Raw genomic sequence first — 72,089 nt, forward strand, 5'->3', positions numbered from 1 at the left:
ACTGAGAAAGATCAAGCATATAGAATTAGTGAAAGTGTTGAACTAAGAAATTCAGTAGAAGCATATTAGGACAAGAAAATGATGGGAAATTAGAAGAACCCAAAGCAAGAACACAATCAGATGTACTAATATTCAGAAACCAAACGAAGAACACCAAATATTAGGGTTTCTAGTAGAAACGGCTAAGGTTGTAGCAGACTCATAGAAACTAGTCAGAATATATGAGAAGCAAAAGTTTAAACACAAAAATTATCAAACAAATTTTAAAAGAAATTCCGGAAACCCTAGTTTTAGGAAAAGATGAAAATCGCTTGAAAATCACTTGATTCTTGTAAAGAGTCCCAAGGCTGTTGTAAAACTCACATGAAACAAACCCAAATCATCTAAGATCTGTATAGATCTAAAAAGTTTAGAAAAGAAGTTAGGGTTTCGAAGAGAACCAAAGAGAGGTGAAGGAACCTGTTTAGAAAACCATAGATAGAAGTCAATATAGGACGATCTTACTCAGAATCATACCGTAATGGCTTGAAACAGGCGAGGGAGGTGCTATAGATGCAAGTCACTAACCCTGGTCCCTTGAGGGCCCTGGAGATGGCAAGAATGATGTGAGGGAGGCCATTGGAGGCCTGAGAGGTGGTGAGAGGTCACTGGAGACGGCCATAGATGAGTGATGGCGTTTGGAGATTAGGGTTTAGGTTGAGAGCGTTTGAGAGCATAGAGGATTAGGTGACAACGATATAAGGTGGGAAATGAATTAGGGTTTTGGGGTATAGGTTGGTTTAATTAAGGAAAGGGGAAACCTGGACCATTGATCAAAATGATCAACGACCAGGATTTGGTCGGGTATTTGGGTGGGCAGATGGGTATTGGGCATGGGTAGATTTAGGTTTAAAAATTGGGCTGATATTGGGGTTGGATTTGGGCTAAAATTGAAATAAAATTAGGCTATATTTTAAATAGCCATTTTAATACTATATAATTTATAAAAATAATAAATGAATTTTCAAAAATAATTTCATGTAGTAAAATGGTCTAAAATAGTTATTTGACATTAATAAATATAAAACATCATTTTATGCATCAACAATGTAATTATGCATTAATAGGGCTAGTATTGCAAATATATGCAAATTAACTTAAAAAATGTAAATGCAATTATAAAAATGCACTAAAAATATTTAAATAATATTTTGGCAAAAATATAAAATTTAGATGACTAAATCACCACAAAAAAATAATTTGAAGGATAATTATTGGAAATCTTATAAGTAAAAAGGGAAGAAATAAATCAATTTGAAGCCTTTAAAATTATAGAAAAAATTATAAAAATGCTTATGCATGCTTATATATGCATATATGCTATTTTGAAAGTATATATATATGTATTAAAAATATAAGAAAAAATTGGGTATCAACAGTTGCCCCTCTTTACCCGAGAAGGATGAAAGAATTTTCGGGTAAAGAAATGATGGCCAATTTTGACCGGACAGGATGTTTTGAAAGACAGAGGTCGGACTTCAGTCTTCGAATTGCCTACATATCCCTAGTTTTACAGGAATCAGGCCATGTGTAGTTTTGAATTCATCGGTGGAATATACCGATGAAGTCATTTCAAGAATGGGCACGGGATGCAAAAGTGGCTATGGTGAGCGGTTGAGGTTTGAGACAGTTGAAGGAACTGGAGTGAGGTCGCTCCTGTTAGGATAGCAGTTTTTTACTGGTCACCTGCAGATAAAAAGATGCTACGAACATGTATTTGTACGAAGATTTAAACATGATGCAGATTCTCTTTTGGACCATGAAAGTTGTCTTTGGACGATTAGAGATGACGTCTTTGGACCATGACATCCTGGGCCATGAATTGTTTAGTGAGGTATTGACAGGCCATGAAATGATGTTCTCGGGCTATGAAAAATGGTGCCTCCGAACAATGACGCATTTGAATTATGATATGCAAATTTGAGGGATCCTCAGGCCATGGCATGGTGTCTTCTGGCTATGAGGATGATGCCTTTTAGACTATGTTTAGCCCATGATATGCAGCAAACATGATGTTAATAAGACAAGGCTTAGTCTTGTGAAATGAAGGGCAGAGCTTAGCCCGATTGAAAAGCAAATAGATAGTACTAGAAATTGCGCAATGTTTGTGCGAAGTGGGACAGTGCTTAGTCCCATGCAGATGGGGAGGCAAGGATTAGCCTTAGCAAATAGGGAGGCAAGGATTAACCTCATGCATGTGTGGAGGCAAGGATTAGCCTTATGCAAATAGGGGGCAAGGATTAGCCTTATGCAAGTATGGAGGCAAGGATTAGCCTTATGCAAATAGGGGGAAAGGGTTAACCTCATGCAAGTATGGAGGCAAGGATTAGCCTCATGCAAATGTGGAGGCAGAGATTAGCCTCATGCAAATATAGAGGCAAGGATTAGCCTCATGCAGATATGGAGGAAGGATTAGCCTTATGCAAGTATAGAGGCAAGGATTAGCCTCATGCAAGTACGGAGGCAGGGATTAGCCTCATGCAAGTACGGAGGTAGGGATTAGCCTCATGCAAGTATAGAGGCAGGGATTAGCCTCATGCAAATATAGAGGCATGGATTAGCCTCATGCAAATATGGAGGCAGGGACTAGCCTCATGCAGTTATAGAGGCAAGGATTAGCCTCATGCAGATATGGAGGCAAGGATTATCTTCATACAAGTAGGGAGGTAGGGATTAGTCTCATGCGAGTAGGGAGGTAGGGATTAGCCTCATGGAAGTAGGGTGGCAGGGATTAGCCTTATGCAAGTATGGAGGCAGGGATTAGCCTAATGAAATTATGGAGGCAGGGATTAGCCTCATGCAAATATGGAGGCAGGGATTAGCCTCATGCATGTAGGGAGGCAAGGATTAGCCTCATGCAAGTATGAGACAGGGATTTGCCTCATGCAAGATAGGGAGGCAGGGATTAGCCTCATGCAGAGAACAAGTAGCCAATAAGAGTAGTATATGTCTTAGATGGAGATGTATATTCGGTGTTTGATGGCCTGATTGATAGTAATCTTGCTACGTGCATATATTTGCAGATGTTATCGTTACGTCAGATGTGCCTGCGTTCAAAGAAAAATTGTAAGTTCTGTGAGGGGGAGGTTGGTTCGTGACCTCGTGTACTGTCCTTATTTTGCTCCATTATGGAGGCCTTTTTGAGGGCCCCTTGGTAACACCTGACTGTTACGAAAATAATTTTTTTGAAAAATATGCAATCATTGATAAAAATTGAGTCATTTTACAAAAGTATTGATATATCAAGTAATTTTAGATGAACTAGTGACTGTAACACATCTCAAAGGCATTGCAGCTCTCTTATATTGAAATTTTGAGGGTCCTCCTCAAAATTCTGCCCCAGTTTGGTAGATGATTTTTTGACCGTTTGCAGATAATAGGCTTTGCTGAACCTTCTTCGAAATTTTGAGAATCCTTCTCAAAATTCTGCCCAGTTTCTTAACCAATTTCTGACTTTTTGGCATGCGATGGCGTCGACTGGACTTGCTCCAGAATTTTCAGGGTCCTCCTCAAACTTTTGCCCCGGTTTTTGATCTTGGGAAAAATGGAAATTTTATTATGATATGACCGAACCCATATGGCTACCTACGTATCCCCTATCAAACGGGAATCAGGTCAAGCGTAGTTCAATTACATCAGATGAGGAAATGTAAATAAGTATAGTATCTCTTGACTGCGTTTGAATTGATTGGTTTTGGCCAGATTTCTCCATCCATTTCTGCAAGTATGAGTGCTTTTCCTGTCAGCACCCTGTGAACCATGTACGGACCTTGCCAGTTGGGAGGGAATTTCTCCTTGGCTTCAACTTGATGTGGGAAGATCTTCTTCAGCACCAACTGACCTGGTGCAAATTGCCTTGGTTTGACCATTTTGTTGAAAGCTCTGAACATTCTGTTCTGATAAAGTTGGCCGTGACACTACATTCATCCTCTTTCTATCGATAAGGGCCAATTGTTCATAGCGACTCCTTATCCACTTTACATCGCTGAGTTCAGCTTCTTGTATGATTCTTAAAGAAGGAATCTCTATCTTAGTTGGGATGACATCCTCGGTACCGTAAACTAACATATAGGGAGTTGCCCTAATGGATGTGCGAGCTGTGGTGCGGTACCCCAATAAAGCAAAAGGTAGCTTCTCATGCCATTGTTTGTGGTTCTCTACCATCTTCCTTAGTATCTTCTTGATGTTTCTGTTGGCGACTTCTACGGCTCCATTCATCTGAGGTCTATAGGCTGTGGAATTCTTGTGCTTGATTTTTAAAGTTTCACACATAGCTTTCATCGGATTACTATTGCGATTGGCGGCATTATCAGTAACAATGGACTCGGGAACTCCGAATCGAAAAATAATATGATCTTTGACAAAGTCTGCGATGACTTTCTTGGTTAGAGCTTTGTAGGATGCGGTCTCTACCCATTTTGGGAAGTAATCAATGGCCACCAGAATAAACCTATGTCCGTTTGAAGCAGTGGGCTCAATCGGACCAATAACATCCATCCCCCAAAAGGTGAATGGCCAAGGAGAGCTTGTTACATTGAGATCGTTTGGTGGCACTTTTATCATATCGGCATGCACCTGGAATTGAAAGCATTTGCGGACATACTGGATGCAATCGGTCTCCATGGTCATCGAGAAGTAACCGGCCCTAAGTATCTTCTTAGCCAAGACAAAGCCATTCATGTGCACTCCATAGGTCCCGGCAAGTACATCCTCAAGTAGCTTAGAAGCTTCCTTTGCGTCGACACATCTTAGTAAACCCAAATTAGGAGTTCTTCTATACAAGTTTCCTCCACTGTGGAAGAAGTGATTGGACAATATCCGGAGTGTGCATTTCTAAGTGTGATTTGCATGCTCCGGATATTCTCCCTTTGATAAATACCCCTTGATGTCATGGAGCCAAGGCTTTCCATTTGTTTCTTCTTTAACAAGGGCACAATATGCCAGCTGATTATAGATCCTCACCGGAATGGGATCAGTATAATTCTTATCTGGATGTTGTATCATAGATGACAAGGTAGCCAATGCATCGGCGAACGCATTCTGAATTTTGGGCACATGTCTAAATTGTATCTTCGTGAAGCTCTTTCTCAGTTCCTGCACATGGTGCAGATATGAAAACATCTTGGAATTCTTGGTGGCCCACTCTCCTTTTACCTGGTGCACAAGCAAATCTGAATCACCGATCACCAGCAACTCCTGAATGTTCAAGTCGATTGCCATATTGAGCCCTAGTATGCAGGCTTCATACTCCGCCATGTTGTTGGTGTAGGGAAATCTGAGTTTAGAAGATACCAGATAATGTTGACCCATTTCTGAAACCAAAACTGCTCTAATGCCCACTCCTTTGAAATTTGCAGCCCCGTCAAAGAACATCCTCCAACAATCGTATGCTTTGGTAATGTCTTCTCTTACGAACGACACTTCTTCATCAGGAAAAGAAGTTTTCAAAGCTTCGTATGCTCGCCCCACCGGATTTTCAGCAAGGTGATCTGCCAATGCTTTTCCTTTAACCACCTTTTGAGTTACGTAGACGATATTGAGCTCACTTAACAGTATCTGCCATTTGGCCAACTTTCCAGTCGGCATGGGTTTCTGGAATATGTACTTTAGAGGGTCCATCTTGGATATGAGGTATGTAGTGTATGCACAGAAGTAGTGCCTCAATTTCTGAGCTGTCTAGGTCAAAGCACAACAAGTGCATTCCAGTAAAGAGTACCGTGCTTCGTAAGGTGTGAACTCCTTACTCAGGAAGTATATGGCCTGCTCCTTTCTTCCTGTCTCGTCATGTTGTCCCAAAACACATTCGAAGGCTCCATCCAATACAGATAGATAGAGTAGCAAAAGTCGTCCTAGTTCTCGCGGGACCAGAACTGGTAGTGTAGACAGGTACTCCTTGATCTTGTCAAAAGCTTTCTGACCATCCTCTATCCAGCTTGTTTCGGCATCTTTCCTTAGCATCTTGAAGATGGGTTCACATATGACTGTGGACTATGCTATGAATCGACTGATATAGTTGAGACGTCCTAGGAAGCTCATCACGTCCTTTTTGCTCATAGGTGGCGGTAGTTCCTGAATAGCATTGACTTTGGACGGATCCAGCTCGGTCCCCCGACGATTGACAATGAATACCAGTAATTTTCCTACGGGAACCCTGAATGCACATTTTGTGGGGTTCAGTTTCAAGTTATACCTCCTTAGCCTGTCAAAGAACTTTCTCAAGTCCTCTATGTGGTCTGCGACCTTCTTGGATTTGATAATGATGTCGTCCACATACACCTCTATTTCCTTGTGTATCATATGATGGAAGATGGTTGTCATGGCTCTCATGTAAGTAGACCCAGCATTTTTCAGACCGAATGGCTTCATTTTCTAGCAATATACACCCCAAGGTATAATAAAATCTATATTCTCTACATCTTTTTCGTCCATCCAGAATTGGTGATAACCCACGAAGAAATCTACAAAGGATTAGAGTTCATGTTTGGTGCAATTATCGATCAAGATGTATATATTTGGCAGTGGGAAGTCTTCCTTAGGATTTGCTTTGTTTAAATCCCGATAGTCAACACATACTCTGACTTTCCCATCCTTATTCAGAACTGACATAATGCTAGCTAACTAAGTTGGGTACTCAACCACCCTGAGAACTTTGGCTTTAATCTGCTTACTAACTTCCTCCTTAATTTTCAAGCTCATGTCCGGTTTGAACTTTCTGAGTTTCTGCTTTACTGGCGGACACATGGGATTAGTAGGCAACTTGTGAGCCACTATAGACGTGCTCAAGCCGATCATGTCGTCATATGACCATGCAAAAATGTCCTCATATTTATTTAGAAAACGGATGTATTCTTCCTTCTCTGTTGGTGACAAGTGAATGCTGATGTGAGTCTCCTTAACGGTCTCGACGTCTCCCAAATTTACTGCTTCGGTTTCGTCCAAATTGGACTTAGGCTTATTCTCAAAATTTTCAACCTCCCTGACAATTTCCTCGAGTATCTCATCTTCTTCATCTGAATCAGTATTCTCATGTTGCGTTGCCTCATTACATGTCACAGTCACTAGTTCATCAGGAAAAGTAATAATAACGCTGTAAAATGAGAAAGTGTAAAAATAGCAATGAATAATAAAGAGCAAATACATTTGATTAAAACCGAAAAATCATTTAGACAAGTACGACTCGATGAATCGAGAATTTATTTTGAAAAAAGTAAATCAAAATTACTGTAAATCTTAAATGCCTAGAATGGCTATAGAAGTAACATCTGCCAAGCTACCCAGGGACTCGACGGGCTCGGGATGGTGTGGCGGTCCAGTTCTTGAGAACAACTCCCTCCTTTATGGTCTGAATAGTGAGACCTTCTTCCTCCTCCTCCTTAATTATGGCACTGTAGTCCATGTCTTCGTCGTCCAAGAACAAATTTTTCAACCCAACTAGTGCTTCCTCAACTGCAGTCCCCCATATCGTATCAGCTTGGTGAAAAGCTTGTTCTAGGCATGGCACTGGTTGCTCGAGAGGGTAATATGGTCCGTGCCATGGAGGTGACCAATCATTGTATTTTTGTCATGTGTACTGATATCCAAGCCCAAAGGTGGTACCATGATTCTTCAGCTGTATCTGTTTAGTGATACCTTGGAGGTTCTTTCCCAACCCTTTGCCGGGTTCGTATCCAGACCAGGCTAATATACTTTCTATTTTACTGCTCCACCATTTATCCTTCTCGACGGCGTTGTCCCATTCAATGTGGTGATAGGTTTCCCCTCCTAGCCTTCTTCTATGTCCAATAGTCAGGATGGTTTGACTAGTGTAAATGGGTTTACTCCCATCTCTATGAATGATCACCTCCTGACGATTCCATTCAAACTTCATGGCTTGATGTAGTGTGGAGGGAACGGCTCCAACGACATGGATCCAGGGTCGGCCCAATAGAAGATTATATGAGGCTGGTATGTCAAGCACCTGAAACTCGACGTCGAACCAAGTTTGCCCCATCTGCAAGCAAAGATTGATTTCCCCGATTGTGACCCTTTGGGACCCATCGAAAGCTTTCATATTCATGCTTCCTACCCATATTTCATGAAAGCCTTTGTCCAACTTTTCCAGAGTGTCCAACAGACAAATATTGAGGCTTGAACCTCCATCAACAAAGACACTGGCAATGAATTTGTCTACAAAATTGCACTGTAATATGCAATGCTCGATTGTGATTCAACCCCTCAGGTGGCAGCTCATCTTCATGGAAGATGATCTTATGACTTTCTAGTACTTGTCCTACCATATTGGCCATTTCTCTGCTAGTGATGTTATTGGGTACATAAGCCTCACTCAGCACTTTCATTAAAGCATTCTTATGTGCCTCTGAATTTTGCAACAGTGACAAGATAGATATCTGAGCAGGGGTTTTGTTCAAATGGTCAATGATGAAATACTCCTTTGCTTGTAATTTCCTCTACAGGTCATCTGGCCCAGTCTCAATGACATGCTGCCTGGTAGTGGCATCCTTACTTAATCCTCCCATGTGTTCAGGTGTATAGACTCTTCCAGTCCTAGTCATTCCTTGTGCATCGTTAGATTCTTCTACCCTGGCCTTCCCCTTTCGCTGAGCCTCGACTACGTAATCTTAGGGTATTGCTTTTGAGTCGAATGGAGGTGTGGTTGATACTGTCACAGTGAAAGGTGTGACCAATTCTACTTCAAATGGAGCGGGGGTGGCCGCAGGTGGAGCTACCTCTACCTCAAATAGAACTGGTGCAGCTACCTCGACCTCGATTGGTGACTGAGTCTGTACCACAATAGCAGTAAGTGTGACTGCAACCTTAAAGTCATCGCCTTCTCGAATAAGCCCAATTGACCCCTCAGGGTCCCATTCTTCATTTGTCTCTATCACATGTAACCCACCACCTCTATGATCAGGGAAGGGGTTGTTGCGAACATTGGGTGCGACCTCTTTCGACTGTATGACCTTGTTGTTGATTAGCGTCTGGATCTTATCCTTCAATGTTCGACACTCATCAGTGGTGTGCCCCTTCATACCAGAATGGTATGCACAAGTGTTGTTTGGATTGACCCATTGGGATGGATTTTCTAATGCCACAGCAGGAATGGGGGTGACATAACTAGCGACTTTCAACCTTTCATACAGTTGGTCGATGGGTTTAGCAATGGCAGTGTATTGTTTGGGTGGCTTGCGGTCAAAATTGGGTCTTGGTCTTGGAAAGTTTTGGCGAGTTGGAGTGACTGAAAATGGGATAGTTGGGAGTTATAGGTGTGATGGATAGTGGCTGGTTGGGAATATCTGGGAGATGAAGGCTGATATGTAGGTGGTGATGCTTGATATGTGGGCGGAGGTGTTTGATATGTGGGTGGAGGTGTTTGATATGTAGGTGGAGGTGTTTGATAGGTAAGTGGAGATTTTGGGCCCTGGGCCACTATTACTGCCCCAACGTCTCTCTTCTTTAGTATGCCGCCAGATTGTAACACCTTGTTTATGGCCTGCAACGCCTCAAAATTTGTTACCATCCCACTTTTGATGCCTTCCTCAATTCTTTCCCCAAACTTGATGATATCAAAGAACTTATGGTTTTCAATGACCATCAATCTTTCATAATACTGTGGATCCTATGCTTTGACAAAGAACTTGTTTATATGTTCCTCTTCCAAAAATATCCTGACCTTGGCTGCTTCCGACCTCTAACGAGTAGCATACTCGCGTAAAGTTTCGGTAGGTTTCTTTTTAAGATTCTAGATGTAGAAAATATCCGGTGCATTCTCTGTATTGAACCTGAACCGGTACATGAAATCCGATGCCATACTCACCCAATTAGAGCATTTCTTGGGATCCTGACTGATGTACCAGGACAAAGCATCTCCAGTAAGACTCCTCATAAAGAGTTTTATTTGGATCTTTTCGTCTTTCTCGACCCCGACAAGCTTGTCGCAATAGGTCCTCAGGTGAACCCTGGGATCACCTGTGTCGTCAAACATCTTAAACTTGGGAGGTTTGTATCCCTCTAGCAGTTCTACATCTAGTTGTATGCATAGGTCTTCATAGTTCATACCTTCTATTCCTTTGTCGCCTTCGACGCCCTAAACTCAACTTGTCAACTTCTTGAGTTCTTAAGCCATGTTTTTAATGAGCAGGTCTTTTTCGGAGGATTCCGGTGTATAGGAGATTGGTTGGATAGAGTGAGGTACGGTTTCTACGTATATAGGGTTGCTTTGATGGGTGCCAGGGACTTGGGTGTAATGATGGTCATTGGTGGAGTTTTGGGGATCGGAAATGGGTTATGGTGTGTTTTGGGGAGTATGGTAAGTGGTGGTTGTTGGGTACTGCATTATTTGATGGTGATGTTGTGGCAGAGTTGGTATTGGAAATGGATTGAGATTTGGGGTGGAGTTGTGTATTGATTTGGTGCGGGAGGATTTTGAGGATGTTGGTTTTGTGTGTTTTGGGGAGGTGCTGGGTTCTTTGTGTTTTGTTGGTGGATGTTGGGGACATTTAGGGTGAGTGACAAGTTTGCTAAGTTGCAAACCTGCTAAAGTTCTCCTTGCAATTCCAATATCTTTTGTTCCAGTCTTAGGACTAGATCATTTGCGGCCGGAGTACTACGGCCATCTGGGGTTTCTGCGTTCTCAATATTCTCCTTTCGGATACCACTTATGTCATCCATTTTTGCTTTTCCTCTTCCTTTTGTATTGCTTGGAGGAGGAGGAGGAGGTGGATGACCTCTAGATATAGTGTGATATGCTGATGAGGCCAGTATGAGCGAACCAACCTAAGGGCATGGGAATAATCAAAAAATAAGGAAAAACAAAAAGGTAACAAGTCAGTGAGGGTTCTGAAATGTTTGCAGTATTTAAACACATATTGCGGGAATGTAAATTCGTGTCTTAATTTGGGAGCCTCGTTGTGCTCGAGGTAGGCCTAGAGACAAATAGAATAGATGAGAAATTTAGATGCCAATAAATGCTTCATTTCATAATGTAAAAATAGACAAATCCCAAACGACACTAAGATAATAAAAAAAAAGTCACTACTGGCACTTGGCCTTGTTACATTTGAAAAGCGAGTAAACCTAATCTATTTGATCTTGGAAGGACTTTCCTCAAGCTGAATTCTCTTATTGATCAAATCTCCCAGTTCGCGTAGGTTCATCAGTAAGAATGCCTTTGCCAAATATTCTCCTTCGTTTTCCTCAGCGTTCTGGCAGTCGGTGACTCTCTTCCTCACTTTTCCTTCCAATTCTACCAGACTGTATTCCAGATATTCCAGCTTCTTGCTAGATTTGGCGGCCTTCTCTTTTCATTCATTTATTTGGTTGCTTGATGGAAGATCCCTACACCAGTCTAGCAAGAGTGAGGGTATGCTAACAATACCAAATCTGGGGACCTCGTGCCTCATTTTCTGCAAAACAAAAGGTTTAGGACCTTCTCCCCCACCAGATTTGACTATTTATACATTCATGATTAGCATTTTGGCATTTAGTTCTCCAAATTAATGCATAGAACGTGGTTGTATTCGTTGGGATTATGGAAACCCGGTGGACTTTTGGATAAGGCTCATCTTAAAGGATTATTATATGGACAACATAACTCATCTGACTAGGTTTGACCATGATGCATGCACAATTTTGATTAGAGTAAGGGATAGGGGGCTTTAGACTGGTACCTCAAGCGGACAACTTGAGGGGGAAAGGCACAGAATCGTTGATTGCACCCCTGATCGATTAGTTTTACTGCAAATAAGCCTTTCCGAATTTAAGGGGAATAAATAGGAAGAGCGCAACCACTCATCAAACGTTGTTGTAGGATTTAATACGCAGGAGTGGAATATGATGTGGAGCATGATATATGTAGCAATAAATAGCATGTGGTCAAGTATTTTCACGTAAGAAAAAAATAAATACAACATTTAAATAATTAAAAGACAGTTACGGAAAAAAAACGAAGAGACAAGTCAGTTTCAAGAATAAAAGAATCATAAATGCTTAAAAGAAAATAGATAGTTAAATCCAAATAAGGGGAAAGGGTACGGTATGAAACATGCTTGGACTAATTCACAAAAGATAAGTTTGTTATGGTAAGAGCCTAAAGGTATCCCCATCAGAGTCGCCATGCTGTCGTGCCCCCTTTTTTCCTTTCACTCTTCGCGGGGGGGGGGGGGGGAGGGAAGAAGTCTAGGTTTCGACATTCATGGGGTTAATAACTCATTTCCTTTTGGGAATTTGGGTATTTTGAAGAGTCGCCACCTAATGGATTATGGTGCGTTAGGGCACCTAAAATGATTAACTCTTAGACTAGTTTGCATTACCAGAGATTTAGGGTAAAGGCTTGAAATAACCTTGAGGGGAAGGTGTTAGGCACCCTTCTTGGTCCACAACGGTGGGTTCCGACCGAACTTATACTTATGAATCAGTCCTTTTATCAAATAAATGATTTAAACACATATTTGCAAATAAAGGCATGTTTTGGACTCAAGTAATGAGATAGAAAAAAGAAAAGACTTGAACAATTTGCATACATATAAAAGGGTAAAGTTTAAACATTGGGAAAAATGGGTCCTAGGTTGGTTAGACTACGGGATCATCTCATACAATGCCCAGTAAACACTCCTCAATGAGGGGCTACACGTGACATTAGCGCGTAGTCATCATATACTTTTCTACCCAAGTCCCTCCCCTTGGTCATAGCCTAAAGTGTTCTAGCAACCTGGAAAATATCATATACGTGCACTACCCGTCCCTTCTTTGTGGACCTGGAGGTATTTTAGGACCTCTACTTTCGGACATTTCTAGACCTTTCTAAGGTTTTAAGGATAAAAGTCTAAGCGTCAATCAAGAACAAGTAGGATTGCATTTAAAGAGAACAAATTACATGCTCATAGTCACCTCCACAAATATAACAAGTAAATGCACGTCTTCAAACAACAGTCAAGTATTTAAGAGAAAATCCTAGAACATAATATCTAGGTGAGCAGGGATTATACAATATTGAATTAGGACAAAGTGTCAAAATCCTATTTGGCTTGCCTACTAATTTAGACCTGTTAATCTGAACAATTTTAAATGAAAAAGCACAGTTTCAGCGTTGAAGAATTTAAATCGCCCTATAGGCTTGCCTAAACGCAGAACAATGATGTCCTAAGAGCATGATATCTACATTGATGCAGCAAAACAGTGAACAGTTTTTAAACGGACATTTGGGATCCTATAGACATGATTTCTAGCGGTGTTGATTTAAGGTAGTGTTTGAAAAATTATTTAAAGAAGCGGTCAGTTGATTAAACCAATTCAGAATAAACTAACATGGATTAAACTGATTTGTTCAACTAAACTGATTTTTAGTTCTATAGGCAGGATTTCTGATTTCAATTCCTATAGGCATGGTATCTAATTGTTAAAAGCTGATTTTTGAACTATACGCATGATTTCTAGTGAGACGAATCCTGTAACAGAAACTGAACTCAAACACTTTACACTCTATAGGCATGATATCTAATTATAAAGCTGATTTTAACCATATAGGCATGGTATCTATTATTGAAAGCCATTTAGTTCTTATAGGCATGATTTCTACTATTTAAACCGTTTAGATCCTACAGACATGATTTCTAATATTGTGAAAGTAAAGCAAACATAGCAAGTGCATTAACACAATCCTATAGACATGGCATTTACCCGATTTACCCAACATATATAACTACCCACCCCTTTTCACTAATCACCCCAATGTTGTATACAAATAATTATTATAGACCATCTGAATAAATTACATAAACAAATAAAGAAAAGAGAAGAAGTTAACTATAGAGAGCCTGACACAGGCCCAAATGACTTCCCAAGCCTCCAATAGCCTCAAATGTCAAAGTTCCATAGACAGTATCATGTCTAGGTGTGTCAGAGTTCCCTAAGGACCTCAAGGATCCTGGGAAGTGCTCACACCTTGACTTTTCTCAAATAGTAACTGATTTAGGTGTAGTGTGGAAAGGCCAGCTCTGACATGCCAAAGTTCAGAGAGATATCAAGGATCTCAAGGCAATACACATGCCAGAGGGGCAGAACCTAATATTCTAGGAGTAATGTGAGAGTGTCTGTCATGGTTTTGAAATGGTTTTGGTATAAAAATAGTGTTGGAAAGGGAACAATTAAGTAAAGAAGTTTTATGAAAAATAGGAATTGATTAATAATAAAATAGTTTTGAAAACAGTGAACTTGTGAGAAATCAGCAAACAGTTTAAACAACACCATTCAGACACAGATTTCACTCAGAGAATATGGGAATTGGGGACACATAGAACATATTAATGTAACAATAAGAGCACAAAAGTTTCTTTTTTTAGAGTTCTTTATAGGATTTAGGAGTCAATCACACAGGTGTAGAACAAACAGTTGAGAACATAGTTATACTAGGCAGAGTTGAACATAGGATCAGAAGTACTTAGGGAGTAGTAAGTAACCTAGCAAAGTGGATTACTATCAGGAATTGGGTAAACAAACAGACAGACAATCAAACATACATACATACATGGAGTAGAGTCAAATTGAGACATGCTAGAGAAAGCAATAGACAAGTCATCAGACATGTTAATTATAAGTTGAATAGGTAGTACTCATATATGCTAAGTGAAACCAGGATTTAAGCATGCTAGTTACATATAGAAAAGCCAAGTGATAGACAGGAATCAGTAAACTAATGTAGTAAGAGAACACATAGAGTTTTGAACTTGTAATTAAATCAGAACATACCAGTTAAGGAGAGCAGATACAAAGTATAGAGCAGTGTAGTGCAATAATTAGCCTTGGCTTACAACTGGCTATTTCAATGGAAGTAGCAAATAACAAAAAAGAGCAGATAACTTTAAGTATAAGAGAGAGTTTTTGAACTAGTCTTGTTTGTCTAGAACTTAGAATGGGGGAGGGGGGTTATATAGTAATCAAAAACTTAACAAATAAGGTAAGAGATCAATTAAGTAGCAAAATAAAGGAAGTCACATGTAAATTAGCAATATCTTCCCTTAATCAAGGGACAATTAAATCAACAGTAAAACTTGCTAAGTATTTAAGGAAAAGAATCAAGTAAAGTTTAGGTATAGAATAGGTAATTAGGGGTAAATGAACAGCAGTTTAATTAAGGAAATAAATTAGTAATAATTAGTGGAATACAAACAAGGTAGAAAAAACAATTAAGGCAAGCAAATTCAATCAAATTGAGTAAAGAGGTAAGAATCAAACGTTTAAAGGAAAGCGTTCAAATTAAACCAGGAAATAAGGGATTCAGAGTAATCAAGGGTTCAGAGAGTCATGGAAGTCGGCATGTTTAGCATTTAAAATGAGGTAGAACATGAATAGTCAGGATTTCACATAGCTTTAACAAAACATATGTTAAATGACACTGATTCACTGAGAAAGATCAAGCATACATAATCAGTGAAAGTGTTGAACTAAGAAATTCAGTAGAAGCATATTAGGACAAGAAAATCACGGGAAATCAGAATAACCCAAAGCAAGAACACAATCAGATGTACTAATATTCAGAAACCAAACGAAGAACCCCAAAAATTAGGGTTTCCAGTACAAACGGCTAAGGTTGTAGCAGACTCATAGAAATTAGTCAGAATATATGAGAAACAGAAGTTTAAACACAAAAATCATCAATCAAATTTTAAAAGAAATTCCGGAAACCCTAGTTTTAGGAAAAGATAAAAATCGCTTGAAAATCACTTGATTCAAGTAAAGAATCCCAAGGCGCTTGTAAAACTTACATGAAACAAACCCAAATCATCTTAGATCTGTACAGATCTAAGAAGTTTAGAAAAAAAGTTAGGGTTTCGAAGAGAACCATAGAGAGGTGAATGAACCTGTTTAGAAAACCATAGATCGTAGTAAATATAGGACGATCTCACTCAGAATCACACCGGAATGGCCTGAAACAGGTAAGGGAGGAGCCATAGATGCCAGTCACTAACCCTGGTCCCTTGAGGGCCCTGGAGATGGCAAGAATGATGTGAGGGAGGCCATTGGAGGCCTGAGAGATGGCGAGAGGTTACTGGTAACAGCCATAAATGAGTGACGACATTTGGAGATTAGGATTTAGGTTGAGATCGTTTGAGAGCAGGGAAGATTAGGTGACGGAGGTTTAAGGTGGGAAATGTATTAGGGTTTTGGGGTATAGGTTGGTTTAATTAAGGAAAGGGGAAACCTGGATCGTTGATCAAAATGATCAACGACCAGGATTTGGCCAGGTATTTGGGTTGGACATATGGGTATTGGGTCTGGGTAGATTTAGGTTTAAAAATTGGGCTGGTATTGGGCAAAAATTGAAATAAAATTAGGCTATATTTTAAATAGCCATTTTAATACTCTATAATTTATAAGAAATAATAAATGATTTCTGAAAAATAATTTCATGTACTAAAATGGTCTAAAATAGTTATTTGACATTTTAAAAATATAAAAGATCATTTTATGCATGAACAATGTAATTGTGCATTTACAGGGCTAGTATTGCAAATATATGCAAATTAACTTAAAAAATGTAAATGCAATTATACAAATGCACTAAAAATATTTAAACAATATTTTTCCATAAATATAGAATTTAGATGACTAAATCACCACAAAAAATAATTTGAACGATAATTATTGGAAATTTTATAATTAAAAAGGGTAGAAATAAATCAATTTGAAGCCTTTAAAGTTAAAGAAAAATTTTAAAAATGCTTATGCATTCTTATATATTCATATATGCTATTCTGAAAGTGTATATATATATATATATATATATATATATATATATATATATATATATATATATATATATATGTATTAAAAATATAAGGAAATATGGGGCATCAACAGCTGCCCCTCTTTACCCAGGAAGGGTGAAAGAGTTTTTGAGTAAAGAAATGATGACCAATTTTGACCGGACTGGATCTTTTGAAAGACAGTGGACAGACTCCGGTCTTCGAGTTGCCTACATATCCCTAGTTTTACAGGAATCATTCCATGTGTAGTTCTTGATTCATCGGCGGAATATACCGATGAAGTCATTTCAAGAACGGGCACGGGATGCAAAAGCGGCTATGGTGAGCGATTGAGGTTTGAGACAGTTGAAGGAACTGGAGTGAGGTCACTCCTGCTAGGATAGCGGTTTCTTACTGGTCACCTGCAGATAAAAAGATGCTATGAACATGTATTTGTACGAAAATTTAAATATGATGCATATTCCCTTTTGGACTATGAAGGTTGTCTTTGGACGATTAGAGATGACGTCCTTGGACCATGACATCCTGGGCCATGAATTTTTAAGTGAGGGATTCACAGGCCATGAAATGATGTTCTCGAGCCATGAAAAATGGTGCCTCCAAACCATGACGCCTTTGAATAATGATATGCAAATTTGAGGAATCCTCAGGCCATGGCATGGTGTCTTTTAGCTATGAGGATGATGCCTTTTAGATTATGACGCCTTTGGATGGATTGGCGGTGTTTCAGCCCATGATATGCAACAACATGATGTTAACAAGACTAGGCTTAGTCTTGTGAAATGAAGCACAGAGCTTAGCCCGATTGAAAAGCAAATAGATAGTACTAGAAATAGCGCAATGTTTGTGCGAAGCGGGACAGTGCTTAGTGCCATGCAGATGGGGAGGCAAGAATTAGCCTTATGCAAATAGTGAGGCAAGGATTAGCCTCACGCAGTTGTGGAGGCAAGGACTAGCCTTATGCAAATAGGGGGGCATGGATTAGCCTCATGCAAGTATGGAGTCAAGGATTAGCCTTATGCAAATAGGGGGCAAGGATTAATCTCATGCAAGTATGGAGGCAAGGATTAGCGTCATGCAGATGTGAAGGCATAAATTAGCCTCATGCAAATATAGAGGTAAGTATTAGCCTCATGCAAGTATAGAGGCAAGGTTTGGCCTCATGCAGATATGAAGGCAAGGATTAGCCTCATACAAGTATGGAGGAAGGGATTAGCCTCATGCAAGTATGGAGGCAGGGATTAGCCTTATGCAAGTATGGAGGAAGGGATTAGCCTCATGCAAATATGAAGGTAGGGATTAGCCTCATGCAAATATGGAGGTAGGGATTAGCCTTATGCAGGTATAGAGGCAAGGATTAGCCTCATGCAGATATGGAGGCAAGGATTAGCCTCATGCAAGTATAGATGCAAGGATTAGCCTCATGCAAGTAGAGAGACTAGTCTTATGCAAGTATGGAGGCATGGATTAGCCTCATGCAAGTATGGAGGCAGGGATTAGCCTTATGCAAGTATTGAGGTAGGGATTAGCCTCATGCAAATATTGAGGTAGGGATTAGCCTCATGCAAGTAGGGAGGAAAGGATTAGCCTCATGCAAGTAGGGAGGCAAAAATTAGCCTCATGCAGATGTGGATGCAAGGATTACCCTCATGTATATTGGAGGAAAGGATTAGCCTCATGCAGATAGAGAGGCAAGGATTAGCCTCATGCAGGTATGAAGGCAAGGATTAGCCTCATGCAAGTATGGAGGTAGGGATTAGCCTCATGCAAATAGTGGAGGCAAGGATTAGCCTCATGCAAGTATGAAGGCAGGGATTAGCCTCATGCAAGATAGGTAGACATGGATTATCCTCATACAGAGAGCAAGTAGCAAATAAGAGTAGTATGTCTTAGCTGGAGATGTATATTCGGTGTCTGATGGCCTGATTGATAGTAATCTTGCTACATGCATATATTTGCGGATGTTATCGTTACGTCAGATGTGCCTGCGTTCAAAGAAAAATTGTAAGTTCTGTGAGGGGGAGGTTGGTTCGTGCCTTCGTCTGCTGGCCTTGTTTTGCTCCATTATAAAGGCCTTTTTGATTTCCCTTGGGTAACACCTGACTGTTACGGAAATAATTTTTTTGAAAAATATGCAATCATTGATAAAAATAGAGTCATTTTAGAAACGTATTGATATATCAAGTAATTTTAGATGAACTAATGATTGTTACACATATGAATGGCATTGCAGCTCTCTTATATTGGAATTTTGAGGGTCCTCATCAAAATTCTGCCTCAGTTTGGTAGATGATCTTTTGACCGTTTGCAGATAATAGGCCTTGCTGAACCTTCTTCGGAATTTTGAGAATCCTTCTTAAAATTCTTCCCTAGTTTCTTAACTAATTTCTGGCTTTCTGGCATGCGATGGCATCAACTGGACTTGCTCCGGAATTTTCAGGGTCCTCCTCAAAATTCTGCCCAGTTTCTGATCTTGGGAAAAATGGAAATTTTATTATGATATGACCGAACCCATAAGACTGCCTACATATCCCCTCTTAAACAGGAATCAGGTCAAGCATAGTTCAATTACATCAGATGAGGAAATGTAAATAAGCATAGTATCTCTTGACTGTATCTGAATTGATTGGTTTTGGCCAGATTTCTCCATCCATTTCTGCAAGTATAGTGCTCCTCCTGTCAGCACCCTGTGAACCATGTACGGACCTTGCCAGTTGGGAGAGAATTTTCCTTTGGCTTCATCTTGATGTGGGAAGATCTTCTTCAGCACCAACTAACATGGTGCAAATTGCCTTGGTTTGACCCTTTTGATGAAAGCTCTGGACATTCTATTCTGATAAAGTTAGCTGTGACACACTGCGTTCATCCTCTTTCCATCGATAAGGGCCAATTGTTCATAGCGACTCCTTATCTACCCTGCATCGCTGAGTTTAGCTTCTTGTATAATTCTTAAAGAAGGAATCTCTACCTCAACTGGGATGACAACCTCAGTACCATAAACTAACATATAGGGAGTTGCCCCGGTTGATGTGCGAAACGTGGTGAGGTACCCCAATAAAGCAAAAGGTAGCTTCTCATGCCATTGTTTGTGGTTCTCTACCATCTTCCTTAGTATCTTCTTGATGTTTTTATTGGCGGCTTATACCGCTCCATTCATATGAGGTATGTAGGCTGTGGAATTCTTGTGCTTGATTTTAAAAGTTTCACACATAGCTTTCATCAGATCATTGTTGAGATTGGCGGCATTACCAGTAACAATAGACCCGGGAACTCCGAATCGACAAACAATATGACCTTTGACAAAGTCTGCGATGACTTTCTTGGTTACAGCTTTGTAGGATGCGGCCTCTACCCATTTTGTGAAATAATCAATGGCTACCAGAATAAACCTGTGTCCGTTTGAAGTAGTGGGCTCAATCGGACCAATAAAATCCATCCCCAAGTGTCAAATGGCCAAGGAGAGCTTGTTGCATTAAGCTCGTTTGGCAACACTTTTATCATATCGGCATGCACCTGGCATTGAAAGTATTTGCGAACATACTGGATGCAATCCGTCTCCATGGTCATCCAGAAGTAACCAGTCCTAAGTATCTTCATATCCAAGACAAAACTATTCATGTGCGGGCCACAGGTCCCAGCATGTACATCCTCAAGTAGCTTAGAAGCTTCCTTTGCGTCGACATATCTTAGTAAACCCAAATCAGGAGTTCTTCTGTACAAGTTTCCTCCGCTGTGGAAGAAGTGATTGGACAATCTCTAGAGTGTGCGTTTCTGGGTGTGATTTGCATGCTCCGGATATTCTCCCTTTGACAAATACTCCTTGATGTCATGGAACCAAGGCTTTCCATCTATTTCTTCTTCAACATAGGCACACTATGCCAGCTGATTACGGATCCTCGCCGGATTGGGATCAGTATAATTCTTTCTAGATGTTGTATCATAGATGAAAAGGTGGCCAATCTATCGGCGAACTCATTCTGAATTCTGGGCACATGTCTAAATTCTATCTTCGTGAATCTCTTTCTCAGTTCCTGCACATGGTACAGATATGGAAATATCTTGGAATTCTTGGTGGCCCACTCTCTTTGAACCTGGTGCACAAGCAAATCTGAATCACCGATCACCAACAACTCCTGAATGTTCAGGTCGATTGCCATGCTGAGCCCTAGTATGTAGGCTTCATACTCCGCCATGTTGTTGGTGCAGGGAAATCTAAGTTTAGCAGATATCGGATAATGTTGACCCATTTCTAATACCAATGCCCACTCCTTTGAAATTTGCAGCCCCGTCAAAAAACATCCTCCAACCATCGTATGCTTCGGTAATGTCTTCCCTTATGAATGACACTTTTTCATCAGGAAAATATGTTTTCAAACGTTCATGTGCTCCTTCCACCAGATTTTCAGCAAGGTGATGTGTCAATGCTTTTCCTTTGACTGCCTTCTGAGTTACGTAGACGATATCGAACTCACTTAACAGTATCTGCCATTGGGCCAACTTTCCAGTCGGTTTGGGTTTCTGGTATATGTACTTCAGATGGTCCATCCTGGATATGAGGTATGTAGTGTAGGCACAGAAGTAGTGCCTCAATTTCTGAGCTATCCAGGTCAAAGCACAGCAAGTGCGTTCCAGCAGAGAGTACCGTGCTTCGTAAGGTGTGAACTCCTTACTCAGGTAGTATATGGCCCGCTCCTTTCTTCCTGTCTCGTCATGTTGTCCCAAAACACATATGAATGCTCCATCCAATACAGATATATAGCGTATCAAAGGCCGTCTTAGTTCTAGCGGGACCAGAACTGGTGGTGTAGACAGGTACTCCTTGATCTTGTCAAAAGCTTTCTGACAATCCTATGTCCAGCTTGTTGCAAAATCTTTCCTTAGCATCTTGAAGATGGGTTCACATATGACTGTGGACTGTGCTATGAATCGACTGATATAGTTGAGACGTCCTAGGAAGCTCATCATGTCCTTTTTGCTCCTAGGTGGCAGTAGTTCCTGAATAGCCTTGACTTTGGGCGGATCCAGCTCGATCCCCTAGTGACTGACAATGAATCCCAGTAATTTTCATGCGGAAACCCCGAATGCATATTTTGCGGGGTTCAGTTTAAAGTTTTACCTCCTTAGCCTGTCAAAGAACTTTCTCAAGTCCGCTATATGATCTATGGCCTTCTTGGATTTGATAATGACGTCGTCCACATACACCTCTATTTCCTTGTGTATCATATCATGTAAGATTGTTGTCATGGCTCTCATGTAAGTAGCCCCAGCATTTTTCAGACCGAATGACATCATCTTGTAGCAATATACACCCCTAGGTGTAATAAAAGCTGTCTTCTCTACATCATTTTTGTCCATCTAGATTTGTTGATAACCCACGAATTAATCTACAAAGGATTGGAGTTTATGCTTGGTGCAATTATCGATCAGGATGTGTATATTTGGCAGTGGGAAGTCGTCCTTGGGACTTGCTTTGTTTAAATCCCGATAGTCAACACATACTATAACTTTCCCATCCTTCTTCGGAACTGGCACAATGTTAGCTAACCAAGTTGGGTACTCAACCACCCTGAGAACTTTGGCTTTAATCTGCTTAGTAACTTCCTCCTTGATTTTCAAGCTCATGTACGGTTTGAACTTTCTTGAGTTTCTGCTTTACTGGCGGACACATGGGATTAGCAGGCAACTTGTGAGCCACTATAGACGTGCTCAATCCGATCATGTCGTCATATAACCATGCGAAAATGTCCTCATATTCTTTTAGAAAACAGATGTATTCTTCCTTCTCTATTGGTGACAAGTGAATGCTGATGCGAGTCTCCTTGACGGTCTCAGCGTCTTCCAAATTTACTGCTTCGGTTTCGTCCAGATTGGACTTAGGCTTATTCTCAAAATTTTCAACCTCCCTGGTAAATTCCTCGGGTATCTTATCTTCTTTATCTGAATCACTATTCTCATGTTGCGTTGCCTCATTACATGTCACAGTCACTGGTTCATTAGGAAAAGTAATAATAACGTTGTAGAAAGAAAAGTGTAAAAATAGCAATGAATAATAAATAGCAAATGCATTTGATTAAAACCGAAAAATCATTTAGACAAGTATGGCTCGATGAATCGAGCATTTATTTTGAATCAAGTAAATCAAAATTACTGGAAATCTTAAATGCCTAGAATGGCTATAGTAAAATCTTCCAAGCTACCCAAGGACTCGACAGGCTCGGGAAGGTGTGGCGGTCCAGTTCTTGAGAACAACTCCCTCCTTTACGGTCTGAATAGTGAGGCCTTCTTGCTCCTCCTCCTCAACTATGGCACTGCAATCCATGTCTTCGTCCTCCAAGAACAATTTTTCAACCCAGTTAGTGCTTCCTCCTCTGCAGTCCCCCATATCGTATCAGCTTGGTGAAAAGCTTGTTCTAGGCGTAGCACTGGTTGCTCGAGAGGGTAATATGGTCCGCGCCATAGAGGTAACCAATCATTGTATTCTTTCCATGTGTATTGATATCCAAGACCAAAAGTGGTACCATGGTTCTTCAGCCGTATCGGTTTAGTGATACCTTGGAGGTTCTTTCCCAACCCTTTGCCGTGTTCGTATCCAGACCAGGCTAATATGCTTTCTATTTTACTGCTCCACCATTTATCCTTCTCGACGGCATTGACCCGTTCAATGTGGTGATAGGTTTCCCCTCCTAGCCTTCTTCTATGTCCAATAGCCGGGATGGTTTGACTAGGGTAAATGGGGTTACTCCCATCTTCGTGTGGAGTAACCCCATTGATGTAGTGTGGAGGGCACGACTTCAGCGGCATGGATCCAGGGTCGTCCCAACAGAAGATTATATGAGGCTGGTATGTCAAGCACCTGAAACTCGACGTCGAACCAAGTTAGCCCCATCTACAAGCAAAGGTTGATTTCCCCAATTGTGGCCCTTTGGGACCCATCAAAAGCTTTCACGTTCATGTTTCCTACCCGTATTTCATGAAAGCCTTTGTCCAACCTTTTCAGAGTGTCCAACAGACAAATATTGAGGCTTGAACCTACGTTAACCAAGACCCTGGCAATGAATTTGTCTTCAAATTATACTGTAATATGCAATGCTCGATTGTGATTCAACCCCTCAAATGGCAGCTCATCTTCATGGAAGTTAATCTTATGACTTTCCAGTGCTCTTCCTACCATATTGGCCATTTCTCCACCAGTGATGTTATTGGGTACATAAGCCTCACTCAGCACTTTCATTAAAACGTTCTTATATGCCTCTGAAATTTGCAACAGTGACATGATAGATATCTGAGCCGGGGTTTTGTTCAAATGGTCAATGACGGAATACTCCTTTGCTTGTACTTTCCTCCAGAGGTCATCTGGCCCTGTCTCAATGAAAGGCTTAATCTCTCGGTATCCCGAGGATCTCTTAGTATCCTCAATATATGTGCTGGGGATCTCTTGGTATCCTGCACTACAGTCCAAAACAATATATGTGCAGGGGGATCTACCGGAAAACAAATCTGTAGTCCCAAAGTAAACATACAGGGGGATCTCCCGGGATACTGTCCCGTAGTCCCAAGGTAAACACACAACAGCAACACTAAGAATATTCAATTAAATCCAAATTTCATACCAAGGTAAACAGGTATTTCTAACCTAGCATGCTGCACAGAGTTCAAATAAAGCAGTTTGAGCAAGTAAAGCAATTAAGTCAATTAGACATGCTTCCCTAAGCTAACAATAGGCTTAAATTGCGAGTAGTATAAACAGGAAAGGAAACACAGTTATAGTTACTTAATGAAACCGAATTTTCAACAATTAGCACAAGTACGCACTCGTCACCTCACGTACAAGGCATTTCAAATATCAACAATCCCAAATCCTAAGGGGAGTTGCCCCATACAAGGTTAGACAATCCACTTACCTCGAACCGACTCAAAATCAACCCTAAACCACGCTCTTGCCATGAGTACTCGACTCCAAATGGCCCAAATCTATTCAAATCAATTGCATAATGTAAATATAACTCATGTAACTAATTCCACTAATAAATTCGAAGCTAACACACGAAATTAGGAAAAATAACCAAAACGCCCCCGGGCCCACGTCTCAGAATTGGGTGAAAGTTACGGATTATGAATCCCCATTCACTCACGAGTCTAACCATACCAAATTTATTCCAATCCAACATCAAAATCTTGATCAAAACCCCAAAATTAGGCATAAGAACTTTTCTCCACATTTCCTCAATTTTTTATCCCAAATTCGAAATTAAATGACAAAACTAAGATTAGATTATAGGAATACGACTACAAAGGGATTAGGAATCGTTACCCACTGATTTCCTCTTCAAAATCCTCCCAAAATAGCTCTCACCCGAGCTCCAAATCGATTTCTAACTTTTAATTTCAAACCCTCGAAATATCTTATTTCTGCCTAGCAAATCCGCTTCTGCGGCCATGAGACCGCACCTGCAGTCCCGCTTCTGCGGAACTAACGTCGCATCTGCGGCAATTCATTAAACAGCAATTTCCGCACCTGCGATCTCCTTTGCGCAGATGCGGTACCACTTCTGCGGTGCCTGGTCCACATCTACGGCCAAATCCTAAAATGCCTCAAACCGCACCTGCTGTCCTTCAAGCGCATCTGCGGTGCTGCACCTGCGGTCATATTCATGCCGGTGCGGTTATGACAGGTTCAACCAAACTCTAAATTTTCCTACGTCCAATTCAACTTCCGTTAAGCAACCCGAGGCCCCGGGGACCTCAACCAAACATGCCAACCAATCCTAAAACATCATACAAACTTATTCCAACCCTCGAATCACGTCAAACAACACTAAAACCACAAATCACTCTCCAATCCAAGCCTAAAGATTTCCAAAACTTCTAAATTTTATTTTCGATCAAAAAGTCTATCAAACCTCGTCCGAATGACTTAAAATTTTGCAAGCACGTCACATTCAACACTACAGAGCTACTCCAACTTCTGAAATTTCATTCTGACCCCGATATCAAAATCTCACTATCGAACCGGAAACTTAAAAAATTCAACTTTCGGCATTTCAAGCCTAAATAAGCTACGGACCTCCAAAACACAATCCAAATATGCCCCTAACCTCGAAATCACCCAACATAGCTAACGAAACCGACAGAATTCCATTCCGAGGCCGTCTTCACCCTGCTCCGACTACGGTCCAAATTCTAAAGCTTATGCTCTCTTTTAGGGATAAAGTGTCCCTAAACACTCCGAAACTCAAAACAAATCATCCCGGCAAATCACAATAGCAGAAACAAATACGAGAAAAATAGTTAATAGGGGATCGGGGTGTTAATTCTTAAAATGACCGACCGGGTCGTTACACCGCAGGTCCCGATAGATAGGTTGAGAATCCTCCAAGTAAGCTATCAGCTCAGCGGAAGGTGTTAATGTGCTCTATTTGCTCCGGAGTTGTCTATTTGATTAGTATGATTTGGACATGTATTAATTAGTATGGCGGGGCTCTATCCCGACTTTTATGATATTTATCTACTCTTAGAGACTTGTATACAGATGTCATGTATAGGGATACTTGGCCTTGTTGGCTGGCCTATGTTTTGATTATATAAGGGATCATGCCGGCCTTATAGGCCCGTACGTCATATGTATAAGTCGGTATATCATGTTGGATCATCCTATATCGAGTATTCCCTCATGCTTTATTCTAGTTATCTCTTGACAACCTTTTTGGTTCATTTACCTATGATAGTATGATACTAAAAATACGTTACGTTGGTACTCGATTGAGTAAGGCACCAGGTGCCTGTCGCAGCCTATTGGCTTGGGTCATGACACTACAGTCTTTTTAGGCTAGTTTACCACATAGAAGGGCTATAAGATGTATGAAGTACACACCAAGCAATTTCATATCAGTAGAGATGTGGTTTTCAAAGAGGATGTCTTTCGTTTTCAACATCTTAACTCCATACGGTCAGCTCTATTTCCTGTGATAGTACTACTCTTTTCTCCATATCTTCTCCAAATAGTCAAGATACCACCACTCTTCCCTTATTTCCTTCTCCAAATAATCTCTGTCCACCTACTCCATTCTACTGAAACTTCCTTACCTGTACACTTTGATGCAAGTAACCTTCCTACTCATGATCCCTCTGATGGGGTCCCTGCTGTGCATGTCATAAGTAGTGATGCTCCTATCTTACCGTCTGCTTCTGTTTTACCTCTAGATGAAATTAGAAAACCAATTAGAACAAGTAGGCCTCCTATTTGACTTAAAGACTATATCACTCTTGGAAGAGGGAGTGCACATTGCTTTTATCCTATTTCTAATACGATCAACTATGCTAATGTGTCCCCTTTCTTTGGAACTGCATTGGCGCCTACTCAGTCATTATTGAACCTAATTCCTACCATGAAGCTATCAAGGATGCCAAGTGTAGTTCCACAAGTACGCAGTGTAGTTCCACAAGTACACATACTTTACTCCTGCCTTATGAAGGTAGAGAAACTGTTTCGGATAGATCCTCGGCTCAAGAAAAAAAAAACTCGTAGCAATGAAAAGAAATACAGTAATAAAGAAGACATGAAAAGAAAAGCATTAGCAATAATCAAGATAATAGGAAAAGCAAAGCAAAAGAAACAACAGGCAGTAATAAAATCTAAAACATAGAACTACGAGACTATTACTACTACAGGACTGAAAAGAAGAAAACTCGACTATCTCCTAACATACAACCCTAATTCTTGACCTCTCACACCTTGTCTCGAATATCGTCGTTCCTAATCAAGTCTAACAATATAAATTGCTATATTTCGTTGTGTTATTTTCACTGTCAAATTAACTTTTTATTGCTTCAATCTTTATTTCATTACCAATAATAGAATAAGCAAGTTAGCTTGCTGTCTTACATCCATATCTCATCAAATAGTGCTAAATTAAAACGGGACAAGAGGCTAGGTATAAAGTATTAGACAAGTCATCCTCTAATTAGTTGTAGTTATTACTACTAGTCTACTACATGTTATTGCAGATTGGGATTGCAACTCAATTCGACAGTTTTTTCCTTCTTCATCCACTTTCTCTGCATTCAAATTTTTTTTTTTGAAAAAAAAAGACTAAGTAATATTATCCACTTTTGGTTCCTGGAAGTATAGCAGTCAATATGGGCTTGGCCCGTATAGCAGTCAATATGGGCTTGGCCCGTTGGGCCAGCCCAACCCAGCTCGTAATTTAGCAGGGCTGGGCTAGAATTATCGGAGCCCATTTATGAACGAGGCTTTTAAGCCCAGCCCGAAAAAGCCCATGGCCCGTGAGGCTTGACTGAGGTCGGGCTGGCCGGCCCGTGGACCTAATAAAAATATGTATTTAAAATATATAAAATATAAAATCAAAATGATATGACATAAAAAATATCAAGAAGAGTATTCCAAGCTTAAAGTTTATTAAGCTCATCATATTAAAAGATCAAAGTCTTAAAACGTTAATTAGTTTTAAAAATTTAATTATTTTTAATATTCAACTAACTAATATTGCATTCAAATTGTAAATGTAAGTGAAAGTGAAGATGTTAAGACAACCTTCTCACAAGAGGATTCAAATGTGATTAATGAAGATGATGTGTTGGATATCCCATAAGCGTTAAGCGTCATGGAGTTCTCTTGAATAATTTGTTTTGAGTTTTGACTTTTATTGAATGAAATATAGTCTTATCTTTTATCTTTTTAGTATTTATTGTAATATATTGGAACAATATAAGTATTAAGTTTTCTAAAAAATTTCCAATGCGATTTTTTTAGCTTTTAAATATTTATCTTTTTTAAGTTAAAACTTAAAGAAAAAGTATAAAATTATATTTTAAAAAAAGATGGGCCGGCCGTGAGGCCCGCAACCTACATAGGACTGGGATGGGCGGATCATTATAAAGCCCATCAAAACAGTGGACTAGCCCAGCCCAACCTGTCAATTGCTAAAGCCCACGTGAGGTGGGCTGGGCTAGCCCGACCCAGCCCATATTGACAGCTCTACCTGAAAGTTAATGTGAATAAAAATGTTATCTTCCTTTTGGGCGGTGCCGTTTCTTGTAAATATTTGAAGATGAAGCTCTGTCCTTTTTCTAGTCGTTGGTCAAGCCCAGCAAGAAAGCTATACGTTATTAACGGTCAGTCAATTATCTCTTCTTCTTATGTTCCTTAAACAGTGGGGAAGCTGTGGTAGGTTTCCTAAAGTTAAACAATTTTAAGGTTGTCTAAGATATGAAACACGCAGAAATGCCTAGTCACTAAAATAATTTAAATTTATTACTCCGCTTTGTCTTAAACTTGTATGCTTAGTCAATGTTAGATTGTGTTATTTATTTGCTTGTTCTTTGCTTAATCGTGGGATTTACACCCGTATTTGGACTTATACCATTTCTCGTGATATTACCAAACTAACCCATTATTTAAATATATAAATTGTTTGTTGGTTATAAGTAACTTTCACCCATTACCAATTTGTGGCGTTATCTATTGCTCTTTACAAGTCTCTTTATTTTCTACAGCACCACCGTCCAGTCTTATTCCAAAAATCAATCAAACAATTAACCATAATGACAAAATTGCCTAAACTACCAGCTCCACTCCCATTTATTTCTTTAGTAATATCTACATCCTAAGATATCACTTGTTACCACGTGTCACTAACATCTCTTCCAGCGTGGCAGCTATCAAAATCCAGGACAAGAAAGAATGATTAGAGGCGGAGTCAAGATTTGAAGTTTACGAGTTCTAAACTTATTATCGAACCATAGTTCGTTTCTGTGTTCGCAATTAAACATTTATATATATTTAATGAATTTTCTAATACAAAAATATAGTGTAAGTAAAAGTTAGTGGGTTCGTCCGAACCTATCCGCCCCTGTCAATTGACACAAACATTTTGGTTCAAACTTTGGAGAGGTCCCTATCTATAACCATGAATCTCAAAACTTAACTGTATTCTTTCACTTTTCGTGTAACCCAAGTTATAAATTCTCTTTTCTTTATTGAGACAAGATCTGATTACAAAATAAACCATTTTGGTACGATGATGTATGCAAAGATCTCTTGGTACACTTCTAAAGAGGATTAACTACTAAAGTCCAGTGATATAAATAATTACTTATTAGGTAAAAGTTAAGTATTCTTGTACTCGTTCCTTTTCAAAATCTAGAGATAATTTATATGGTTTGTCTTCCGTTTAAAAGAATGATGTATTTACAGTATGATAATCCAAACATTTAATTATTTCTAGTGCAAATTCAGTTATATCTTAATTTGTGAAATAAAGTTTATCTGAATAAATTATAAAAGGTAGCAGTACTTAATTCATAATGTTTTGTAATTAAAAGTATTTCAAAAAATGTTTAACGGAATCGTAATCCAAATAAAGATAATTATCCGAAAATAATAGTAGCATACTATAAACTTAATGAGACAAAAATATTTCATTGAAATAAATTGTTCCTGTGGCATGGCAACTAGGGGTGTACATAGGTTGGGTTGGTTCGGATTTTGCAACTACCAAATCAAACCAATTGTGTCGGATTATTAAATCTAAAGACCAAACCAAACCAATAAAACTCGGTTTTTCAATATCGGGATTTGTCGAATTTTTGGGTTATTCGGGTTTTTTTCCGATAAAATCTTCGTAGCACAAAACATATAACTTATGCTCAAAATATTTCTTTATCGTAGTAAGAAACAACTATATAAGGTATTTTCCAAAAAAATAATACAAAATATGAGATGCGTCATGGCATTATCCTAAAATATTCAACAATAAAGACAGTAAATTATATAATATAAATATTGCTAATTAGAAAGCCATAATAAAAATAAACATAATCTAAAAATACTAAGTCATGCTAAAAACAAGTAGACTAATAAGAGAATATTAATTACATGACTAAACGCTAAATAAAAAATAAAGAAAGGTTATGCATTTTTATCTACATTATTGCAAAACAAAAAATAGATATTTAATACATTGACGTTCGTGGTATTGAATTGAATATCTTTTGTTAGCATTAGTATTGATTTGATTTTGGTTTGGGCTTTATTAACATTATTTAAGTTACTCATGATATTAATGACTATAAAACTTATTGGAACATTCAAAAGTTCTAAATCAAACCTTGAAATAATACCTTAAAAGATAAAATTGTGAAAAAGTTTAAGAAATATTTATAAATTATATCATAATAAGTATATTTATATATTAAATATATCTAAAAATTTTATATATGTAATGCCAGGTGGGTTTAGTTTCGGTTTGACTTTCTTTAGTTAAAACTAAACCAAATCAATTATGGTCGGGTTTTTTTTGCAACACCAAACCAAATCAAACCAAACTATAATCGGGTTTTTTTCTCGGTTTGATTCGGATTATCGGGTTGGTGCACTTTGTGGGTTTCCTTTGTACATCCCTAATGGCAACTATGCTTTCTACATCTTTAGCAACAAATTGACTGCTCCTATTATATACTCCCTTTCTCAATTTATGTGATGTATTTTCTTTTTTATTCCGTCCCAAAAAGAATGAAAATTTTCAAATTCAAGAATTAATTTTAACTTTGACCTTTTTATTTTATTGTTATTATGGTGATTTATAACTACACAAATATCTATGAGTTATTTAGCATGATAATTTAAAGTAAATTCTTTTTTTCTTAGTTATGTACTAATCAAAAAGCATCACATAAAATGGGATAGCACTACTAAAAAAAGGGAGAAAACCGACATTTTAGAAATTTGTTTCGAAAAATCGATCGAAGTCGATCAGTATTTTTAATTATGTAATTAAAAAATGCACCATTTGGGAATCAAACCGGGGTCTTGTACTGTGGCAAGATATTATTCTACTACTAGAATATTGATGTATTTTGTTTTAAGACTGTCTTTTATTTTATTTATGCTCTTTAATTGCATTTTCACGCGAAAATAACTGATCAATATCGGTCGGTTTTTAAAATGACTGGCCGAAATAACCGACTGATTTTGATCAGTTTTTTAAATAATAATTTTAATTTATTTTAAATGAAAAACCAATCAAAGTTGGTCGGTTTTTTGAATAATAAATTTCGTGGGACGCAAAAATAATTTTCCGTATTTTTGTGAAAAAAAAAAACCGACTAAAGCCGTTCGATTTCGTAAAACAAATTTAAAAATAAAATATTTTTAAAAATCGACCGACTTCGATCGATTTTTCGGCGGATATTTTGACCAACCGTCGGTCGATCGTGATCAATTTTGACCGAATTTCTAGTAGCATAAAGCTTGAGGACTAAATGTTTCTAACTTTCAACCAAAGACTACACCCCATCATGGGGGAGTATTAAATAATGTTGTCATTCATGAAATCAAGCAACAAGATCTTACACTGATTAAGAGGCCACCCATTAAAAGTACATTTGTGGTCTATAAACAATATCCTTTAAGTGAAAAACAGAAGCTTCTTGCAGTTTCTGGGTGACCCCACTACTCCTACAAATAATTTGTTAGCAATTTTTTATATTTTATTTCTTGATATTTATTTCTTTAATTTCCCCATACTCTCTATATATAACACTTGTAACCGGTTTCAACTTCCAAATCATTCACCAACATTTAAAGACAAAGAACTAAACGCTCTTTCATCTTGTCACCTATCACCTTGTCTTCTCTTCATATACTTCTCAAACAAAATAATTAGGGTACCATCTTTTCTTGCAATCCACCTGAAAGTTATAAACTTTATCCTTTCTCATATATCTTTTCTTAGTTAAGGCCAAAATGGGAGTTGCAGGGACGTTGGAATACTTATCAGAAGTACTTAGCAGCGTTAAGAAACACAAGAAAAAGAAGCAGATCACTACTGTTGCTGTCAAGATTAGAATGGACTGTGAAGGTTGTGCTCGTAAAGTCAAGAACGCTCTCTCCCGAGTAAAAGGTACTGCAATTTTCAAAAGAATTTCTTTATCTACTTCCTCTCATCTCTCTACCTATTTTATTTTATATGAACGAAATGCAGAGAAAAGAATTATTTTTACTAACATGCTATGTTAATTTTATAAGAGTATGCTATTAAAAGTTAAAAGAAAATATTAAATTAAAGAGTCTTTAAATAGAATTTAAGCTCTACGCACGGTTTGTGAATCGTGCAAAAAGTATTTGTATAATCAGCCAGTTATATGATAATTAGAGATAAATTTCCTGATAAACATTATTTGGTATCTTTATAACAACAGTAACGTAACTACTCGATCTGCTATCACATATAATTTCCTGATAGGGTAAAACAGATCTTTAGAATATATAACTTAAATCCTTTAGAATATAAGGAGGTTATCAATGTTCCGAACAGTATCAAAAGAAAATATTTATCACATAAAAAAACAATGTGACTTATCTATTCTATCTAACTCTTTTAAAAGATGTAAATTAATGCGGTTTTGTTGACATGGATAGGCGCAAAATCAGTGGATGTGGATTTAAAGCTACAGAAAGCAACAGTAACAGGATTTGTGGAACCTAAGAAAGTGTTGAAAGCAGCACAAGCTACTGGAAAGAAGTGTGAACTGTGGCCATATGTGCCATATAGTATGGTGGCACATCCTTATGTAGCTGGGGTTTATGACAAGAAGGCTCCTCCCAATTTTGTTAGAGCCACTAATGATCCAGCTATTGCTCACTTAAATCCAGTGGAAGAACAATATACTCTCATGTTTAGTGATGAAAATCCAAATGCTTGCTCCATTATGTAGCTATATCAATATTAGTGCATGTCTTAATTCTTGTATTTACTTTTTCCCTTCTATTCCTAATAGATTTGTCCTGTAGCTGATAAAGCCGAGGGTTTATCGGAAACAGTCTCTCTATCTTTATAAGGTATAGGTAAAATTTTCGACACATTACCATTCCCAGACTCCATATATGGGGTTACACTGATTTTTTTGTCGTTGACGCTGATATCGTAGGATTCTGAAGAAACTATCAGAACTGTATTTTATTAAGGAAAAATCGACTATGTATAACGTGTATATATATTACAGATTAATGGTCTATTTTGGATATATCTTTGTCATTCTTTTAACTCTGGAAAGATTAATGGTCTATTTTGGATATAATTCTTTTTCGTACAATAATGTTTACATCAAACTGTACTAATTAATTACCACGATCAACTCAAAAATTAAGGTATGTATACATTGTATACGGGTAAAACTGGGGCTAATGAGCACCCCGATTTTCCGGAGGGACAAAAGAAGCAAGGACATAACTACATCGAATCGGAGCTAGGAACCTCTCGTACTACGGCCCGAGCGAAGCGCTTACCACCGGAGCCATCGAGACGACGCCCCCGAATCCGGTTCGAGCTCTAAGACCTCGGAAATCGTTACCAAACTATTGCAAACGACTAACGAAGGGTCGTGACATCCGAGCTTAACCGGATATCACGGCATGGATTTCGGCTCGTATCGGCAGTAGATTAGTGATTAACGAAAAAGAAGATTTTTTTACCTTTCTTAGAGTTATACTAGGGATGAAACTCTCCTACTATATAAAGGGAGTGATTTTTATTCAAGAAACACATTGTAACACGCCTATTAAGGCAATATACACTTGTTTTCTCTGCTTCTAAGCTATTCAAAGATTCTTATTTTGTTCATTGCTCTTCATATATATTTGGCTCCGAATCGAGGGCACCACAATTGTTAAACTCAGTCCCGAGCCCGGACCTAACCTCACAACTCGTTTAGTTATTTATTTTACCTTGTATCTAACGTTATTGATCGCTGATATTGAATCAATCCATCTATCCTTAAAACCATGTATAAATTCAACTGTTATCCATTTTTGAAAGTTCTAGACTCCAAGAAGTTTGTCCAAAAGCCTTTTCCTTTGAGCGCGACACCAAAGCCAATTCCGAAGAAGTTTTGTATGCCCGATATTCCGAAATATAATGGATCTACGGATCCAGATGAGCATGTGACCTCGCCAACGTGTTCCATCATGGGGAATGACTTGGAAGATGACAAAATCGAGTCTGTTTTGCTAAAGAAGTTCGGAGAAACTCTGTCAAAAGGAGCAATGATATGGTATCACAACTTACCCCCAAATTCTATTGGCTCGTTTGCTATGCTTGCAGATGCTTTTGTGAAAGTGCATGCCAGGACCATCAAGGTCGACACCAGAAAATCGGATCTTTTCAAGGTAAATCAAAGAGACAACGAAATGCTCTGGGAGTTCGTATCAAGGTTCCAAATGGAACGAATGGACTTACCTCCGATTGCAGCTGATTGGGCAGTTCAGGCATTCACTCAAGGACTTAACTACCGAAGCTCCTTGGCTTCACAGCAGCTAAAACAAAATTTGGTAGAGTACCCGACGGTAACTTGGGACGACGTCCACAACAAGTACCCGTCAAAAATCAAAGTCAAGGACAATCAGCTCGGGGCCCCCTCTAGATCCGTTTATCCCATTAGAGTGAACAACAGGTCTAGGAAAGTCGTCGATCATGAGCCTAACCGAGCAGAGATCAGTACCAACCAAATAACGAAGATTGAAGGGGTAACAGATCTGGGCGTCACTCTACGAGGAACAAGAAGAGGAGCAATTGAGGACACAATAGCTGGGGGCTGATGAGCAAAAATGGTTTCGATAGGCCACTCAGGGCCAGGGAGGCACCAAAGTTATCGGAATATAATTTCAATATCGATGCTTCCAGCATCGTATCTGCCATCGGGCGCATCAAGGATAATAAGTGGCCTCGACCATTGCAGTCCGTCCCTACCTAGAGAGACCCTAACTTGATGTCTAAGTATCATGGCACTCATGGCCATAGGACCGAGGACTATCGACAATTAAGAAAAGAAGTTGCCCGATTATTTAATAACGAGAATCTTCGGGAATTTCTGAGTGATCGAACCAAAAGTCACTCCAGGAACAGGGATTCCAACAAACAGACCGAACAAGAAGAACCTAATCACGTCATTAACCCGATCATTGGAGGGGTTGATGTCCCCTAGGGACCAATGATAAAGCGCACTAAAGTGTCCATCATAAAGGACAAACGAACCCGAGATTATATCCCAGAGGGAACTATTTCGTTGAACGATGAGGATGTCGAAGGCATCGTACAACTGCATAATGATGCGCTGGTAATATCTGTACTTATAAATAAATCTCGAGTTAAGCGTGTGTTGATTGATCTAGGTAGCTTGGCCAATATCATTAGATCGAGGGTCGTAGAGAAGCTGGGTTTACAAGACCAAATAGTGTCGTCAGTTCGGATGTTGAACGGATTTAACATGGCATGTGAAACCACTAGAGGGGAGATAACCCTATTGGTGAACACCGTCGGGACCATCTAGGAAACAAAGTTCTATGTGATTGAAGGAGATATGAGATATAACGCTCTATTCGAAAGACCATGGGTTCACAATATGAGGGTGGTACCTTCGACCTTGCACAAGCATTGAAGTTCCTTACATCGGGAGGGATCAAGACAGTATATAGAGAGCAGCCGGCTATAAAAGAGATATTTGAAGTCGATGAAGTGCTCCCGATACCCACTGTTTCGACATTAAAAAGCGTGGAGCCCAACCAAAAAGGCCAAAGTTAAATAGCAATCACCGATGCCGGTCCCGATAAGATCGTAAGGGCGAGGAGTCGATGAAGAAGATGATTACAGAATTTCGAGATCATTCATAGCTCCTGATGATACTAATGCCCCCAAATCAACGGTCAAGGAGCTAGATCAAGTTATATTAACCGAACACCTACCAAATCGAAAGGTATACTTGGGCATGGGGTTAACCCTTGAGCTCAAGAAAGAACTCATTAGTTTCCTTAAAACTAACCTATCTTGTTTCGCTTGGTCCCATATCGATATGACAAGGATTCCGACAGAGGTAACCACTCATAAACTGAGTTTGGATCTGAAGTTCCACCCAACCAAATGAAGAAGAGACCTTAGTCTGAAGTCAAGCATGCATTCATCAAAGACAAGGTATCTAAATTCCTTAAAATAGTTTCCATTTGGGAAGTTAAATACCCTGATTGGATAGTTAACATAGTGGTAATGCCTATAAAGGGAAATAAATTAAGAATGTGGGTAGATTTCAAATACCTGAACAAGGCATGCCCTAAGTAGTCTTTTTCTTTGCCTAACATCGATCGCATGATCGATGCGATGCCCATGCACGAGATACTCAGCTTTCTCGATGCCTATTCCAGATAAAACCAAATCTGGATGGACCCGAGCTATCAAGAAAGGACTTCTTTTATCACTAAATTCAGCACATGTTGCTATAATGTAATGCCATTCATGTTAAACAACGCCGGAGCCACTTATCAACACCTAGTAAACCAGACGTTCAAAGAACAGATAGCAAAATCAATGGAGGTTTATATTGACGACATGTTAGTCAAATACCTACTAGCAGAGGACCATTTGAAATATTTGCACGAAACCTTCGACATATTAAAAAGATACAATATGAAGCTGAACCCGAAAAGTGCGCATTCAGGGTCGGATCCAGAAAATTCCTCGGGATCATGATGTCTAACCGAGGGATCAAGATCAATCCTGATAAAAATCAAAGCTATAGAAGACATCACCGTGGTGGACAGTGTCAAGGCCGTTCAGAGGCTAACCAGGTGTATAGCCGCACTGGGCCGGTTCATATCGACGTCCTCAAATAAAAGCCATCGGTTCTTCTCTCTATTGAAGAAGAAGAATAACTTTTCTTGGACCCCGGATTGCCAACAAGCTTTGGAAGAACTCAAACATTACCTTTCAAGTCCACCTCTGCTCCATACTTCGAAGGCGGATGAGCAGCTGTACCTTTACTTGGCGGTATCCGACGTGGAAGTAAGTGGAGTCTTGGTACGGGAAGAGGAAGATACGCAATTTCCTATTTACTATGTTAGTAGAACTCTAGGCGAGGCAAAAATAATATATCCTCACCAGGAAAAATTGGCGCTCGCTTTGCTAAGCTCCTCCAAAAAGTTAAAACCATACTTCCAATGCCACCCCATATCTGTCGTAACCTCCTAACCACTAAGGAACATCATGCGCAAACTCGAGCTCTCGGTCTAGTTGGCTAAATGGGCAGTCAAAATTAGCAGGTACGATATCGAGTATCGACCCTGAACTACCATCAAATCATAAATTTTGGCAGATTCGTGGCCGATTTTATGCCAACCTTAATACCCGATGTCTAAAGGAAATTATTGTTAACCTCGAGGATTACCTCAAGATTTTGGAACCTTTTTATGGATGGTGCTTCGAGCGCAAAAGAGTCCGGGCTTGGCATCATCCTGAAGCCACCTACAAGTAACATTGTTAGGCAATCTATTACAATTATGAAATTGACTAACAACGAGGCCGAGTATAAGGCCATGATTTCAGGTCTCGAATTGGCTAAAAGCCTTGAGGTCAAGGTGGTCGAAGCTAAGTGTGATTCACTCCTTTTGGTAAATCAATTTAACGGGGCATTCAAAGTAAAAGAGGAATGAATGCGAAGGCATTTAGACAAGTTGCAGATAATGCTGCATCAATTAAAGGAATGGACCCTACAACATGTACCCCGAGATTAAAATAGCGAGGCTGTTGCTCTAGATAACTTGGGATCATCGGTTGATGATGATGAATTCAGTTCAGGAATAGTCGTATAACTCATAAAATTAGTGGTAGAAGAAGGCCATGCCGAAGTGAACTCAACAAGTTTAACCTGGGATTGGAGGAACAAGTACATAGATTTCTTAAATATAGGGAAATTGCCCTCGGACCCTAAAAAATCGAGAGCTCTGCATACGAAGGACGCCAGGTTTAGCTATCCAAAGGGACTTTGTTCGAGAGGACATTTGACGGCCCACTGGCTATATGCTTGGGGTCGGGGGATACCGAATATGCCTTGAGAGAAGTTCACGAAGGCACTTGCGGAAACCATTCGGAGGTTGAATCTTTGGTTCAGAAATTAATCAGGGCCGGGTATTATTGGATCAAAATTGAGAAAGATACGAATGACTTTGTAGAAAGATGCGACGCCTGCCAAAGACATGCACCGATGATTCACCAACCTGGCATGACCCTAAACCCGGACCCAGTCGTAATGGTGCCTCTCGTGAAGACAAAGCCAACCGACTCTTTCCCATTTCAGTTTTAAACAATTAATAATAAGAATTTAAGCCATTTAATATAATAAAACCCCAAAATACGGTGAATAATACAATTTTGCGGAAATACAAAACCAACACAGCCCGATACTGGGGTGTCACTAGTCATGAGCATCTAAAAATCCAGAATAATCAAGATAAGTCTACAGAGTTCAATACAAAACTAAAATAAGGAGACATAAGATAGGGAAGAAGCTCTGGGCTATGAACGCCGGTAGCTACCTAGAGAATCCTCGGATCCGCCTGAGTTGGAAAGATCAACACTCGGGAGCGGGACCAGATGCGCCTGAATCTGCACACAGTGTGCAGAGAGTAAAGTGAGTACTCCAACTCAGTGAGTAATAATCATAAATAAAGGTTGAAAGCAAGAAATCATGTAAGGTATATTACAGGCTATAACGAAGTAGTAAAACCAGTGAAAAACTATAAATCAGTACAGATATGTGAAAGTCATTTAAATTCAACTTAACTTCATGAAAAGACCTTTTCAACAATTAAGCAGGTACACGACAAGCAATTAAGAAGAATAAACACAGAAAGATTCACCCCTCGAGCACCGTATCAACAAATCTGCCCCTCGGGCATTCTCTCAAAACAATACCAGCCCCTCGGGCTACATCTCACATCACATGGGTACCCGCTCTCACTGGCGGTGTGAAAACTCCTGGAGGGGCCCCTTACGGCCCAAGCGCAATATCAAGCCATCTTGTGGCATCATCACAAGGCTCTCGTCCTCATATCAATCAAGCCACCTCGTGGCGTACATATCCCAGGCCCTCAGCTTCAAACCAAGCTCAATGTTTCCTCACAACATAGACCCTCGGCCTTACTCAGTCAAAAATCCTCACAATCCACTCGGCATTAGTAAAACATGATTTCTCAGCCCAATTATCATTTAAAAGATCATATAAGTGTTAAAATATAGTAAACATGGCTGAGTATGGAAACAATGAAATATATCATGACTGAGTTCAAGTATAAAGTCAAAACGGTTAGGAAATATCAATAAAAATTCCTGAAGGGTTCAAATAGTTGGCACGAAGCTCAAATATGGCATTCGGCACAAAACAAGATGATAGCAAATAGATTTCAATCAAATACGTGGTAAAATAGTCATTTGGGACGGACTAAGTCACAATCCCCAACAGTGCATGACCCTACGCTCATCATCAAGCTAGTGAGTCACCTCAATATAGCATAACGATGTGCAATCCGGGGTTTCATACCTTCAGAACATCATTGACAATCATTACTCACTTTAATCCGGTCAAATCTCTAGCCCGTGATGCCTTTGCCCCTTGAATCGGCCTCCACTCACGTCGAATCTATCCAAAATCAGAATTACGACATCAAAATATGCTAAGGGAATGAAGCCGAGGCGAAAAAAATCAATATATGACAAAACTCCCGAAATTACCAAAACCCGCCCCCGGGCCCACGTTTCAAAATTCGATAATTTTTACATCAATAGATCCTTTATCTCCCCACGAGTTCATACATATCAAAAGTTCTGAAATTCGACCTCAAATGGTCCTTCAAATCCTCAATCAAAGGTCTAAGTTTCCAAGCCATAGTTTCCCCAAACTTTGATCCTTAAATTCCATAAATTACAAGCCTAATCCGTGAAATAATACCATAGAAACGAGTTTTTGGTCCAAAATCCTTACCTCAATGAAGTTTCCATGAAATCTCTCTTCAAAATCGTCCAAAGAACTCCAAAACCGACTCAAAATGGGTGAAATAGCTCAAAAATCGCGAAGGACACAATTTATACCTTCTGGCTCAGGCATTTTCGCATCTGCGGCCATTATTCAGCTTCTGCGGTACCGCATTTACGGTCAACCAACCGCTTTTGCAGTTTTGACTTAAGTTCCTCAATTCCGCATTTGCAACATCGCAGGTGCGGTCTTCCTAACCGCTTCTGCGGTTTCCTGCCTACTTTCCAACTTCCGCTTCTGCGACCATTTTTCTGCATATGCGGCGTCGCACATGCGGTCCCCAATCCGTAGGTGCGGAAATACCAGAAGCAGAAAAATCTACAACTTCACAAAATCTCAAACTCTTCCGTCAACCATCCGAAATCACCCTGAGGCCCCCGGGACCTCAACCAAAATCACAAACATATCCCATAACCTTATTCAAATTTGTACCAATCTTCAAAACACCTCAAACAACATCAAATCAACCAAAACACATTGGATTCAAGCGATCAAAAACCCAACCAAACCACATCCGAATGACCTGAAATTTTGCACACACATCTCCAATGATACAACGAAACTACTACAACTCTCGGAATTCCATTCCGACCCCTATATCAAAATCTCACCTAACAACCAGAATCGCCAAAATATCAACTTCGCCAATTCAAGCCTAAATTTACTCCGAATCTCCAAAACTCATTCCAATCATGCTCCTAAGTCCCAAATCACCTCCCGAAGCTATCCGAACCATCGGAACTCACATCCGAGCCCTCTAACATATAAGTCAACATCCAGTTTACTTTTTCAACTTAAGCTTCCTCAAAAGCGACTAAGTGTCTCATACCTTCTGAAAATCTTTCCGAACCCGAGCCAACCAACCTGATCATATATAGAATTGATAGACAAAGCAATAAGAAGCAGAAATGGGGGAAACAAAGCGATAACTCATGAGACAGCTGGCCGGGTTGTCACATCCTTCCCAACTGAAACAAATATTTGTCCTCGAACGAGTCAAGAAACATACCTGAAGCCTCAAATAGATGAGGATATCTGCTTCGCATCTCCTGCTCGGTCTCCTTGGTAGCCTCCTCCACGGGCCGACCTCTCCACTGCACCTTCACTGAAGCTATATCCTTTAACCTCAACTTTCAAACCTGACCACCTAAAATATCTACTGGCTCCACATCATCGGTCAAATCATCATCCAATTGAACTGTACTGAAATCCAGAACATGAGATGGATCCCCAATATACTTCCGGAGCATAGAAACATGAAATACCGGATGCACACTCGACAAGCTGGGTGGAAACGCAAGCTCATAAACCACCTCCCCAATCCTCCGAAGCACCTCAAAAGGCCCAATGAACTGCGGACTCAATTTCCCTTTCTTCCCAAATCTCATAACACCCTTCATGGGCGAAACCTTCAACAGAACCTTTTCACCAACCATGTAGGTCACATCTCGAACCTTCCTGTGAGCATAACTCTTCTGCCTCGACTGCGCTGTACGAAGCCTCTCCTAAATCACCTTCACCTTCTCCAAATCATCTTGCACCAAGTCTATCCCCAATAGCTTAGACTCACCCGGCTCAAACCAACCAATTGGAGATCTATACCGCCTCTCCTACAAAGCCTCATATGGAGCCATCCGAATACTCGACTGGTAGTTGTTGTTATAAGCAAACTCTGTAAGCGGTAGAAACTGATCCCATGACCCTCAGAAATCAATGACACAAGCACACAACATGTCCTCCAATATATGAATAGTACGCTAGGATTGCCTGTCCATCTAAGGGTGAAAAGTTGTGCTCAGCTTAACCTGAGTACCCAACTCTCGCTGCACAGACCTTCAAAACAGCGATGTAAACTGAGTGCCCCTATCTGAGATGATGGAAACTGGGACACCATGCAACCGAACAATCTCCTAGATATAGATCTCTACCAACCGCTCTGACGAATTGGTAGTACATACCGAAATGAAGTGCGCGGATTTGGTCGACCGATCCACAATCACCCAAATAGCATCGAACTTCTTCAAAGTCCATGGAAGTCCAACTACAAAGTACATAGTGATCCTCTCCCACTTCCACTCTAGAATATCCATCCGCTGAAGCAAGCCACCCGGTCTCTGATGCTCATATTTCACCTGTTGATAATTGAGGTACCAAGCTACAAATCTCACAATGTCCTTCTTCATTCTTCTTCACCAATAATACTGTCTCAGATCCTGATACATCTTCGCAGCACCCAGATGAATGAAATACCGCAAGCCATGAGCCTCCTCCAGAATCCACTCCTGAAGCCCATCCACATTGGGCACACATATCCGTCCCTGCATCCTCAACACCCCATCATCACCAATGGTCACATATCTGGCATCCTCATGCGGAACTCTGTCCTTAAGGAAAAGCAAATGCAGATCATCATACTGGCACTCTCTGATGCGATCATATAAGGAACACCGAGAAACCACACAAGCCAATACCCGACTGGGCTCCAAAATATCTAACCTCATGAACCGATTGGCCAAAGCCTAAACATTAATTGCAATAGATCTCTCCCTAAGTGGAATATATGCCAAACTCTCCATACTCACCGCCTTTCGGCTCAAAGCATCGGCCACCACATCTGGATGGTATAATATAGTGATATCATAATCCTTTAGGAACTCCAACCATCTCCGCTGCCTCAAATTAAGATCTTTTTACTTGAACAAGTGCTGGAGCCAACGATGATCGGTAAACACCTCACAAGACACACCATACAAGTAATGCCAAATCTTCAACACGTGAACTATGGCAGCCAACTCCAAATCATGAACGGGGTAGTTCTTCTCATGGGTCTTCAACTGACGAGAAGCATAAGCAATAACTCTACCCTCCTACATCAATACACAACCAATACCAACTCTCGAAGCATCACAATACACGATATATGAACCTGAAGCTGATGGCAAAACTAGCACTGGAGCTGTGGTCAAAGCTGTCTTGAGCCTCTGAAAGCTCTCTTCACACTCATCCGACCACACAAATGAAGCACCCTTCTGAGTCAACTTGGTCAAGGGCGATGCCGTAGATGAGAATCCCTGAACAAACCGGCGATAATAGCCTGCCAAACCAAGAAAGCTGCAAATCTCTATGGCTGAGAATGGTTTGGGCCAACTTTGAACCACCTCTATCTTCTTCGGATCAACCTGAATACCCTCGTTGGACACCACATGCCCCAAGAAAGCCACTAAACTGAGCCAAAACTCACACTTGGAGAATTTTTCATAAAGCTTCTCCTCCCTCAATCTCTGTAACAAAACTCTTAAATGCTCTGCGTGATCCTCCTGACAATGCAAATACACCAGAATATCATCAATGAAGACTATGACAAACGAGTCGAGATAAGGCCAGAACATGCTGTTCATCAAATGCATGAATTCTGCTGGGGCATTGGTTAGCCCAAAAGACATCACTAAGAACTCATAATGACCGTATCAGGTCCTAAAAGTTGTCTTAAGAATATTCGAGTCCCTGATCTTCAACTGGTGACAACATGAACGGAGATCAATCTTGGAGAACACTCTCGCTTCTTGAAGCTGGTCGAATAAATCATCAATGCGAGGCAAAGGATACTTGTTCTTAACTGTTACCTTGTCCAATTGCCTGTAATCAATGCATATCCTCATAGTGCCATCTTTCTTCTTCACAAATAGAACTGGCGCACCCCAAGGTGACACACTAGGCCGAATGAACCCCCTTTCAAGGAGTTCCTAAAGTTGCTCCCTTAACTCTCTCAACTCCGCTGATGCCATATGATACGACGAAATAGAAATGGGTTAAGTGACCTGCACCAGGTCAATACCAAAATCAATATCCCTGTCTGGTGGCATGCCCGACAGGTTTGCAGGAAACACATCGGGAAAATCCCTCATAACTGGAATGGAATCAATGCTGGAAGTCTCAGCACCGACATCCCTCACAAAGGCTAGATACGAAAGATAACCCTTCCAAATCATACACTGGACCTTCAAGAATGAGATCACCCTACTGCTAACATAATCAGTCAAACCTCGCCACTCAATCCGTAGCACACCAGTATAGCCAATGTGACTGTCTTGGCATGACCGTCCAGAATAGCACGACATGGAGATAGCCAATCCATGCCCAAAATGACATCGAAATCCACCACACACAATAATAAAAGATCCACTCGGGTCTCCAAATCCCCAATAGTCACCACACATGACCGGTACACATGGTCTACAACAATAGTATCGCCCACTAGGGTAGATACATGAACATGTGAAGCAAAAAACTCACGGGGCGTACCCAAATAACGAGCAAAGTATGATGAGACATAAGAAAAGGTGGAACTGGGATCAAATAATACAGAGGCATCTCTGTGGCAGACTGAAACAATACCTGTCATAACAGCATCTGAAGCAACAACATTGGGTCTGCCTAGAAGTGTATAGAAACGGGCGTGACCGCCACCTAATCGACCTCCCCCTCTGGGGCGACCCCTAGCTAATTGACCTCCACCCCTAGCTGGTTGAGCGGGTGGTGATGAAGTAACTGGAGTTGAAGCCGATGAGTGACCCCTCTGCTGAGATGAACTCGCAAGAGAACGAGGTTATTGCCTCCACATATGACCCATCTCTCCACACTCATAACCACTTCCAGGTGCTGGAGATGGGGAGTGAAGGGAAGCCCTCGCACTAAAGTGACTAGCAAATGCACCTGGCATAGAAGAGCCCTGAATTGATGGAGCACGAGACGAATTCTGAGTTGGAAGGGTACTAAGTGATCACTGGACCTAATGAGAATTGTGAGGACCATGACATGATGACGCCCCATGATAACCTGGGCGAGCTGACTGAGCATACCTGAATGGACGGCCTCTACTGTGCAGAAACTGACCTCTCGAAGGAGTACCACTGTAACTACCAGATCCTCGAGGCCTCTTGTCCTCCCTCTCCTCTCGCTCCTAGCAACAAACAGACTCAATCTCACGGGCAATATCCACAACCTTCTCGAGAGTAGCACCAGTCACCCTCTCCATAGTCATGAGAATACAAAGCTGATAAGTGAGGCCATCAACAAACCTCCTAATCCTCTCTCTATCTTTCGGAACCAACCAAATGGCGTGATGAGCTAACTCTCAGAACCTCAACTCATACTGCGACATAGTCATCTCTCCCTGATGCAACCACTCAAACTCCCTATGCAGCTCCTCTCTGCGAGACTGCAGCACATACTTCTCCAGGAAGAGAACAGAGAACTGCTGCCAGGTAAGGAGTGTTGCACCAATAGGCCTACGCCTCTCAAAAGTCTCCCACCAAGTGAAGGCAGCTCCAGAAAACTGATAAGTAGTGAAAGGGACCCCGCTAGTCTCCAGAATACCCATTATACGAAGCATCCTCTAACACTTATCCAAGAAACCCTGGGAATCCTCACCCTCTGCACCACTGAAGGTCGGAGGCTGAAGTTTACCAAACCTCTCCAACCTACGCTGCTCATCCTCTGGCATGGCAGGAACTACATAGTCCTGAGATGCAACCGGCTGGGCTAGATGCGCCCCCAGCATCTGAAGTCCTTGCACGACCTGCTCAAGTGTATGAGCGGCATGTGTCTGATTGCCTCCCATGGTTTGAGAAGTAGTTGCGACTATAGTAGCTGAGACTGCCTGAGTTAGGCCAATGCAAACTGATAGACTCTGAGTTAAGGCCTCCTGAAGACCTGAAATCATAATAGGAACAACTGGTGCCTAAGCTGGTGTTGCTGGAGTGTCCATAGCTGGGACCTGACCCTGAACTAGGGCGGCTGGTGGATCTGCAGGTGCTACCCTACCTGCTATGCAGGCCACACCTCTACCCCTACTATGATCACGATCGCATCCTCATCCTCTAGTGGCCACAACTGGTGGTACTGGTGGTCGTCCATCCTGACCGGTAGCGCGTGTCCTCACCATATGTGAGAGAATAGAATAACAGAAGTTTAGTACACGGATCAACAAATTCGCACGACAAGATTTTCAAGAATATGAAGTTTTTGCTAAAGGTTCTGCAGCCTCTTGAGGATAATACAGACGTCTCCGTACTGATCCGCGAGACTCTACTAAACCTGGTCATAACTCGTGAGACCTATGTAACCTAGGCTTTGATACCAACTTGTCACGACCCTAAACCCGGACCCTGTCGTAATGATGCCTCTCGTGAAGACAAGGCTAGCCGACTCTTTCCCATTTTAGTTTTAAACAATTAATAATAAGAAAATTTAAGTCATTTAACATAATAAAACTCCAAAATATGGTGAATAATACAATTTCGCGGAAATACAAAACCAACAGCCCGATACCAGGGTGTCACTAGTCATGAACATCTAAAAATCTGGAATAATCAAGATAAGTCTACAAAGTTCAATACAAAACTAAAACAAGGAGACATAAGATAGGGAAGAAGCTCTGGGCTGCGAACGCCGACATCTACCTAGAGAATCCTTGGATCCGCCTGAGTTGGAAAGATCAACACTCCGGAGCGGGACCAGATGCGCCTGAATCTGCACACAAGGTGCAGGGAGTAAAGTGAGTACTCCAACTCAGTGAGTAATAATCATAAATAAAGACTGAAAGTAAGAAATCACGTAAGGCACATTACAGGCTATAACGAAGCAGTAAAACCAATGAAAAATAGTAAATTAGTACAGATATGTAAAAGTCATTTATATTCAACTTAACTTCATGAAAAGCCTTTTTCAACAATTAAGCAGGTAAAAGACATGCAATTAAGAAGAACAAACACATAAAGATTCGCCCCTCGGGCACCGTATCAACAAATCTGCCCCTCAAGCAATCTCTCAGAACAATATCAGCTCCTTGGGCTACATCTCACATCACATCGGTATCCACGCTCACTGGGGTGTGCAGACTCCTGGAGGGGCCCCATACGGCCCAAGCACAATATCAAGCCATCTCGTGGCATCATCAGTAGGATCTCGCCCTCATATCAATCAAGCCACCATGTGACGTACATATCTCAGGCCCTCGGCCTCAAACCAAGCTCAGTGTTTCCTCACAATATAGGCTTTCGTCCTTACTCAGTCAAAAATCCTCACAAGCCACTCGGTAGTAGTAAAACAGGATTTCTCAGCCCAATTATCATTTAAAAGATCATATAAATGTTAAAACATAGTAAACACGGCTGAGTATGAAAACAGTGAAATATATCATGACTAAGTTCAAGTATAAAGTCAAAACGGTGAGTAAATATCAATAAAAATCCCTGAAGGGTTCAAATAGTTGGCACGAAGCAAAAATATGTCATTCAACCCAAAACAAGATGACAGCAAATAGATTTCAGTCAAATACGCGGTAAAATAGTCATTTGGGACGGACTAAGTTATAATCCCTAATAGTGCACGACCCCACGCTCGTCATCAAGCGTGTGCGTCACCTTAATATTGCACAACGATGTACAATCCGGGGTTTCATACCCTCAGAACATCATTTACAATCATTACTCACCTCAATCCGGTCAAATCTCTAGCCCGCGATGCCTTTGCCCCTCAAATCGGCCTCCACTCGCTTCGAATCTATCCAAAATCAGAATCATAGTGTCAAAATATGCTAAGGGAATGAAGCCCAAGCGAAAATAATCAATATATGACAAAAATTCCGAAATTACCAAAACCCGACCCCTGGGGTCACAGCTCGGAATTTGCTAATTTTTACATCAATAGATCCTTTATCTCCCCACGAGTTCATACATATAAAAAGTTCTAAAATCCGACCTCAAATGGTCCTTCAAATCCTTAATCAAAGGTCTAAGTTTCCAAGACCTAGTTCCCCAAACTTTGATCCTTAAATTCCATAAATTACAAGCCTAATCCGTGAAATAATACCATAGAAACGAGTTTTGAGTCCAAAATCCTTACCTCAATGAAGTTCCCTTGAAATCCCTCTTCAAAACCGTCCAAAGAGCTCCAAAGCCGACTGAAAAATGGTGAAATAGCTCAAAATTGCGAAGGACACAATTTATACCTACTGGCCCAGGAATATTCGCATCTGCGGTACCGCATTTGCAGTCAACCAACCTTTTCTGTGGTTTTGACTTAAGTTCCTCAATTCCGCTTCTGCGATCCCATATCCACATCTGTGATATCGCAAGTGCGGTCCTCCTATCCGCTTCTGCGGTTTCCTGCCTACTTCCCAACTTCCGCTTCGACGACCATTTTTGCGCATATGCAGCGTCGCACCTGCGGTCCCCAATCCGCAGGTGCGGAAATACCAGAAGAAGAAAAATTTGCAACTTCACAAAATCTCAAACTCCTCCGTCAACCATCCGAAATCACCCCGAGGCCCCCGGGACCTCAACCAAAAGCACAAACATATCCCATAACCTTATTCAAACTTGTATCAATCTTTAAAACACCTGAAACAACATCAAATCAACCAAAACACTTCGGATTCAAGCCTAAGTTTCCAAAATCTTTAAAATTCCGTATTTGATCAAAAACCCAACCAAACCACGTGCGAATGACCTGAAATTTTGCACATATATCTCCAGCGACACAATAGAACTACTGCAACTCTCAAAATTTTATTCCGACCCCTATATCAAAATCTCGCCTACCAACCGGAAATCACCAAAATATAAACTTCGCCAATTCAAGCCTAAATCTACTCCGAATCTAGAAAACTCATTACGATCATGCTCCTATGTCCCAAATCACCTCCCGAAGCTATTCGAACCATCGGAACTCACATCTGAGTCCTCTAACATATAAGTCAACATCTTGTTGACTTTTCCAACTTAAGCTTCCTCAAAAGAGACTAAGTGTCTCAAACATTCTCAAAACCTTTCCGAACCCGAGCCAACCAATCACATATAGAACTAATAGATAAAGTAATAAGAAGCACAAATGGGGGAAACAGAGCGGTAACTCATGAGAGAAATGGCCGGGTCACACAACCGGGAGAACTGCTTCATTCGGTCTTGTACCCGTGGCCGTTCATGAAATGAGGGATTGACATCGTCGGTCCTTTGCCATGAGCACCCGGTAAGACTCAATTCATATTATTTATGACCGATTATTTTTTTAAGTTGTCGAAACCCAAGAGTGTGAGAAAGTCTGGGAAAAGGAAGTCATTTACTTCATTTGGGTCATATAATATGCACATTCGGGATACCGGCCGAGATCATGTGTGATAATGGGAAGCAATTCATCGTCAGCAAGGCAAACAAATTTTTCGAAGATCACAAGATTAAAAAGATCTTATCAACACCCTATCACCCTAGTGGAAACGGACATGCGGAATCAACAAACAAGACCATACTTCAAAACCTAAAAAAGGGGTTGACTGATGCATTGGAATTACCGACGAAGACTTTTACAAACTCGAAGCAGGAAATAGTGTACAACTATCGAATAATTGGAATGTGACACACTTAAAACGGTACTAATGCTACGGTATGACCCTATTTACTTTTTAATAATATTATGAATAGGACTAACACTTGCAGGCAACGGCCAAGGGAGAATGTGACTATTAGGTCTGAAAGCACATGTTGCACTCTTTTTCCCTTGAACCAGTTTTGTCGTAAATGGGTTTTTCGGCAAGGTGTTTAACGAGGTAATAGTAAATCATGCTAACTTGTAATCGAAGGCTGGTCTCAACCGGAGTAAATGGGCGTTCATTTTACATTAACAATATCTTAGCCCTCTCAAGATCAACTTCGAATACTAGGGGCTATCACCCTCGGGTTAAGGTTTTTAGCAAGGAAAAAAGGAAACTTTTTACTTGAGTAGCTAAGGTTCGGTGATTAGGATTTACTGTAAGGGACAAACAATCGAATGAACCGTGCCCACATAGTCCACCTTAGCCATGATACAAGCTTTTACATGCCTTCGATCATGTACTTTACACACAAAAATGAAAGAAAATTCCCACCTTGCTCCTACATATTTTTGCATCTTAAATTATGGATCTTAAGAGCCCATGGGCCGCCCCTATTCGGGGACTATCGAGCCCAAAGGCCACCCCTATTCGGGGACTATCGAGCCTAAGGGCTACCCCTACTCGGAGACTATCGTCCAAAAATGTTCGGGCAACTCGGGCTGCCAGATCCCGGAGGCACAAAACCTAAGAGGCAGTGCCTAAATACAAACAACTAAGACCGCCCTAAAAAATGGCTCGGAGATGTCCGAAGCTCGTAATCAGAACATAAGGCCTTTATCAAAATTTAAAACCTGCTAAAAGTTACCCTAAATAAAAGTATCGTCTAAAACCACTTAAGCATCTTGAAAAAACTTTCGGTCACACCGAGTTTACAAAGCTTCAATCAAACAATGTTTTATCGAAGTCAAGCTCCGTTCGAACCTCTGAAAAACGAACGCCTTACTACTAAATATAGTGATACCATAATCCTTTAGGAACTCCAACCATCTCCGTTGCCTCAAATTAAGATCTTTTTTCTTGAACAAGTGCTGGAGGCTACGATGATCGGTAAACACCTCACAAGACACACCATACAAGTAATGCCAAATCTTCAACACGTGAACTATGGCAGCCAACTCCAAATCATGAACGGGGTAGTTCTTCTCATGGGTCTTTAACTAATGAGAAGCATAAGCAATAACTCTACCCTCCTACATCAATACACAACCAATACCAACTCTCGAAGCATTATAGTACACGATATATGAACCTGAAACTGATGGCAAAACTAGCACTGGAGCTGTGGTCAAAGCTGTCTTGAGCCTCTGAAAGCTCTCTTCACACTCATCCGACCACACAAATGAAGCACCCTTCTGAGTCAACTTGGTCAAGGGCGATGCCATAGATGAGAATCCCTAAACAAACCGGCGATAATAGCCTGCCAAACAAAGAAAGCTGCAAATCTCTGTGGCTGAGAATGGTTTGGGCCAACTTTGAACCACCTCTATCTTCTTCGGATCAACCTGAATACCCTCGCTGGACACCACGTGCCCCAAGAAAGCCACTAAACTGAGCCAAAACTCACACTTGGAGAATTTTTCATAAAGCTTCTCCTCCCTCAATCTCTGTAACACAACTCTTAAATGCTCTACGTGCTCCTCCTGACAATGCGAATACAGCAGAATATCATCAATGAAGACTATGACAAACGAGTCGAGATAAGGCCAGAACATACTGTTCATCAAATGCATGAATTCTGCTGGGGCATTGGTTAGCCCAAAAGACATCACTAAGAACTCATAATGACCGTATCAGGTCCTAAAAGCTGTCTTAAGAATATCCGAGTCCCTGATCTTCAACTGGTGATAGCCTGAACGGAGATCAATCTTGGAGAACACTCTCGCTTCTTGAAGCTGGTCAAATAAATCATCAATGCGAGGCAAAGGATACTTGTTCTTAACTGTTACCTTGTTCAATTGCCTGTAATCAATGCACATCCTCATAGGGCCATCCTTCTTCTTCACAAATAGAACTGGTGCACCCCAAGGTGACACACTAGGCCGAATGAACCCCCTCTCAAGGAGTTCCTAAAGTTGTCCTTTAACTCTCTCAACTCCGCTGGTGCCATACGATACGGCGGAATAGAAATGGGTTGAGTGCCCTGCATCAGGTCAATACCAAAATCAATATCCCTGTCTGGTGGCATGCCCGACAGGTTTGCAGGAAACACATCGGGAAAATCCCTCATAACTGGAATTGAATCAATGTTGGGAGTCTCAGCACCGACATCCCTCACAAAGGCTAGATACGAAAGATAACAATTCCCAATCATACACTGGGCCTTCAAGAATGAGATCACCCTACTGGGAACATAATCAGTCAAACCTCGCCACTCAATCTGTGGCACACCAGTATAGCCAATGTGACTGTCTTGGCATGACCGTCCAGAATAGCACGACACGGAGATAGCCAATCCATGCCCAAAATGACATTGAAATCCACCATACACAATAATAAAAGATCCACTCGGGTCTCCAGACCCCCAATAGTCACCACACATGACCGGTACACATGGTCTACAACAATAGTATCGCCCACTAGGGAAGATACATGTACAGGTGAAGCAAGAAACTCACGGGGCGTACCCAAATAACGAGCAAAGTATGATGACACATAAGAAAAGGTGGAACTGGTATCAAATAATATAGAGGCATCTTTGTGGTAGACTGAAACAATACTTGTCATAACAGCATCTGAAGCAACAACATCGGGTTTGCCTAGAAGTGTATAGAAATGGGCCTGACCGCCACCTGATCGACCTCCCCCTCTGGGGCGACCCCTAGCTAATTGACCTCCACCCCTAGCTGGCTGAGCCGGTGGTGATGAAGTAACTGGAGCTGAAGACGATGAGTGACCCCTCTACTAAGATGAAGTCGTAAGACAACGAGGTTACTGCCTCCACATATGACCCATCTCTCCACACTTATAACAACTTCCAGGTGCTGGAGATGGGGAGTGAAGGGAAGCCCTCGCACTAAAGTGACTAGCAAATGCACCTGGCATAGAAGAGCCCTGAATTGATGGAGCACGAGACGAACTCTGAGTTGGAAGGGTACTAAGTGATCACTGGACCTAATGAGAATTGTGAGGACCATGACCTGATGACGCCCCATGATAACCTGGGTGAGCTGACTGAGCATACCTGAATGGACGGCCTCTACCGTGTTGAAATTGACCTCTCGAAGGAGTACCACTGTAACTACCAGATCCTCGAGGCCTCTTGTCCTCCCTCTCCTCTCGCTCCTAGCAACAAACAGACTCAATCTCACGGGCAATATCCACAACCTTCTTGTGAGTAGCACCAGTCACCCTCTCCCTAGTCATGAGAATACGAAGCTGATAAGTGAAGCCATCAACAAACCTCCTAGTTCTCTCTCTATCTGTCGGAACCAACCAAATGGCATGACGAGCTAACTCTCAGAACCTCAACTCTTACTGCGACACGGTCATCTCTCCCTGACGCAACCACTCAAATTACCTATGCAGATCCTCTTTGCAATACTGCAGTACATACTTATCCAGGAAGAGAATGGAGAACTTCTGCCAGGTAAGGGGTGTTGCACCAACAGGCTACGCCTCTCAAAAGTCTCCCACCAAGTGAAGGCAGCTCCAGAAAACTGATAAGTAGTGAAAGCGACCCCGCTAGTCTCTAGAATACCCATTGTATGAAGCATCCTCTAACACTTTTCCAAGAAACCCTGGGCATCCTCACCCTCTGCACCACTGAAGGTCGGAGGCTAAAGTCTACCAAACCTCTCCAACATACGCTGCTCATCCTATGGTATGGCAGGAACTACATAGTCCTGAGATGCAACCGGCTGGTCTGGATGTGCCCCCAGCGTCTGAAGTCCCTGCACGACCTGCTCAAGTGTACGAGCGGCAAGAGTCTGACTGCCTCCCCTGGCTTGAGAAGTAGCTGCGGCTATAGTATTTGAGACTAACTGAGCTAGGCCAGTGCAAACTGATAGAATCTGAGCCAAGGCCTCCTGAAGACCCGGAAACATAATAGGAACAACTGGTGCCTAAGCTGGTATTGCTGGTGTGTCCATAGCTGGGACATGATCCTGAACTGGGGTGGCTGGTGGATCTGCAGGTGGTACCCTAGCTGCTATGCAGGCCACACCTCTACCCCTACTGCGACCACGACCGCGTCCTCAGCCTCTAGTTGCCTCAGCTGGTGGTACTGGTGGTCGTCCATTCTGACCGGTAGCGCGTGTCCTCACCATCTGTGAGAGAATAGAATAATAGAAGTTTAGTACACGGATCAACAAATTCGCACGACAAGAATTTCAAGAATATGAAGTTTTTGCTAAAGGTTCTGCAGCCTCTCGAGGATAATACAGACATCTCCGTACTGATCCGCGAGACTCTACTAAACCTGCTCATAACTCGTGAGACCTATGTAACCTAGGCTCTGATACCAACTTGTCATGACCCTAAACCCGGACCCGATCGTGATGACGCCTCTCGTGAAGACTAGGCTAGCCGACTCTTTCCTATTTTAGTTTTAAACAATTAATAATAAGAAAATTTAAGTCATTTAACATAATAAAACTCCAAAATATGGTGAATAATACAATTTCGTGGAAATACAAAACCAACACAGCCCGATACCAAGGTGTCACTAGTCATGAACATCTAAAAATCTGGAATAATCAAGATAAGTCTACAAAGTTCAATTCAAAACTAAAACAGGGAGACATAATATAGGGAAGAAGCTCTGGGCTGCGAATGCCGATAGCTACCTAGAGAATCCTTGGATCCGCCTGAGTTGGAAACATCAACACTCCGGAGCGGGACCAGATGCGCCTGAATCTGCACACAGGGTGCAGGGAGTAAAGTGAGTACTCCAACTCAGTGAGTAATAAAGACTGAAAGTAAGAAATCACGTAAGGCACATTACAGGCTATAACGAAGCAGTAAAACCAGTGAAAAATAGTAAATTAGTACAGATATGTAAAAGTCATTTATATTCAACTTAACTTCATGAAAAGCCTTTTTCAACAATTAAGCAGGTAAAAGACATGCAATTAAGAAGAACAAACACATAAAGATTCGCCCCTCGGGCACCGTATCAACAAATCTGCCCCTTGGGCAATCTCTCAGAACAATATCAGCTCCTTGGGCTACATCTCACATCACATGGGTATCCACGCTCACTGGGGTGTGCAGACTCCTGGAGGGGCCCCATACGGCCCAAGCACAATATCAAGCCATCTCGTGGCATCATCAGTAGGATCTCGCCCTCATATCAATCAAGCCACCATGTGACGTACATATCTCAGGCCCTCGGCCTCAAACCAAGCTCAGTGTTTCCTCACAATATAGGCTTTCGTCCTTACTCAGTCAAAAATTCTCACAAGCCACTCGGTAGTAGTAAAACAGGATTTCTCAGCCCAATTATCATTTAAAAGATCATATAAATGTTAAAACATAGTAAACACGGCTGAGTATGAAAACAGTGAAATATATCATGACTAAGTTCAAGTATAAAGTCAAAACGGTGAGTAAATATCAATAAAAATCCCTGAAGGGTTCAAATAGTTGGCACGAAGCCAAAATATGTCATTCAACCCAAAACAAGATGATAGCAAATAGATTTCAGTCAAATACGCGATAAAATAGTCATTTGGGACAGACTAAGTTATAATCCCTAATAGTGCATGACCCCACGCTCGTTATCAAGCATGTGTGTCACCTCAATATTGCACAACGATGTACAATCCGGGGTTTCATACGCTCAGAACATCATTTACAATCATTACTCACCTCAATCAGGTCAAATCTCTAGCCCGCGATGCCTTTGCCCCTCAAATCGGCCTCCACTCACTTCAAATCTATCCAAAATCAGAATCATAGCGTCAAAATATGCTAAGGGAATGAAGCCCAAGCAAAAATAATCAATATATGACAAAAATCCCGAAATTACCAAAACCCGACCCCTGGGGCCACAACTCGGAATTTGCTAATTTTTACATCAATAGATCCTTTATCTCCCTACGAGTTCATACATATAAAAAGTTCTGAAATCCGACCTCAAATGGTCCTTCAAATCCTTAATCAAAGGTCTAAGTTTCCAAGACCTAGTTCCCCAAACTTTGATCCTTAAATTCCATAAATTACAAGCCTAATCCGTGAAATAATACCATAGAAATGAGTTTTGAGTCCAAAATCCTTACCTCAATGAAGTTCCCTTGACATACCTCTTCAAAATCATCCAAAGAGATCCAAAGCCGACTGAAAAATGGTGAAATAGCTCAAAAATTGCGAAGGACACAATTTATACCTTCTGGCCCAGGAATATTCACATCTGCGGTACCACATTTGCAGTCAACCAACCTTTTCTGTGGTTTTGACTTAAGTTCCTCAATTCCGTATCTGCGATCCCATATCCACATCTGTGATATTGCAAGTGCGGTCCTCCTAACCGCTTCTGCGGTTTCCTGCCTACTTCCCAACTTCCGCTTCTACGACCATTTTTGCGCATATGCAGCATCGCACCTGCGGTCCCCAATCCGCAGGTGCGGAGATACCAGAAGAAGAAAATTTTGCAACTTCACAAAATCTCAAACTCCTCCGTCAACCATCCGAAATCACCTCGAGGCCCCCGGGACCTCAACCAAAAGCACATCGGATTTAATCCTAAGATTCCAAAATCTTTCAAATTCCGTATTTGATCAAAAACCCAACCAAACCACGTGCGAATGACCTGAAATTTTGCACACACATCTCCGACGACACAATGGAACTACTGGAACTCTCAAAATTCCATTCCGACTCCTATATCAAAATCTCGTCTACCAACCGGAAATCACCAAAATATCAACTTCGCCAATTCAAGCCTAAATCTACTCTGAATCTAGAAAACTCATTCCGATCACGCTCCTAAGTCCGAAATCACCTCCCGAAGCTATCCGAACCATCAGAACTCACATCTGAGTCCCGTAACACATAAGTCAACATCCTGTTGACTTTTCCAACTTAAGCTTCCTCAAAAGAGACTAAGTGTCTCAAACATTCTCAAAACCTTTCCGAACCCAAGCCAACCAATCACATATAGAACCAATAGACAAAGCAATAAGAAGCACAAATGGGGGAAACAGAGCGGTAACTCATGAGAGAACTGGCCGGGTCACACAACCGGTAGAACTGCTTCATTCAGTCTTGTCCCCGTGGCCGTTCATGAAATGAGGGAAGGACATCGTCGGTCCCCTGCCATGAGCACCCAATAAGACTCAATTCATATTATTTATGACCGATTATTTTTTTAAATGGGTCGAAGCCCAAGAGTGTGAGAAAATCTGGGAAAAGGAAGTCATTTACTTCATTTGGGATCATATAATATGCACATTAGGGATACCGGCCGAGATCATGTGTGATAATGGGAAGCAATTCATCGTCAGCAAGGCAAACAAATTTTTCGAAGATCACAAGATTAAAAAGATCTTATCAACACCCTATCACCCTAGTGGAAAAGGACAGGCGGAATCAACAAACAAGACCATACTTCAAAACCTAAAAAAGGGGTTGACTGATGCATTTGAATTACCGACGAAGGCTTTTACAAACTCAATGCAGGAAATAGTGTACAACTATCGAATAATTGGAATGTGACACACTTAAAACGATACTACTGCTACGGTATGACCCTATTTACTTTTTAATAATATTATGAATAGGACTAACACTTGGATTCAACGGCCAAGGGAGAATGTGATTATTAGGTCTGAAAGCACATGTTGCACTCTTTTTCCCTTGAACCAGTTTTGTCGTAAATGGGTTTTTCGGCAAGGTTTTTAACGAGGTAATATTAAATCATGCTAACTTATAATCGAAGGCCGGTCTCAACTGGAGTAAATGGGCGTTCATTTTACATCAACATTATCTTAGCCCTCTCAAGATCAACTTCGAATACTGGGGGCCATCACCCTCGGGTTAAGGTTTTTAGCAAGGAAAAAAGGAAACTTTTTACTTGAGTAGCTAAGGTTCAGTGATTAGGATTTACTGTAAGGGACAAACAATCGAATGAACCGTACCCACATAGTCCACCTTAGCCATGATACAAGCTTTTACATGCCTTCGATCATGTACTTTACACACAAAAATGAAAGAAAATTCCCACCTTGCTACTACACATTTTTGTATCTTAAATTATGGATCTTAAGAGACCATAGGCTGCCCCTATTCGGGGACTATCGAGCCCAAATGCCACCCCTATTCGGGGACTATCGAGCCTAAGGGCTACCCCTATTCGGAGACTATCATCCAAAAATGTTCGGGCAACTCGGGCTGCCAGATCCCGGAGGCACAAAACCTATGAGGCAGTGCCTAAATACAAACGGCTAAGATCGCCCTAAAAAATGGCTCGGATATGTCCGAAGCTCGTAATCAGAACATAAGGCCTTTATCAAACTTCAAAACCTGCTAAAAGTTACCCTAAACAAAAGTATCATCTAAAACCACTTAAGCATCTTGAAAAAACTTTCGGTCACACCGAGTTTACAAAGCTTCAAGCAAACAATGTTTTATCGAAGTCAAGCTCCATTCGGACCTCTGAAAAAGAACACCTTACTACTAAATATGATTCTATGCTAAGGCATTAGAAACATTTGCAAGAGTAGAATTTATTAAAAGATGCTGAAAAAGTAAAGATTCAAAATTGCTAGAAAGGGAAAATTTATATATATTTCGGATTGTATTTACAAAGGCCCAAAGAAAACGGCCTCAAAATAAACAAGATGTTTACTCGAGACAAAAAATAAAAAAGAGCTAAGGCATTTATGCCTGGTCTTTACAGGGACTCAACTCGTCTCCAGAACCATCAGAGCCCTCGGATCCCTTAGAACCATTAGCATCTTCGGGATCGTAAAGATTCTTCGCTTCGGCCTCGAGCCTTTTGGCTTCCTCGATCTTAGCCGACAGATCGAAACTCCGGGCATGGATCTATTTGAGGGTCTCTCTCCAAGATAACAACTTCATATTCGGCCTTTATCTTCAAGCGGGCATGGGAAGCCTCCACGCCGGTTTTTTATTGGGCCACCATTTCTTTGGTATCGGCGGAGGTTATGTCCAATTTGGACTTTGCTGCCTCATATTCTCTGTAGATGGCGTCCCACTCTGCGACGACTTAGCTTTGTTGTGCTCGACCATTATCGTTCAACTGAGACCACTTGTTGGCTTTCTCCTTCGCCACCCGGAGTTGATTCTCGATCGAAGCCAGCTCTACCTTAGCGGTTTCCTTCTCCGAGGCCAGTAGGTCCATTTTTCTTTTCCATTCATCGGCCATGGCCTGAACCTCATTCATCTCGGATCGGAGTTGGTCCATCTGGTCAATCTTCTGTTGAACCTGCGAATTTTGTCATTAGTCAGCATGACTACCTGCTCGTTTTAACTTCAAAGATCTTTACCTTTTCGACCAGTTTGGCATGTTCCTGCCTGATGGAATAAGTTTCTTTCTGAGCTTTATCCAGCTCGGCCTGAAGGTCCTTGATGGCCCTATCTTGTTGTTCACTGAGGAGCTTGTACATATCCTTCTTTCGAGCCTTCTCCTTGAACTCGAACTCGAGCTAGTTCATCTCAAAGTAGTACCAGAGAAAGCTATCGTGGCGATGTACTGAGGCCTGCAAAATGACAAAAGTAGTGAGAAATATCAAAACCTTAGTGAAATTCAAAAGGGAGTATAATGCCTTACCTGGTTAAGTGCCTGCTGCACCTCACTAAAAAGACACGGCACGCCTACCTCATTCATCATTACCTGGTCCTCCTCGGTCACCAGGCATTGAAGGTAACTGGCTATGCCCACGGGAGAGGATTGAACTCAAGCATCCTCAAGGACAGTAAGAATAACTTCTCTCTTGCGATTGGGGTCCACACTCGGAGCGGGAAAATGATTAACCAATTTTAAACTCGAACTCAGCCCACCAGCTTCCAAAGATACATCCTTCTGGGGACTTCTAGGTCGAGCCTAGAAAAATCTTTCAAAGTAGACGAATCCACGCCATCGAAGAAGGAATTATTGGGTTGTCCAAACCGTGGATTCCTTCACTTGACTTCTCTTTTCCTTCTTGGGCCTCCTCAAGAATGGAATGTAAGAGGGCGTCTTTACGATTTCTATTACACCAGTCGCTTCTTTCAGAGCATAACCGGTTTCTCAGAGGGTCTCAACCACCGTCTCCATCTCAGCATCTTGAGTCGGAGGGAGGTCGATCTCACGGCCCTCCCCCTTGGTTGCGGCCTGCTCCTCGGCAAGGGTCAATCAGTGGGAAACAAAAATATCATCTTATTTATACTCATCCCTTAGCCAGAGAAGCGTGTCAAAATCGGCACCCAAGAGCTAGTGCTCTTCTTAGGCTTACGAGCCACCCACTTCTTTGGCTTCATCTTAGAACCTTGGGAGCTCGAAGACTTTATTTTTCGCTTCTTCGTTTCCCCCGCAGCAGCCTCGGGCTGCCCCATAATGGAGGAGTCAATGAGTAGAGATGCATCATCGTCCCCCTTCAGCAACCTAAGTTTGGTGGTCATCGGCAAACCTGCGAAGGAAAGAGAAAAGGTCAGAATTATGAAAGTTCGGAGAATAATAGTAGCCATTTTGGGAAAGTCCTTACTATGAGAATAGGTTTCCCACCGGCCCTTCAAAAGCTTGTGCCACGAGCGCTCAAAATACGAAATCTGCTTGTAGATGCCCTTGATCCACTCCTTGAGCCGAGGGAACACATTAGGAACCCGGGAAATAGTTACATGATCACGAATACGAATGATGAGAAAGGAAATGAAAAAAAATTGATACTTAAGGAAAGGATGCACTTACGAGATACATTCCATTTCTCGGGGGATGGAAGAAACTCGGGAGTGATTAGATCTTCAGTCTTCACCCGAATGAAGCACCACTATTAGCCTTGGTCTCGATCCTCGTCAATACTTAAAAAAGAGGCCTTGCTGGCCCGCCAAGTGAGCTTGATAGTTCCTTTCGGAAAATTCGAGGACTGTATATACAGAGCAAGTGGTCGAGGGTGAACCGAGAAGACTCGGTGTGCCTTACAAAATAATGGAGGAGGATTATAATACTCCAAAAAGATGGGTGGATTTTCCCAAGACAGTTCGTACCTTTTACTTTGTCCAAAATCACTGGGTCTACCGGGCCTAGAATAAAGGGGTAAGTGTAAACACTCAAGTACACCTACACGTGGGTAGTAATATCATCCTTAGGTCCGGGGACTACTATGTCCTTACCGTCCCCATCTACAACCTTCTCGTACCACGGGAAGGACATGTTCAGTACAAGAGCATATATACCTCGATGATCCTTTACCCCGGGCTTGTTTGGATTAGGGCTTCTCGACTTTGAAGTCATTTGTGATCGAGCAACCACTGGGTATAAAACTTTTCATGGGAGGCTGGGGGAAGCCACCTTGGGAGTGGCCGCTTCGAGAACAACCACCTCGGAAGCAGCCACCTTGGCATTTGTGGCCAGGTGGGAAGATCAAGAGGTAGCCTATTGAGGAACTGATTTGGAAGTTTTAGCCATTGTTGTTTGAAAAAGTTTGAAAATTTTAAGAAAAAGCATGAAGGGTTGAAGGATTAAGTTTGAAGGCTGAAGAGCGAGGTATGAAGATTTGAAGAAAACCTGGGTAAGAACCTAAAAACAATTATGAAGATTTGAAGATCAAATATGAAGATATGAAAGTTTGAAAGAATTTGGTGATAGCTAGGAAATTCGAAGGTGGAAGCTTGATCGGAAAGTGGAAAAAGAGAAAAGGGTAGAAGCTTTTATAGGGGAAGTACGTATCGCTTCACATTCGGAGGCAACCAGCCAATGGTTGACATGTGCGCTAAGTCAGAACGACACGACTGATGGGACGTTTTTGGCTTCTTCATCATTTCGGTTGTAACGTACGAAGGAAGGAACTAGGGAACATCTATCATTTCTCATCGTTTAGGCAAACTTACTCTTTGAGAAACGAGGGGACTATCTGTATATGGGTAAAATTTGGGCTAATGAGCACCCCGATTTTTTGGAGGGGAAAACGAAGTAAGGACATAACTACATGGAATCAGAGCTAGGAACCTCTCGTACTAGGGCCCGAGCGAAGCGCTTACCACCGGAGCCAATGAGAAAACCCCCTGAATCCAATTCGAGCTCCAAGACCTTGGAAATCATTACCAAAAATTGCACACGACTAACGAATGACTGTGATATCCGCGCTTAAGCGGATATCACAGTGTGGATTTTGGCCCGTATCGGTAGCAAATCAATGATTGACAAAAAAGAAGATTTTTTTACCTTTCAAAGAGTTATACTAGGGATGAAACACTCCAACTATATAAAGGGAGAAACACACTGTAATACACGTACCAAGGCAATATAGACTTGTTTTCTCTGCTTCTAAGATATTCAAAGGTTCTTATTTCTGTTCATAGCTCTTCATATATATATATATATATATGGCCCCGAATTGAGGGCAAAACTATTGTTAAGCTCAGACCCGAGCTCGGACCTAACATCACAACTGGTTTGGTTATTTATTTTACTTTTAATTTGCTTATATAACGTTACTGATCGCTTGCATTGAATCGATCTACCTATCCTTAAAATTACGTATAAATTTAATTGTTATCCATTTTTAAGAGTAAACATACATCTATTAATTAACTATAGCTTGATGATCATAATAGTGTATCTGAAAATATATGTCATATATTTATTGAGTTGGTAAAAATACCCAATGCGAATAAATTTTTGCAATACATAACTAACCTCGGAATGGATTGTTTAATAGATAGTTTATGATGAACAAATTGGGAGAAATTTATTATGTGACCTAGTGGTGGCAAAATGTCACGACCCTAAACCCGGACTCGGTCGTGATGACGCTTCTCGTAAAGACAAGGCCAGCCGACACACTCCCAATTCCTTTTTAAGAAATTAAATAATAAAAACTAAGTCTTTAACATAATAATAATAATAATAATAATAATAATAATAATAATCCCAAAATAAGGTGAATAATACAGTTTGTGGAATAGACATAGCCCGACATCGGGGTGTCACCAGTCATGAGCATCTATCATAAAAAATACAAGTCCGAAATAGTCTACACAACTATTACATAACTAAAATAGGAAAAATAAGATAGAGGGAGAAGCACTGGGCTGCGAACGCCAAACATCTATCTAGTGAATCTCCGAAGTCTGTTGGAAGCTCTCAACCCTCACAAGCAGGACCTGAAGCGCCTGAATCTGCACACGGGGTGCAGGAAGTAAAGTGAGTACTCCAACTCAGTGAGTAATAATAATAAATGAAGACTGAGCGATAAGAAAACACGTAAAGGCACATCAACAGGCTATAAAGAAGTAGTAAAATCCAGTAAAAACAGTGAAACCATGTAAAGTCACCTTAGTTCAGTTTAAACTTCTTTAAAATACCCTTTTAACAGTTAAGCAAGTAAATGACAGGCAACTAGAAAAGATAAACACATAAAGAACCACCCCTCAGGCACAATACCAACAGAATCATCCCTTCGGGCAACACATGGAACAATACCAGCCCCTCGGGCTATATCTCATATCACAATGGGTACCCGTACTCACTGGGGGTGTACAGACTCCAGGAGGGACCCCTTACGGCCCAAGCACAATATCAAGTCATCTCGTGACATAATCAGTAGGCTCTCAGCCTCATATCAACAAGCCACCTCATGGCATACAATCTCAGGCCCTCGACCTTATAATCATGAATCAGCTCAGCAACCTCACAACACAGGCCCTCGGCCTTACTAAGTCAGAATCTTATAAGCCACTCGGGCAACAGTAAAACATGATGCTCTGCTCAAATTATCATTTTAAAATATCATTTAATGTGTTAAAATACAGTAAACATGGCAGAGTTATGAAAATAGTGGAATATAGCATGACTGAGTACAAGTATAAAGTCAAAACAGTGAGAAAATATCAGTAAAAATCCCCTAAGGGTCCAAATAGTTAGCACGAGGCCCAAATATGGCATTCAACCCAAAACATGATGATAACAAATAATTTTCAATCAAATACGTGGTAAAACAGTCATACGGGATGGACTAAGTCACAATCCACAATGGTGCGCGATCCCACGCTCGTCATCCATCATGTGAGTCATCTCAATATAGCACAACGATGTACAATCCGGGGTTTCAAACCCTCAGGACAACATTTACAATCATTACTCACCTCTACCGGTCCAAATCTCTTGCTCGCGATGCCTTTGCCCCTCAAATCGGCCTCCGGATGTTCAAATCTAGCCAAAATCAGTGCAAAACCATCAAAATATGCTAAGGTAACAAAGCCACTCGAAAGAAATCAAATTACAATACAAATCCCGAAATTGGCCAAACCCGACCCTCGGGCCCACGTGTCGGATTCCAATAAAAATTACATCAATAGACTTCTTATCACTCCCTGAGTTCATTCAAATCAAAAGCATCAAAATCCAACGACAAACGACCCCTCAAATCCCAAATTCTAGGTCTCCAATTACAACCCTAGTTCTTCAATATTAGGCTTAAATTCTATGATTAATTAGGTAGAATCCACATTAGAATCGAGTATTAAGTCCATAATCTTACCTCCAAGTGTTTCCCCTTGAATCCCTCTTCAATCCTCTTCAAAAAGCTCCAAAATCGCTCAAAAATGGTGGAAGTTAGCCCTAAAATCGCGGACAAATGGCTATTTAAACATTCTGCTCAGGTATCCAATCCTTCTTTGCCAACGCGGTCAAAGCCTTGCGTTCGCGAAGCACAAACTCAAGTTGACCAAAATTTCCTTCATCGCAATCACGACTCCCAGCTCGTGAACACGAAGACCTTGATCCCTTACTCACCGCGAACGCGATTCCCTTTCCACAAACGTGAAGAACAAATCAACCTGAACCCAGCTGCTCAACTTCCTCTACGAGAGCACGGCATAATCTCGCGAACGCGATGCACAACGACCCCAGCCCTTCGCATACGTGGAACCTTCCTCGCGAACGTGAAGGCTAAATCTCAAGCCTCACCTGCTAACCCTTCGCGAACATGAGGCCCCAGTCGCGAACGCGAAGGCCAAATGTCTGCAACACTTCAGCAGATATTTTGCAATTCTCAGCATTTTGAAATGATCCGACTGACAACCCGAAACTCACCCGAAGCCCCCGGAACCTCAACCATACATGCCAACATATCCCATAACATCATTCAAACTTGTTCCAATCTTCGGAACGCTCAAAACAACATCAAAACACCAAATTCGCATCGGATTCAAGCCTAAGAATTCCAAAATCTTCTAAATTACGCTTTTGATCAAAAGGTCTACCAAACCACGTCTGAATAACCTGAAATTTTTCACACACATCCCACATGATACAACGAAACTACTGCAACTCCCGGAATTTCAGTCTGACCCCTATATCAAAATTTCACCTATCAACCGGAAAACACCAAAATTTTAATTTCGCCAATTCAAGCCTAAATCTATTCTGGACCTCCAAAACACATTCCAATCACACTCTTAAGTCCCAAATCACCTCCCACAACTATCTGAAACATCGGAACTCACATCCGAGCCCTTTAACACATAAGTCAACATCCGGTAGACTTTTCCAACTTAAGCTTCCTCAAAAGAGACTAAGTGTCTCAAACCTTCTCAAAACCTTTCTGAACCCGAGCCAACCAACCCGATCACATATAGAACCAATAAACAAAGCAATAAGAAGCAGAAATGGGGGGAAACGGAGCGGTAACTCATGAAATGACCGACTGGGTCGTTACATAAAATGGTTAAAATAAGCAGTTGCCCACTCATATTATTCATTAAAAATTAAGTTGGATTATAAAATTTTTAAAAAACGGGTCAAATATGGATACGAACCATATTGTCTACTTAAAAAATGGATAACTAATGAGTTTAACTTTTACATTTGTAAAACCTCAAATTGGGAGTTTCTAAGTTTGAGAGAATAGGAATTCTTCCAAAGTGATCATATTCAAAAAGTCATGGATAATATGGATGTTCATATTATCCACCGGTTAGCCCATTTTTTATCCGTATTAAATATGACCGGGTTGCATGATTTATCCGTTTTGTATTACCCATTTTGACCTGTCCATATTCGATCCAACCCACCCATTTGCCACCCTTAATGTGACGTAGTATTATTCATTGTTTCTTTTTCCTGTTTTTTTTTTTTGCATGGCAGCGTGGAGATTAGATACTACCCTCACCAACTTCTCTCCAACACAATATACTGTTTTAGTAAAAATCTAAAATAAGAAAGTAGAATAAAAGAATCAGCAACAATGTTTGAATGGTTCCCGTACTACTCAAACAATGGAAGTAGTGACGCATACATTGTTAATGTGAATTTAACCACCGGAGTCAAACCTTGTCGGTGAAAATTATAAGGCCGACCTTATCCATTACAAAGTTCTTAGAGTAAATTGATCAAAAAGGCAAATTAAAATCTAAAGAAGTGAAAAATTGAGAGGCGGATCCATGATTTAAAATTTTTGTATTTAACATTTAAGATTTTTAGTATTGAATTCACTGTATATTTAAAGTTATGAGTTCATATCTGTTACTTTAGAATTTTAGTAAATTTTTAAACATAAATTTATACTCGATTCATATTAAAAATATTGATTTTAATTGAATCTGGTACTTATTCATTGCATCCGCCTCTGGGAAAATTGAAATACTAAAACACATACAGAATACACATCTATAAGTTTCACAAATTTGTGAGATGCATATACTGCTGACCTTCTCAGACACCAAAGTGGTTAGGAAACCCATTTATTTTATTTCTATGTTCACCCTTTTTTCGTAATAATTCAGATTACACCCTTCCGCCAACAAATAATAGATCAATATATGAAGGCGTAATAATTAGAGTTATGATTTGAAAAAGATAAAACAAAAAATAATTTGAGTTATGAACTGTCAATATTTCTCTAATACTTGAAATTGCAACTCTTAGATGACATTCTGTTAGGGCCTGACTTTTTGTCATCGGGCGTGGCACGGCTGTGGCAAGGATTTGGGCGTGATGGCCTTGTCATTGGCCTATGTGCGGGCAAAACGATCATGCGAATGAATGACAAGACAGTGTCATTATGGACTGTCAGGAACAAGTATTGGCCGAGATCTTTGGAACGACAAGATATGCTTGGCAAAGACTTGAGAAAGCAGCAAGGACTAATTGGGGCGGCATGGCATGGCATGCGCGCCAAAGTCAGTAAACTAATTGGGGCGGCATGGCATGGCATGCGCACCAAGAATGGGCACGAGCATGACTGTTGAGAACAAGTATTGGCAAATGTCTTTGGAACGACAAGACATGACAAAGGCTTGAGAAAACAGTGTGGCGAGTGGAAGACGGACAAGACATTGTCATTGAGGGCTGTTGTAGGCAAGTATGGGCCAAGACCTTGGGACAGGCAAGGTGCGCTTGGCAAAGGCTTGACAAAGCTGTGTGGGCAATGTTAGGGCGGCATGGCACGGCATGCGCGCCAAAGTCAGGGGCATGGCACTTTGGGTTGTGGCAGCTAAGTTCGGGCTAAGCTAAGACAAGACGGAAATGCGGGATGATGGAAAAGGCTTTCAATAGCTAAGGCAAAGCTATGTGAAGGAAAATACAAGCAATGGCACGAGGGAAATGAAGGTTGACATGAGCAAGGCAGATTTGGGCCAAGACAGTGTGCGGGCGGCAGCGGCGTCGGGCATGTGCGGCAAAATCACAGGCAGCGGATGCGGGCAAGGCATTGGCGCGGAAGCAATGTCAAGATGTGCCAAGGCTGGGCGCAATGCCAGCCTTGGGCACGAATCAGCTGGCCAAGTGAAGAATGGCACATGCAATGCACATGGAAAGTAGTTGGCGGTTACCTTGTCATAACCTCTTTGTCCCATGATCTGATCATGCTTGTATAATGTCCCCATTTCGTGTATAATGTGTCCTAAGTAGTTGGGGATGTCAACTACATGTTAGGAGCAGAATTAGTCTTAGTCCGACAAGTGGCAAAAGCTGTAGACAACAAGTGTCATGTGCTGCCAAGTTTAAGGGTTGCCTATATTCTATAAATAGGACCTTTGTGACTTAGGCAGAAGAAGAGAGTGAATGTGGGGAATTTCGTGAGAAATTCTAAGTGGGAAACAAGAGTGAAACGTGAGGGTTTCAGTTGTTTCAAAAAGGGGCTAAGGTTTGGCATGGGCAGATCTTAGTGTTGACAAGAACGACTTGTGTTCTTTGTCAAAAGTGGGCTGTGAGCGGACTGTGTTCATAGCAAAGTGAGGGTCCTTTGTATATTTTCCACATTAATGCAAAGGTTGGGATTTTCCCGTATATGTGTGTGTTCTTATTGAATTGCTGTCTAAATCTCGTTTAGGCCAAAGGTGCGCGAAAATTGGCTAAGTATTTGGGAAAGGCTGAGTCAAGTGTACGACTTGATTGCCGCGCGGGTGTGAGTTTTGACTGACTAAAATCACCCCCGTGACAACTGGTATCAGAGCCAGGTTTAGTTCGTGGCAGTGGTAAAACGATCGGTGACAGAATTCGTGATGTTATTGGAGAACATGGCTGGTGGCACAAGTACTGAAATCCGCCAAAGAGGGGATCAGTGAGAAGCACTTATGGGGCAGGCTCTTGCGGAAGGTAACCGATTCTTCTATTCTTTCTAGAAACGAAGAGATGCGGGGGAAGGGTTCAACTTCGAATGGCATTACTGAAAATTGCCCTTAGAAGCGGTGAACGTCCTAGAGTATTGGTTCCGGAGCCAAGGTCCTATAGAGATGCGAGAAGTGCCTAAATGCGGGAAAAATTGCCATTGTGGCAGATGTTGAAGAAGCTGGTGGGGCAGTGTTTGTCAACAACCCCTTGGAGCTTTTCATTAAGTCGGCTCGACGAGGACGTCGATTTCAAAAGGTGCGGGTGGTTTGTTAGGGCCTGACTTTTTGTCATCGGGCGTGGCACGGCTGTGGCAAGGATTTGGGCGTGATGGCCTTGTCATTGGCCTATGTGCGGGCAAAACGATCATGCGGATGAATGACAAGACAGTGTCATTATGGGCTGTCAGGAACAAGTATTGGCCGAGATCTTTGGAACGACAAGATATGCTTGGCAAAGGCTTGAGAAGGCAGCAAGGACTAATTGGGGCGGCATGGCATGGCATGCGCGCCAAAGTCAGTAAACTAATTGGGGCGGCATGGCATGGCATGCGCACCAAGAATGGGCACGAGCATGACTGTTGAGAACAAGTATTGGCAAATGTCTTTGGAACGACAAGACATGACAAAGGCTTGAGAAAACAGTGTGGCGAGTGGAAGACGGACAAGACATTGTCATTGAGGGCTGTTGTAGGCAAGTATGGGCCAAGACCTTGGGACAGGCAAGGTGCGCTTGGCAAAGGCTTGACAAAGCTGTGTGGGCAATGTTAGGGCGGCATGGCACGGCATGCGCGCCAAAGTCAGGGGCATGGCACTTTGGGTTGTGGCAGCTAAGTTCGGGCTAAGCTAAGACAAGACGGAAATGCGGGATGATGGAAAAGGCTTTCAATAGCTAAGGCAAAGCTATGTGAAGGAAAATACAAGCAATGGCACGAGGGAAATGAAGGTTGACATGAGCAAGGCAGATTTGGGCCAAGACAGTGTGCGGGCGGCAGCGGCGTCGGGCATGTGCGGCAAAATCACAGGCAGCGGATGCGGGCAAGGCATTGGCGCGGAAGCAATGTCAAGATGTGCCAAGGCTGGGCGCAATGCCAGCCTTGGGCACGAATCAGCTGGCCAAGTGAAGAATGGCACATGCAATGCACATGGAAAGTAGTTGGCGGTTACCTTGTCATAACCTCTTTGTCCCATGATCTGATCATGCTTGTATAATGTCCCCATTTCGTGTATAATGTGTCCTAAGTAGTTGGGGATGTCAACTACATGTTAGGAGCAGAATTAGTCTTAGTCCGACAAGTGGCAAAAGCTGTAGACAACAAGTGTCATGTGCTGCCAAGTTTAAGGGTTGCCTATATTCTATAAATAGGACCTTTGTGACTTAGGCAGAAGAAGAGAGTGAATGTGGGGAATTTCGTGAGAAATTCTAAGTGGGAAACAAGAGTGAAACGTGAGGGTTTCAGTTGTTTCAAAAAGGGGCTAAGGTTTGGCATGGGCAGATCTTAGTGTTGACAAGAACGACTTGTGTTCTTTGTCAAAAGTGGGCTGTGAGCGGACTGTGTTCATAGCAAAGTGAGGGTCCTTTGTATATTTTCCACATTAATGCAAAGGTTGGGATTTTCCCGTATATGTGTGTGTTCTTATTGAATTGCTGTCTAAATCTCGTTTAGGCCAAAGGTGCGCGAAAATTGGCTAAGTATTTGGGAAAGGCTGAGTCAAGTGTACGACTTGATTGCCGCGCGGGTGTGAGTTTTGACTGACTAAAATCACCCCGTGACACATTCCATAGTGGCTATAGTTATTCTGTTAGACATATATTTCACAAAAAATCATTATGCTACAGTAAATTAGTAATATAATCAATTGATATTTGCTTGTTTTACTCTGTGTCTCAATAGTAGCACTTTGCTATTAGAGTGCATAGTCGAACTCACCAGCGGCCTAAAGAGTAGGGATTTGGGATATTTGGTGAAGGTCCAGATGAAACGGTTGTGTTTACATTTACATTTCTTGAACATTTCCTGTAGTTACTTTTCTATCATTTTCTTCTAGTATAATTCTTAAAATATATCTTTTGGATTTGCGTTAATTGAACTCAACCTTTTCTACTAACACCTTTGGAAGAAGAAAATCTAGATCTTGTACTAGAGAATATACAGTTTAACATAAAGAAAGTGTCAAGATCCGCATTTTCCAACCTCGGGGTCGTGATGGCGCCTACTAATGGGAGCTAGGCAAGCCAAACCATAACTACTTGCTACGCTTCCATATTGCTTCATTTTAACAAACACAAAGCGATTACATGATAACAACGGAACTTTAAATAATTAAGCGGAAGTCAACAATTAAATATCTTAAGTCTACGTCTATTACAACTTTTAAAACCTCAAATACCCAAAACCTGGTGTCACAGTGTCACAGACTATCGAAGATTTCTACATACAAGGTCTGAAGAAATAACAGTATGCTGTTTCTGAATAAACGAAAATAAAACAGGAAGTAGAAATAGAGGGAGACACCAGGGCCCTGGGACGTCTGGAGTCTATCTTGGGTCTTCGGGTGGACTGAAGGAAGCACTCCAATTACTGTCCGAAAGCTGCTCCTGGATCTACACACAATATAGAGTGTAGTATCAGCACAACCGACCCCATGTGCGTGTAAGTGTCTAGCCTAACCTCGGCGAAGTAGTGACGAGTCTAGAACCAGACTACCAAATAAACCTGTGCAGTTCAAATGTATATACAGCAGAAGAGAAATACAGAAAATAACCAGTCAATGTGGGAGGGGAAAACATGCTGTGGGGGAGATAACAGTTCCGTATCGAAAGCATCAAGTAAGGAAAGAAACAACATAACTCGAATATCAACAAAGAATCAGAAATCAACAATTTGCACGGCATCACCCTTTGTGCTTTTACTCTCGTCCTCTCCAAAGCAAGTTTATAATAAAAGTGTGCACGACATCACCCTTCGTGCAATTTTACTTCCTTATAGTGATCCGCTCCCACTTCCACTCGGGAAGCTCAATCCTCTAAAATAAACCACCGGGCCTCTGATGCTCGTACTTAACCTGCTGACAATTCAAGCACCGAGCTATATATGCAACAATATCCTTCTTCATTCTCCGCCACCAATAATGCTGCCGCAAATCTTGATACATCTTCGCGGCGCACGGATGAATAGAGTACCGGGATCTATAGGCCTCCTCTAAAATAAACTATCGGAGACCATCCACATTAGGCACACAAACTCGACCCTACAATCTCAAAACTCCATCATCATCTAAGG

General features: G+C 41.2%; 2 protein-coding genes across 2 annotated transcripts; one reads left to right on the forward strand and one right to left on the reverse strand.

The window, feature by feature from the left end:
- Window positions 1-4,872: 4,872 nt before the first annotated feature.
- LOC138890099 (uncharacterized) lies at window positions 4,873-5,625 on the reverse strand. Its single transcript, XM_070173456.1, has one exon. The coding sequence runs from the start codon at window positions 5,623-5,625 to the stop codon at window positions 4,873-4,875; it is 753 nt and encodes a 250-aa protein (XP_070029557.1).
- A 26,765-nt stretch (window positions 5,626-32,390) lies between these two features.
- Window positions 32,391-33,678, forward strand: LOC104230992 (heavy metal-associated isoprenylated plant protein 24). The gene is made up of 2 exons (XM_009783911.2): window positions 32,391-32,719; window positions 33,238-33,678. The coding sequence occupies exons 1-2, from the start codon at window positions 32,563-32,565 to the stop codon at window positions 33,531-33,533; spliced, it is 453 nt and encodes a 150-aa protein (XP_009782213.1). The 5' UTR covers window positions 32,391-32,562; the 3' UTR covers window positions 33,534-33,678.
- Window positions 33,679-72,089: the final 38,411 nt, after the last annotated feature.

The sequence above is a fragment of the Nicotiana sylvestris genome, chromosome 4, assembly GCF_000393655.2.
Source record: "Nicotiana sylvestris chromosome 4, ASM39365v2, whole genome shotgun sequence".
NCBI classification, from domain to species: domain Eukaryota; kingdom Viridiplantae; phylum Streptophyta; class Magnoliopsida; order Solanales; family Solanaceae; genus Nicotiana; species Nicotiana sylvestris.

Coding starts and splice junctions, on each gene's coding strand:
- LOC138890099 (XM_070173456.1), bottom strand. CDS start 5,625: ATGCCGACTGGAAAGTTGGCCAAATGGCAGATACTGTTAAGTGAGCTC.
- LOC104230992 (XM_009783911.2), top strand. CDS start 32,563: ATGGGAGTTGCAGGGACGTTGGAATACTTATCAGAAGTACTTAGCAGC. Junction 32,720..33,237: donor CGCTCTCTCCCGAGTAAAAG/GTACTGCAATTT, acceptor TGACATGGATAG/GCGCAAAATCAGTGGATGTG.